This window comes from Vipera ursinii (assembly GCF_947247035.1).
Source record: "Vipera ursinii genome assembly, chromosome: 2".
Lineage (NCBI taxonomy): Eukaryota > Metazoa > Chordata > Lepidosauria > Squamata > Viperidae > Vipera > Vipera ursinii.
Window position 1 is genome coordinate 145163143 of NC_139513.1, and position 72089 is coordinate 145235231.

At 39.7% G+C, this 72089-nt stretch overlaps 2 protein-coding genes across 3 annotated transcripts; both read right to left on the reverse strand.

Annotated features, from left to right (window-relative positions):
• Positions 1–672: 672 nt before the first annotated feature.
• Positions 673–58732, reverse strand: SPATS2 (spermatogenesis associated serine rich 2). Of its 2 annotated transcripts, XM_083356659.1 has the most exons (14): positions 58670–58732; positions 48459–48750; positions 23893–23972; positions 23007–23115; positions 21397–21446; positions 19402–19663; positions 18256–18468; positions 16071–16206; positions 8869–8927; positions 6439–6548; positions 5354–5456; positions 4290–4492; positions 2702–3331; positions 883–949 (listed from the first exon to the last, which is right to left on the reverse strand). In XM_083356659.1, the coding sequence occupies exons 2-13, from the start codon at positions 48496–48498 to the stop codon at positions 3014–3016; spliced, it is 1683 nt and encodes a 560-aa protein (XP_083212785.1). In that variant the 5' UTR covers positions 48499–48750; positions 58670–58732; the 3' UTR covers positions 883–949; positions 2702–3013. The 2 variants fall into 2 exon arrangements, with proteins under 2 accessions (XP_083212786.1, XP_083212785.1); XM_083356660.1 differs by lacking the exon at positions 2702–3331 and having other exon boundaries at positions 673–949; positions 4401–4492.
• A 2283-nt stretch (positions 58733–61015) lies between these two features.
• DNAJC22 (DnaJ heat shock protein family (Hsp40) member C22) lies at positions 61016–63962 on the reverse strand (the record flags this gene model as incomplete). Its single annotated transcript, XM_083356513.1, has 2 exons — positions 61016–61195; positions 63141–63962. 2 exons carry the CDS (start codon positions 63960–63962, stop codon positions 61016–61018), a joined length of 1002 nt encoding a protein of 333 aa, XP_083212639.1.
• Between the last annotated feature and the right edge of the window lie 8127 nt (positions 63963–72089).

Here is a 72089-nt window from a genome sequence, read left to right on the forward strand (position 1 = left end):
ACATCTGTTTTGAAACTTAAGGCAGCACAGCTATAAACATATTGAGAAGCATTAGGGTTTCCTGTCCTTAAGTTTCTCTTGACTGTTTGGAAGAGTCTTTTGCATGGAGCACCAAGTTCAAGCTCAGAAATTGTAAATAGGACAGAATGTTGGAATATGAAGCCAAGTCTCTTACTGGCTATGTTCAAATGACATCGTACAGAAGCTACAAATGAGCCAAGTTTAATCTGGCCTACTCTAGCTATGATTTTATGTAAACTCATGCTGAAGCATGCAGTTACTTTATATTCTGTACAAAACCAGACAAATAGCATCCAGTTGAGTCAACCACAGTTACATAAATCAGGGGTAAGCGTAGTGTGCAAAGAAAGACTCCTTTGTTAGTGTTCCTGGACTTTAGTTCTGTGCAAGATGAGACCACGTGCAGTTACGGTATTCTTAAGACCATCATTTATATTTATATACAACAATCATTTGTACACTTTTATGTGACATATAATTAAGACCTTTATTCTGGAGAAAGGCTGGATCCATGCTAGGTTCCCGCTGGTTTCATATTATCCCCAGCAGGTCCCAAATCTGCCTATTGTCCCTCAAGTGCATCATTGCTGCCTTGAGGCTGTAGTTGCATTAGTGTGTCATCTTCACATTAAATTACCATGCCAGTGAAGAAAATGCCTTTATTGATATAATGAGAAGATAAAATTGCATCATTTTGAATAAGATTACACATCAATAACGTACTTCAGTTATCCAAACTAGTTCATATATATTATTTCAGCAAACCTAAACACATTTATCAGGTAGATTGGTTATTGTCTTCATGTTTAGGTTGTATAAAAGGCTTGAGAAAAGCTTCTGGCCACACAATAACCATATTGACTCCCATAGTGAATTTATGACTCATCTTCATATGCCTCGTCTTAGCCACATGATGGCCTTTTGCTAGCTGAAATTTCAAAAGGAAAAGACTTGTAGGGCTTGATGCAACAGCCAGTGAAGACATTACAATCCATTCAGGCATACATATGGAGTTGGGAGAGGGAAATACTTTTTAAAGTGTTAAATGGGACAGCAAGGGATTTCTGGTTCTTGGTAGTTATCATCTGAGGTAGTAACACATACAACCATTACTGAAATTGTTTCTTAAATCTTACCTACATCTCCAATTTTCCTTTTCAAACCAATTTTGTCTTTTTTAAGGCTGGTTGAAAAGCTTCCTAATTTAATTTAAAGCTCAGTTCTATAATTGTACCTCTAACTTATACCTAAACAATCTCAGGCTGATATTCAGTAGCCAGATTCAAGTTAGCTTCAATGCAAAATAGAAAGATGAGTGTGATTCTCACTTGTTTTCCTACTGCCAAAGCTTTGGCCATGTAGTTTTTTTCCCCCCAGACATCAAGTCTTCTGGATGATCAATTAGATGCTTTGACGATTCATTTCCATAACTTAGTATCAGGTTTGAGAAACTGCACCTTAGGCAAACTTTTTACTGAGAAAGATTTTATTAACCTGAATACTTCTACTATATGCTTTTAAATTAACCATTTATTACTGCCTATCATCTAGGACCAATCACAGTAAAACATTCTAATCATTCTCTATGATCTAGTATTTTGGTACTCCCACTTGTATTTAATATAAATAGTGTGCTAAGAAACTGATCCGAACTCCACTTCCGCAATAAAGTGATTGATTGGTCTCAACCAAATCACCATTTTCAGTTATCTGCAATATAGGTGCTAACACACAGCATGACTGTGTGAAATCCTCAGATTCTTTGAAGTTTCTTAAACACTCTATCATCCTACACAAAATATTTTGAGATCCATTATTTATCCAGAGACTGATTTTTTTCTTTTCCTTTACTCTTGTGAGTCCAAGCCTGAAGCCCAAATTGAACATTCTGAATTATCTATTGTTATCGCTAAACGTCTTATTTTTCCTACCTCATTTATCAGCGGCAGCAGCAAACTAGATACCCAAACTAACTATACTGGAAATAGTCCATTTTTTTTGCTCCTTGAAATTAAACTAATCCTAAATTAATCTAACCCACATCTGTAAGAAACCCATTTACTATGAACTCTTTTTAAAGAGAAGAAATAAGGGCACAAAGTGAAGGCTACTATCTTTTAAACATGTACGTTGCTTTTATTTATACAAGGATAGAGAGACTGTAGCAATCTTTGCTTTTACTTGCGATCGTTTAGGCTTAGCATTACTAATAAATTGCTAGAAATTTAGTTTAGAATCAGATAATGGGATTTTGGCTGGGAAGTGGAAAAAAAATGAAACCTCCCATCCCACACCAAACATTAAAACCAGGGAATATCTAAATTTATACATGACATATAGACAGAATGTTAATTCTCTCAGGAAGAATGGAACTTGCTCAACCACTACTGGAAGAGATATTCCCCAGTGTTCCCAAGTGTAGACTTTAGGATAAGTTGCAAAAAAAAGAATATAGTATTTCAGCAATCTCTTGAAGCTTTTCCCCTTCAAATTTCTCATCTTGAACCCACAATTCACAGCAACCTGTTTCGCTGTCAGCACCAATAGCTTTTGCTGTTAAAAATAAGGCCTGGCTACTGGCATTCTGGGAGGAGCAGGGATCAGAAAATTTTGGATTAGAACTACTGGAAGACATTCCCACCCACCCCCACGCCCCCCACCCCACTTTTAGGATACAGACCTGCCAATATTTTAAAAAGGCTCTAATGTTAAAAGGAGCCATTGGACATAAGGACGGGCATCGGTAAGATGTGCCAAGGCCACTCCTGAACGGCAAGAATATGTCTTCCCATTAAAATCTGACCCATTCCACACTGTAGGAAGCAGGGGCAAGAGAAATGCTAAGAAGCTGCTTTCCCGGAATGGAATGATTGGGAAAAAGAGAAAGCACAGGGATAGCAAAGTGTAAATTTCCTTTCTCATTAATATCTCTAGCTAAGTGTGTCCCAGAATCTTGTTCTCCAATTTTGGAAAGTGGCCGAGTTTGCGGTCCTCAGGAATTGGATGCCTCGTATTGGCTTGATCTAGGTTTCCTCTGTGGCAGAGCCTTGGCTTCTGGGCTGAGTGGGACCAAATGTGTCTGTAGGGACGGGGCTGGTGGGCCGGGCTCAGGACCAGGCCCAGTTCCATTGATTCTGGTGGGGCAAGTCTGGTTGAGGTGGTTTGAGTTTCCAGAGGGTGGTCGGGATTTGTAGTTGGACTGGTACCAAGACCCATTTCTATAGCGATTTGAATTGAAATGCGATGAGCCATTTTGGCGTTGTCCTTGGGACCGGTAACCTTGACCAGACCTTCTATTTCCCTGGAACCCCTGGAACAGAAAGAAAGGGGGAAATCAGAGCGATCGGTACCAGTATTACCTGAGCACTCGTTTCCATACTCAGAATAGGATAAAGATCCATAGATGCCAAAGAGATTGTTTTACAATCAAAATCAGTAAAGCCGGTTTCTAAGAGGGTCTGAAAATATAGCACTCCATCCTTTGCCTAACTATACACAATTAGAATATAGGCTGCATTTTTAACCTTATATTAATGCACATTAATATTCTTTAATACACAAGAAGATGCAATGGCCTAGAACAGTGATGGCAAATCTTTGAGAGACCAAGTGCCCCAAACCCACCCCGCACCCCCGTCCCGACTCCACGCCCTGCCCCATCCGCGGGGCCACACACTGCCTCCCTGGCCTGCAGCAGATCGCCATAGCGGCCCAGCAGCACCACAGCGGCTGCACCCTCCATCCATGCCCTGCAGCATCATCTGTGCGCGATAGGGCGTGAGGGCAGAGTCTTGTTCCTGCTGCCTGGCTGCCATGTCCTTGGCTGCGCTGCCCCACGTAGGCCATGCCCGGGAGCAACTCTTCCCCGAGGGGTCTGCTGGCGAGGAGGGGGCCGTGGGGGGAGGCGGGGCTGGGGCAACGGTGTGCGTGCCCACAGAGAGGGCTCTGAGTGCCGCCTCTGGCATGCGTGCCATAGGTTCGCCGCCACCACCAGCCTAGAATGCTTCATTTGAATGCTGTCAATGCAGTCTTTAAAAATGGGAAGTTATTTTAAATTTGGTGCATATTCTATTAGAGTTGAATTATCATTCCAAGCGTTGGCTTAAGACAAGCAACTGTGAGATTAACTGTGTGGCATGACAGCCTACATGTCAAAATGTGGGCCCTTTGCTTTCCCCTTCTAAGTGAAAAACTCTACTGTAAAAAAGATCCAAGCCTGGACAATCTCCAGGAGACTCTCAACCACAGAAACAACATTAAATCATTACCTCCCGGTGGGACTGAGATGGGCGGCTTGTTGCATTTGTGGAAGTTTCTATAGGGGATGATGGTTTCTTATTGGCCATTGTGAGGCTAGGAGAAGAGATAGAGGCACACACTGTGGTAGTGGACTCATTCGGACTGCTCATCGCCACGGAGGTAATAGAGCTGCACCGTGATCTGGTTGAATAACTGTTCTTTGGATGTGAAACTGAAACAAGAATGACAAAAAGAAAAAAAAGACTTATTTCACACTTTTTTTTTACAGTGGAAAGATGAATTTACTCCTCACCCCATCGGCAACCAGTGATGATACATTTTCCAAATCCTTACATAATCAAATTGCAATAAAAAGAAAAAAAAATGCTTCCAGTCTGCTCCTATAATGTTCTTGTAGCAGCCATTGCCACCACTTTACAAATACTCCTCAGAAGTTGTGAGCTAACTGTTGGGGGAGCCATGTGCCTGCTGAGAAATACCCTGATGTATAAAAACAGTAGGCCTAAAAGTAGGGTAGAATTGGAAAAAAAAAAAAAAAACAGAACTGGTGAGCGGAGAGAAGAAGCTTGCAAATGCATTTTTAGACAAGCTAACAGCTTTCACTTTACTAGTTACTTCAACAGGGCTTTGAACATTTTTTAAATTTTTTTCTTAAAACCCACAGCTCTGGGCTATGTAAAATGGAGGCTTCCTAAGAGAGGCCCCGTTCCACACGTATTAATTTGAAATATTTATAGTACGCCCATATCCAAAGGATATATAACATATAAATATATATTACGCATAAAATAAGCAGGATAAAGTAATAAATGTAGGTAAACAACTCAGCTCAGGAATTGTAATAATATGAAGACTAACAGTGAAACACAGAAGGGACCTCGATCATTTTCTGAGCTGATAAAATTCTGAGAAGGGCCTTTTCAGCTGAAAGCCACAGAAAAATGTATTTGCAGAATTTTAGAAGTGCTTTTATCAGCCAGGGGTGTTTAGTTCAGCTTAGCTTTGCCCCATTGCTGCTGTGTTTTTGTTTTGTGTACATACCCAGGATACACAACGTTTAAGACCAGCTCACCTTGTCCAAAGGATTCAATGCTTTTCTTTAGGGCATCCAGGTCACAAGTGAAGCGAGCCACCCTGCCGAGATCCTCATCATATTTGCGCTCACTCACAAAGTGCTGCAGAGAAATAAAAATGTAAACATGTTAGCATTATGCACAAAGCATGTTCAGGTTTTGGGAGAGGAGCTGTCAGGTGAATGGCGGGTGTCAGCTGAGGCACAAGCTACATACCCTTCTCTCTGCTTCTACACAATTGCAGAAAAATAAACAATTGGATTTATTTTGCAGGAAGACCCCTTGAGAAAAATAATAAACAGTTTAAAGTTGGCACTGCTGATAGAACAGCAATTACCAGGGTGAATTTTTCCATGTGGTGAGATTTTTGTGGGGATTTGAATGTAACTTCATTCTGGCCTCTAGTGGTAAGTAAGGGAAGCATTTGTCAGAGTTGCTGGTTCAGACAACACAACACACTGAGATCAAATTTCGCAGCCACGATCAAATAATCCATCAGCTTTGCGGAGAGTTAATAAGTGTGAAAATGTTTCAGGCAAAGTCTTCAAGTTTGTTCTTTTCAAAAATATTTTTTTTAAAAAAATAATGCTTCGATTTTTCAGTCAATCCTAAGCTTAAGCAAATGTTGTTGCCAGGTCAGTTATTGAAATTGCCTGCTTCAAATGCTACAGACTAAGATTGACTCTTCCTAAGCATATCCTCTACTGCAGGGGTCCCCACCCCCGGTCCGTGGATCGGTACCAGGCCGCGGCATGCCAGCAACCGGTCCGCACAAACAAGCGAAGCGCCATCCGCGAGATGCAGGCAGCACACAAAACCACGCCCCCTCCGGTCCATGGAAAAACCTCTCTCCACGGAACCGTTCCCTGGTGCCCAAAAGGTTGGGGACCTCTGCTCTACTGTTCAATAGAGCTCTTCTGCATAAGAGGAATATAAGGAAATGTAATTACATCAACAGAACCCGGGGAAGTGCAATTTCCCTGTGCATATTGTGGCTGTACTTTTATAAGGTTTCTGCCCCAGCTGCCCAATCTATGTAGATTAGAAAAAGGTGTACGTAGCCCAAAGCAATCTGGAGATTCACCTTTATATCGGCTCTAAGTTCTACCAGCTGTTCTTCTGACATTCGGACTGCTACATCTGTTAGTTTCTTCAGTGCCTCTGCCTTCTTTTGGCGGCCACTTAGGATTTCCACTATAATGTAAAACAGAAAACCCCCCCAAAGGCAATCACATTTATAATAAATAGAACAATTAAGCAATTAAAGCACAAAACAGAATGTCCAGTTGCTACACATCTAATTCTTGCCAGCCCCTATTCTCCCCTTTCCCCAACATTTTAAGTTTATCCTTCAAAGGTCAGCTTCAGCTCTGCAATACATCTGAAAAATGCTTGAGGCCTTGGAAAATACCTAAGAAGACTGGAAGTTAAATGCCAGGGGATAATTACCTAGGCAACAGGGCGAGAACTCTTAAATTCCCCCAACTGACAAGATTCTTATGTAGCTCAAGCTCAACACATGAAATCTGTGAATATAGGGCCCTTTGCTTTCTTTCTCTGTCTCCCTTTTTAATAATTAAAAAAATATGGAAGAAGTTACCAAGTCAAATTGGCTGTTTACTTGATTGCAATGCTTTGGGCAGGGTGCAGTTTATAACTCTTTTCTCCTGTACTTTTTTTTTTGCCAATGAATGATGGCACATCAAAGTAGTTCTTTTGTCTTGGAAGCAGAAAAGCGCAATAGATACCACAATCAAACCCTGGGGAACAGGAGCAGGAAGAGCTGCAGTTTCTGAGAGGTCATGGGAATTGCTTCTTTGATATAAAGGTAGTCCTCACTTAACAACAGTAATCGGGACTGGAACCTCTGTTACTAAGCGATGCAATCCTAAAATGTGACGTGACCTGCCCGTACTGCTTAGTGACAGCAATCCCAGCGCTTCCCACTGCTGTTGTTAAGCCAGGTTCATGCATCCTTAAGTGAGTCCAAGGTGATCTGCATGCAGGTAGGCTGGCTGGCAGGCAGGCAGGTAAGTGGGGCTGCTGGCAGGTGGGGGAAGGTGCATGGGTGGCCAGCAAGATGAAGAGCAAGCTTGTTGGGACCAAGGGTGGCTGCCGCCAGGTGGCAAAGAGTGCGAGCAACTTACTTACAAGAGCCAGCTTCAACCTTTGTGGCTGGCTTCTCCGTTGACTTTGCTTTTGAGAAGCCAGCAGCGAAGGTCCCAGATGGTGGTCATGTGACTGTGGGAGGATGCACCTGCTGTGTGAGCTGGTTGCCAAGCACCCAGACTGGATGGGAGGCGGGGACAGCTGGAACTTTGAGGATCGGTCATAAGTAGCGCTTATTCAGCACCTTCAACTAGTCGCTGAGCAAATTAAGTGAGGACTAACGCTATGAGCCATATTAATCAAGTTGCATATTAATTAAGAGTCTTCAAGGGGTATGTATTCTCGTTGCCTTGTTCTGGGGAATTTTTCATGGCACCCACAAAGTTCATACTACAGTAGTAGTAGCAGTAATGGTAGCCACAGGTTTATTTAGATATGAAGATTAGAGTGATACAACAAGCGGTGATACAAGTCTCAATTCAGACAATCGGGCTGGCTGGGTACATATTTTATTCTTGCACTTTCCTGTATATTTGGACTCTTAAGTTTCATACCCATTGGAATGGTAACAGAGAATGAGAGAGTGATAGTTTTCATCCAGGATAAGTAAATCAGCATATAAATGCACACACAGAAGCCTTAGGAGCACTCTGTTTAAACACTGCGCTTGGTATGAGGAAACCCCACATGCTTTTCTGGTGTAATGGCAACTAGGATTAACCATGGCACTATACTTGGAAATAAATGCATGTAGTCCTTGACTTATGACCACAATTGACCCCAAAATTTCCATTGCTAAGCAAGACAATGAAGTGAGTTGCACCCCATTTTGATTTTTCGCCCCCCCACAGTTGTTAAGCAAATCACTGAAGTTGTTAAGTGAATTATGCAGTTGGTAAGCAAATCTGGCTTCCCCCACTGGCTTTGCTTCGTCAAACATTCACAGAAGGTGACCAGCTGGGAAGGTTACAAAAGGTGACCACACGATCATAGGACAATGCAGTGGCGGAAATGCATGCCTGTTGCCAAGCACCCGAATTCTGACCACATGACCATGGGGATGCTGCAACAGTCGTTAAGTGAGAAAAATAGTCATAAGTCACTTTTTTCAGTGCCACCGTAGCTTTGTGCGGTCACTAAATGAATGGTTGTTAAGTCAAGAGCAAAACCAGATCTTATCCATGTATATGTAATTACAAGATATTTGAAACATGAACCTATACAACTAGATGTGATACAAAAAATAGCCGACCTGTACATATATAGTATGGTTTACATATCTGGAAACACCAGAAATTGAAGTCCTTCTTTGTATTTTGTCTTGGACTGCTTACTTCAAAAATCTGGTAGTCTTGTTCAGTTTCAGGACAAAGATATTAACATAGCTGTGCTTTATAAAACTTACTTGCTTCTGCTTTTACTTTGTCCATTTCACCAAGTAGGGCTACTTCTCGATCCATGAGGCTAAAGGAAAAGAAAGGAAATAAAGATTAAAATTCTCTTACATTCAGAGGCTATATAACTTTTAGAACCCAACTCAACAATCAATCAGGTCATTAAATTGGGACAAATCTCTGCCTCCCTGATAAAAAACAGTGTCTTTGTATACATTAAGCTTTCAAAGATGGAATGGGTAAATATCACTAACAACTCTTTTTCTGAGACGTACAGCATCTCTTTTTTTAGGTTTAACCAACTGAAATCCTACATGCTTTATCACTGTTTTGGTTCCAAAAATCTTAAGTATCTTGATGTTTTAAACTTTCATTTTCAAAGTTATTTACAGTTGGCTGTTCTACTTTTAATTCCCATGTAGCAATCACTGTGGTCCATTAAAGTGTTTAACTGCCTTTCAAATGGTCATCTGTGAATTCGCATATACAAGGTTTGTACTTGCAAGCACCCAATTCGAAACATACCAGAACTATTCTTTGCAGGAAGTTGAGCCTCATTATAACATGTCGCCTACAAGTAGTGACTCTTGTTTTTCTCCTCAGATTAGCAACGGCTATAGTAATGACTGGAACTGATAAAGCAGACTCAAGTATCTCAAGAGGTCCCCAACCTCTTGGGGAGAGAGGTTTTTCTGTGGACCAGAGTGTGTGGTTTTGTGTGCTGCCTGCATCTCGCAGATGGGGTTCTGCTTGTTTGTGCGGCCCGGTACTGGTCCACAGACCAGGGGTTGGGGACCCCTGAAATATCTGATATGGGGGAGGGGATCAGTGTCCATTTTGTGAGCACAGATAATCTCCAGTTTAAGAACAAGTTCCGTTCCCAAGTCAAATTTGTATGTAAAGCCAGAACAGTATTATATAATAATAATAATAATAATAATAATAATAATAATAATAATAATAATAATAATAATAATAATAATAATTTAATTTTATACCGCCCTTCTCCCGAAGGACTCAGGGCGGTGTACAGGGCAATACAATAAAATACAATATATAAAAATTAAAAGAAATATTAAATACAATATAATACTGTGTAAATAGTATTGTGTAATTAACTTGAACCATGGTGTATTTAACTCAGATTTTGATAGAACAGGTTCTAGACTGAACTCTGGGTTGTCCCTAAACCGGGGCACTCTTAACCTGAGGGCTTGTTACATACTGGTGACCACTTGAAGAACCAGAGTTTCAGGTTAAAAGTTAATCTCTTCTTTTTCGCTGTGATTTCCTCAGGGTTATCACCAAAGAACCATTCAGACAAAACTGCTGATTGAGAATAAACACTGATGGTACTAGTACAGATCTGTACAATACAAGAATCAGTATATACAGGCACATACGTAGCTGAAGTGGAATGATCTAGTATGGACTGGGCTCCTTTGCCAGCTCACAGCATATGAAAATAGCAATGTTTTGAATGACACAGGTACCACTTCCTTAATCTGTTCAGAGTAGATGAGAATATACTGTTCCTTATGAAGGGCTTCTAGCCTCTTAGGCATCCCTAGCATATTCCAAAGAGGAAGACAGATTTGGAAAGAAAATAGAGAGAATAAATTCTTGGTTGATATGCAAGAGAACAGGCTTTGCCAGCATCAGTTTATTCCTATGGAATGCCAGGAATTTGTTTATAGGGGGCAAAGCTCATTCACACTCCATGCTGTAATACTCGTGAGAAAAAAATGGTCTAATAAATGCAGGATAGTAAATGCACAGAGATTATTTATGGGCATCATTAGAACCTCCGAAAGTCTCTGAAAAGACATTCCCCTCAGGAGTCTCAGCAGAGGTTGGCATGGCTACCAAGAGCTGTTCGCCATACAGCTGCTTCTCTGATCTTCACTACCACCCTCAATAACAAGGAACAAGGAAATAAATAAAACATTATCTGTTGATATTTTATTGTTTATCCACCATATCTCTATCTTCTTTTTTTGTAGCTGTTTTATTTTTGTCCCTTGGGATGTTTTAATAAAAATTCTGCCCCCAAATACGGCAATTTTAATGGAATCTGGAAAAGCTCAAGAGGTTTCCTAAAGGGGATAGCTGGGTCATGAATCTGAGAAAGAGATAAAGGAACCATCTGATATTTCAGTTTTAACTCCTCCAAGGTTGAGGATAATTCAGAGCAGTTATCTATCACACAGTACTACTAAATCATGCAGAGATGGGTGATAACAGATTTTGAGTATCTGCGTGAATAGGTTTCAGTTTAGATGCATCCAGATGAACAACTGGTAAAGGATAAAACATAATAACTGAAAGCTTGCATATCAGAGGTTGAACAATCCTAGCAATGATTCAGGGGTTGTGATAATAAAGGCCATGGATGATGATGCAATTGTAAATCCTAGTAACCATCCGTAAATATGTTCCAGCTTCTATTCGGGGCAACAAGCCAAGGAAAGCCAATAAAATCCTTACAGTGAGGAGAATGAAAACAGGATAGATATCAGGCTTTATGCTGCTATTAAACCAGCTACACAGTTGAGTTCTATTGCTTGCCTTTATGAATGAAAGAGAACTAGTCCTCACTTAATTGGGACTGGCAACTCCACTGTGATGTGGTTGTGAAGTGCAACCTCACATGACCATGCCAACTTACATCAGTAGTTCTGGCAGTTCTAGTTCCCATCATTAAGTAAATGCCGTGTAGTCATTAAGCAGAACATCACATGATTGCCATTTGAGACTTCCTGCTGGCTTCCCCAGTGCTTGTGGGAAGCCAGTGGGGAAGGTCACAAATAATGACCACATACCACTCTAACCATCATAAATAAATGCTGGTTGCTAAGTGCCCAAATTGCAATCACATGACCACAAGGATGCTACAACAGCTCTAACTACAAGGACTGCTTGTAAGTCTCCTGGTTCAGTGCCACCATAACTCTGGTCGCTGAACGAGTGGTTGTTAAACAAGAGCTATCTATACAGGGGAACCAGAGAATTTGTGTTTGAAAGCAATCCTGATGGCAAGGCTGATGAAGTCACAAGCAATGGATTTGTTTCTCAGACCAATATTAGGTGGAAGTAGGCCTGAAGGGCTGAACTGCCTATGTACTTTGTATTTTATTCTTTTATTATATCTTCAATATCAGATATGGTATGCCTGCTTAATTGTTTGTGCTACATACACATAATTCTAATGTTTAAGACAGGGGTCGGCAACTTTAAACACTCAAAGAGCCGCTTGGACCTGTTTCCCAGATAAAACATTGGGAGCCGCAAAACTCTCGTGCGCGAATGCGGGCACACGCGAGGGGGGCAGCTTGATTGAAGAGTTTAATTAAAAAGAAATAGAGGCTGCTGGGCATGAATTCTCTCTGTCTCTCTCTCCCCCTCCCTCTCTTCCTTTCTCTGCTCACCTGGCAAGATGGCTTCACGCTGTTCTCCGACAAGCTGACACACATTCTTATTGGGCTAGCTCTCCTGAGCTGCTGCTTTCTGCTGGTTTCTGCTGCTTCCTGCAGAGACGCAGCAAAGGCAGGAGCCCCGCCCAATAAGCTTGTCAGCTTGAGAACAGCGTGAGGCCACTCTCTTTTTTACACACACACACACACACACACCCCTCTCTGTCTCTCTGCAAATGGCGGAGGATGACTTGGAGCCGCAGGAGAAGACTGAGTCACATGTGGCTCCAGAGCCACAGGTTGCCGACCCATGGTTTAAGGCACAGGTCTGCAACCCGCGGCTCTGGAGCCACATGCGGCTCTGGAGCCACATGCGGCTCATCTCCTGCGGCTCCCAGTCCTCTGCCATGTGCAGTCAAAAAAAAAAAGTGGGACTAAAAAAGTTCAACCAATCAATTCAAATATGCAGGGTAGGTGCATATCTCGCCTTGGCTTCACTCTTCAGTCAAACCCTGTTCTGCACATTTTTTTTGCGGCTCCCAGTTTTTCCTTTTGTGAGGGAACTGGTTCCGAGTGGCTCTTTCACTGTTTCAGGTTGCTGACCCCTGGTTTAAGGCAATCACAGAATCTGATCAGAAAGTTCAGAGGACAAATTAGGCTGCATTTGTGATGGGCTCCAACAGACGGATGATTTGTCCTTCAATAGGAATTTCATAAAAATTCAGAAATTATAGACTGAACTAATATATTTAAAAGTTTGAGCAACTTGAGCAGTGATATCCAAAACCTGAAAATCTTCATTCCTGGCAATAACCTCAGGGGTTCACAGCACATTCCTTCCTTTTAAAAGTGGCAAAGAGAGATTCCCATCAGGTCAGTGATTTATTGCCATATTTTCTCAATTACAAAATAGCATCTAGAATGCAGGGCCCCCCTAAAAGATCTATTGTGGGTGAACAGTGCCTAACTCTGATGAAAATACAAATATAAAACAAAAGGTGATAGTATGTGATGACAAGTCAAATAAAAAACTGAAAATACAGTTTCAACTGCAGTTATTAAACATTACTATAGAACAGCTAATGTTGAAAACAGCAAAAGAGTAATGCAGAGAATATTTAACATGAGGGTTTTGTTGTGATTCAGTGCCTGTGGTTCCGGCAGCTGAGTCGGATGATTCTGAAGAGGAGGAGGGGTTTGGAGAGCCTTTGGTGTCAGAGGAAGGTTCTGATGCACTGCAGGACTCTCAGCCTGGCCCCTCCCGTCTTGTTCTTCATCAGACTCAGCTGTGTGAGCACGAGGGATTGGAAGAAGACAATCCACAGCTGGCTCTGTTCAGGGACGCTAGAAGCAGGAGGCAATCTAGCAGAGCAGAACAGAGGAAGGCAATGAGGCAACTCAGGAGAACGCAATGAGAAGCCACGCCTTGGGACTGCTGATAAAAGGGGAAGGTGTGGGAGGTGCTGGTTGCTGAAGGTAACTGTTTGAAGATCTTCTGCTAGAGTCCTGGTCTGTTATTCTTGTTTAACTCTTGTTTGAACTTTTGGTTTAACTCTTGAACTTTTCATTTAACTTTTGTTTGAACTCTTTGTAAATAAATTTGGTTGGTTTTTTTTCCAGCCTGTTGACTATAAAAAGGGGTTGTCCCTGACATTCAAACAGGGCCGGTCGTAGGCTGGAACAGAACAGGTTTGATCTTCAGAAACCTGAACACTTCAGTCTGTTACACGGCAAGGTATTCCTGAATGGATCTTCCTCTTTATGCCAAATATTATAAATTCATCACTTATGTTTAAAAAGAAATACAGCCTGCCTAATGAGCACATTATGAATTTCTAAAGCAAAACAATCAAGTTTTCAAGGGATGCTATAAAAATATTACTTGTTCAATTTTAGTTTACAAAATTGTGGTAATTCCTTCGAGACCTCTTCCACCAAGTGACTACAGCCAACGTATATTAAGAGAACATAATATTCATAATACCAACAGTTGCCAGACCAGTTCTCTTGATAGACTTCCTAATTTGAACTGGCAATGCTGCATTTATGTGATGATGTAAATAAGTTTCCTCAGAAGTGACTAGCAAGGGATTTGTATGCTGTGGTTTGAAGGTACACAGCCTCGTTTGCAGAATGGCAATCACCCCGTTTTCAGGAAAGAACAAATAACAAACCCTTGATTCTTTATCTGGAATTTATTAAAGGAGGTTCTGCTGGCTTCCTTCCAAACTAGCCATGCATTTCCCTGTGTCACGGAACTGCACTTCCTGTTTTCTGCCCTTTCTCTGCCCCACAGCAAGCAGAATTATTGAAACAAGGTCTTTAACCTTTTAAAACATGACGCATGATGAGGCAAAGATTAGAGGAGTGACCCAGGAGGTTACGATTTATAAGAAGCACTAGTTTTTTATGCTGAAGGAAGAGATATCTGTAGGGAAACGCACCATCCACATGAATGCTGGATAATGCTGAATGATAAATCTGCTGGTAAAATCCGCAATCGGTTCTAAATATTAAGTCAGGCAGAGGCTGCTAGCGTTCGTTTGAGGAATCTTTCAAGATTCTTCTTTGCCTACAATCCCAATATGTATCCTTGGAGAAATAAGTCAGATGCAAGTAACCCAAACTAAGAAAAAAATGCTTTCATTATTTTTCTTAAGGCTGTATGTAGGATAAATAGCAAAGATTTTAGTTTAGCTATGTACATATCTCAGTGATTCAGAGCATTAATTTTACATCAGTACTTAATGGTGGATTTGATAAGCAAGAACTGTGATAGATTAGGTCAGCCTACAAACCCCCTCAAGTCTCTTGATCTCAGATTGTTAAGATTTGAAAATGAAAATGCTTTTTGACATGGGAAATGATTCTGTTCTCAAAATTTCTATTTATTTGGTCAGATTAATTTAAACTAACTTTTAAAACTCACTTGGTATTAAGCAGAAATTGTTATTTGTATTGTTCATTCTGTAGCTTTGTGAAAATTGGGAATCAAATTATTTTAATCACCTGTTCATTTGAAATGCAAATGCAATAGATTTCTCAACCATAATGAGGATTCATTATTAAAAAGTTAAGTGGCCAGTGAACTCCTGCATATACATACAGGACATTTGTTTCCAAACTCTGTTCCATTTCTATCCTAAGCCAGTGAGAACCAATCAGCCGCTAAGAATTTAAAACTAGCTCCAAACAAACGACCAATTGCATGACCAGCTGACCATACTGGCACACAAGACATTTATAAGCTAAGGAGAATAGGACAAGGAAATCCTGATGTTACCTAGTTTGGTAATGAAACGTTCAGAAACTATATGGAAACAAGCTTGTAGAAAAAACCACAGTCAAAATCATGAGCCAGTTTCTAAAAAATTAGGAAAACATAAGTGACTTATCATATGTTGCAATGCTATAGTATAGATTATCTTTAAGGCATCTACTCTTAGTAACTTTGTATTGCTATGTCCATGAGTTCCCTACATAAAGTCACCCATATACATAGTTGTTTTATTTGGGGATAAAGTTGTTATTTGGAAGCAGTTTGTACCCTGACTACATACAGTACCACCAGAATCTGGTAGTACTGTAGTACTACATACAGTACCACCAGAATCCCTAGATTTTTTACAGAACATGTGATCATGAACCCATGCGCTAGTATGACTCCAACTAATCATGTTGTATATACACCTTCAGGCAAGGACTAGTTTGGTGAATGAAAAAAGGAAATCTGGAAGGCATTATTCTTAATTAAATCCTTTAAAATCATGCTCACACCAGATTTCAAAGTATTAGCATACCAACTCTGCAGCTCTGCAAAGACCTGCTTCATTTTCTTAATAGAAGCATCCATCTCTTCTTTAACCACAACCCGATATCGGGACAGTGACACGGTGCATCGCTGGAGGTCTTTTACCGATTTTTCAATATTGGAACCTATCCAAAAAGAACACAATATACTAAAGCGTCAGTACTCCTTGCAAATTTTCCAACAGTTTATTTATTTTATTTATTTATTTATTTATTTATTTTTATATTTATATACCGCCCTATTCCCTGAGGACTCAGGGCGGTTTACAGGGAATTAAAAATCCAAAATACAAAAATTAAGAACCAAATTAAAAAATATTAAATTAACCCTGTAGTCAGTTAAAAAGAACCCCAAATTAAAAATTCCTCCTCAGTCTGGGCCCGAGAGCTCGAAGAGCCAGGTCTTCAGGCCCCGGCGGAATGATCGAAGGTCGGGGGCAGTTCTCAGCTCCACTGGCAGCTGGTTCCAGAGGGCAGGCGCTCCCACCGAGAAGGCCCTATCCCTGGGTGTCACCCGCCGGCAGTCTCTTACCGGCGGGACCCTGAGCAGACCCTCCCTGTGGGAGCGCACTGGGCGAAGGGCATTTGATGCCGGCAGCAGGTGTTCCCTCAGATATCCCGGACCCAGGCCATGTAGTTATCAAAACTACAAATTGCTTGACATTTGTTCACTGCAAGAAAAAGGGATTCCAAAGAAACTTGAATGCTGCTCTGATTGCCATTTCGTCCAAATATTTCTGCTAACTATTTATTATATATATATAGTATATATATGCTGCCAAGAGGCAGATGTTCCTGCCTCCCCAAAACTATGGATAACGACCACGTTTAGAATCAAGATTCTGAAGGTCTCATTTGCTGACAGGCATAGAAGGGAAGAACAGGAAACTAAAAGAGGGAACAGCAAGGGGTCTGTGGCTTCTCATTTATCCACTGAGGTTATATTGGAAACTTGGCTCACACCATGAAAAAAAAAGTGTGCACAGAAAAATGATTACGAGGGAGAATGCACTTTCCTAAAACTACGTTGCACACCACGTATACAGAGTGAATCATTGAGCAATGTCAGCTAATTAAATAATCTAAGTCAGCTAATTCTCATTTTATTTGTTTATCCAAATGAGGAAAAAATATTATCAATTAATTCTCATTTTATTTGTATATCCAGATGAGGCAAAAATGTAGTCTACAACTTGCCTCAAAGGCTGCATTATTTATATTAAATAATTTACAATCTTTCAGTGCTCCTTGTTAAGTCAGTTAAAACCAGTTTCAAGTAACTCTAGCTGCTAGAGCTAATGTGCTCTGAAAATTTCTCCCCACTTTTAATACAATGTATTATGTACGAGCTCTCTGCAACCCAAACAGAAATAGATAAAGAAATTCAGATAGAACTGGAAAGAGATATTGTGCCCAGTGAATGCATTTATTCCCAGAGCAAGCAGGCTTGAACAGATCTGTACCACTTTTGAATTTGAATCTAAGAATCCCTGGCAAAGTCACCATAAAGCTAAATGAGAATTATACAGTGGCAGCAACTTAACCCTGAAATAGGAAAGATGAAATGATTGATCAAAATCAGAGAGGAGAGAATATGCAATCAACTTCCACAGGAATCCACTCTGCATTTACCAGTCCCAGTGCAGCAGCTAACATATTACTTATGTTAAAAAAGCAATGATCTGTTGTTCAGATTATATTAAAAGGCTATCAATAAGCATGTCAAGACAGAACAAGGATAATCATACTGAGATGTCCTGAATATTTATCTTCATCTTAAAATTTAAGTAAAATATATTCATATATTTGCACATTAAGTATCCAGAATAAAAATAACTGCAATTTTACATTCCATTTAATTTAATCTTACTGTTTCCCAAGGAATATCTGAAATGCTAGGTTAGACTCTTCGCTTATCTTTGAAGCCACTGCTGAAGGTTAGGCTGACCTGGTACACGGTTACCCAATGAACTTTATGACTCAGCAAGATTTGAACGGGATCAAAGTCCTGTACTACCCACCACAGCACAACAACTAATGAGATATACACTAAGAATTACAAGGTTTAGAGTTAAAACAAATGTCAACTGGCACCCTATAATTACTTTGCAACAAAGAACTTCTTAGAAAAACTAAAAAGAGAACAGAATCATGTCATAGATCTGTAAATCCTACCTAGTTTTTTGTTTCCAGGGGGCACAGGGACGTCATCCAGCATTGCTAGGGATGAAGGAGCTGGAGATTGGGTGCTGGAAGCAGGTCTGGAAAGTGGCTTGCCAGCGTTTCTCAATTCAGGTTGCGCTCTGAGGGGCTGGGTATTCTGGAAAGACCGCGTGCTTGCAGATTTTGGACTCAAGTTGGTTATTCCATTTTCAAACTGTAACAATGCTGAGGAAGGGGGAAAAAAGGTTACTCTAAACATCCCATAACCATAAAATAACATAAAAAAGAACAATAGGATAAGGAATGTTAGGTAGACTGGAATCCCAAATTATTTATCTAGGGTGTCTCTGTATGGTGGCCATAAGCCTAGCTAAAGTTTACATCAGGGCTTGTCAACTAGGGCAACTTTACAGCCTATAAACTTCAGGAATTCTGGGAGATGAAGCAGACAGTTGTAAAGTAGCCATAGTTGCCGAAGTCTAATTTACACAGTACCTAATTTTCCACTTCAGTACATTCACCGCCCATGCAATCTATGGATTTCCAAATCAGATTATATATAAAAGGTAAAGGTTCCCCCGCACATGTGTGCTAGTCGTTTCCGACTCTAGGGGCCGGTGCTCATCTCCGTTTCAAAGCTGAAGAGCCAGCGCTTGTCCGAGGACGTCTCCGTGGTCATGTGGCTGGCATGACTATCTTCCCACTGTAGTGGTCCCTATTTTTCTACTTGCATTTTTACGTGCTTTCGAACTGCTAGGTTGGCAGAAGCTGGGACGAGTAACAGGCGCTCACTCTGTTATGCGGCACTTGGGATTCGACCCGCCAAATTGCCGACCTTCTGATCGACAAGCTCAGGGTCCTAACCCACTGAGCCATATAATTTAGTACAAATTCCAGTTACCTACAATAATTACTGTCATGTTGCTTCCATTTCTACCTCTCTCCCCCTCTTTGGAAACTGGGAAGTCAATGCAATTTGAAAAAGAATGGTTCATCTCCTCCTGTAGCAACTACTGAATAGTGGAAGGGAAATTGTAACTGTTTGGTTATTAAATAATGAAATGTGGCAGAAGGCACTACACAAGTAGAATGGAAGAAGGAAGCCTTCCTACTTATACAGACTTACTGGTTTTCATAATAATCCAACAAATAACTAACCTGCCCCATCAGGAGCCTCAGGCACAGCAGGCTCACTCTCCTCTAACTCTCTTGCATCAATGGAAAGCGTCTCCAAGCCTTCACTGAGTGAGTCCACTGATTCTGTGTCATTGGCCGAACCATTGACATGGTAGCCGTTAATCCCACCCTTCTCTGACGAAGGTGCAGACTGTTCTTCTTCAGTGGCCGCTGGCTTGCCAGAATCAGGAACGTTGACACTTGATTCTGCTGGGGTTTTTGATTTGGTCTTCTTCTTTTTGTTCTAGAATTAAGATGTCGACATTGTGGGAGAAGAAACTAAGCTCAACTCCTGATATGAAATGGAACGTTATTACTATTGCCTGAATGTAAAAGAATTAAAACTCTTAAGCAGATAGGTCTTAAGGATGGTCCCTTAAATGTGGGGTGGATTTATTTAACAACCAGAACTGATAAGATTGTGATATTAATGAAATTCATGTGGGCAGTGTGTAGTAGCCAATAGAGTGGATCCAAGGGATGTTAAAAATGCTGCATTTTACCCCAAATTAGTCAGAAGGGCTGACTATTCTCAGAAATATGCAATTCCACAGTTCCATACAAATACAGAAAAAATACGCCTTGTGAAATCTTAGAAGACAGGACAATTTCAGAGTCAGGTTTCAAAGAATTAATGGGTGAGACCTTATCATCACACATCTCCTTAAGGCTTCTACATTACTAAAAGAAGCAGAATGAATTAGTGTATGCTTGATTTTTATCATGGATATATATCCATACTAATCTTTGCACACAGAATTTATATAGGTGGTGGTGAATGTTCCTGCATTTACCTGGGTTTTCCACAGACAAGGACAAGGATGGAAAATGCTGGTCAGGCTAGACCTTGTTCTAATCCGGCAGATTAGGACACATACCATATATTCAGTGTTTCTGGGAAATCTCACCTGACGTTACAGAATGTTCTAATATCCCCAAGCAAGTACTGGAATTTTTTTGCTTCTCTCTTCCTTCCCCAGAGGTATTTTTAAAAAGTCACTCCCTCTTACTTAAACTAGTTGCACCACCTCAGTTATGCCACATGAGAACAGGAGCTAATGGGCCATGACTCTGGATTGGCTATGGATCCCTGCTCTAAGGCCGACCTTCAGCATAAATTATTTTTAATGCTGCCAAAGTGAGAATTAATAAAGGAAAAGCTACATATGTTTTCATAAAGGCTGGCAATGAGTTTAAGTTTTCCCCTTCAAGGGCTGTGTGTCTCTTTTTCATTGGGGTAGTCAGACTTTTGGGACTAGCAGGTACTGTTGGAATTTCAAGATTGTTAACAGCAGGGTGGAGATCCCTGATCATAGTATTAAATAAAAATAAAACAGAATACTCTTCTGTTTCCAAAATGATTGCAAGAGGAGGAGCATCCAGCCACAAAACATCATTTATCAGAAGACAGTTGAGAATGGTCCTTCATAACTCTTTTTACACCCTAATTTACTTTTGTAGTTTTTTTTTCTAATTATGTGGGCACGCTTCTAACCAAAGCAGTGGACTATAGCCACAAACAGTTTTCATCTTTTAAGATCTGCAGTATCCATTGGTAAATTTAGATCATGCAAGTACTCTGTTTATATAGCAGACTCACTATTTAAAAAGTGTTAAAAGTGGGCATGGAACCTCAAAGTGAAGGTCCTATAGGTGCTTTGGAACTTATAAATGCTTTACTGGAGATGCCAACTCTATATCCTTGGTGGGGAAGGAAGGACCTATGAATGAGGAACTAAAGCCTCTAGAACAGGGGTGTCAAACTGCTGGCCGGACGCGTCATCTGGAAGCCGCGCCCACCCCATTGCCGGCAATGGCAAAACCGTCCCGATATGTTCCGCGACATCACGTGACTTCGCGAGTTTGACATGTCTGTTCAAGAATATCTGTCATGAAGATCAGAGATAATAATTTACAGCCACAATTGAAAAGTAAAATGCTCTACCAAAGCAAGTTCAAGTCCAAACCAAGACTAACCTTTTTCTTGCCAGTTACCGTCCATTCTTTCAACACTGCAGCAGCACTACCTATTAAGAAAAATAGCACATAATTATTAAGATTCACATGCTCCTTAGCTAAACAAAACAACAATAACAAAACATAAAGATACAAGAATAGAAAACAGTAAGCTTACATCGCTGATATTAAAATATGCCATACAGACAGAAAATATATGAATTTTATTTTCTGGTCAGAAGATAGATGACAGTGTATTTTGTTTTTGTTATCAAAAAAAAGAATGATTGTGGTTCTCAAGGAAAGACCAGAATATGCTACTGAAGTGTAAATTATTTAAAATTTACCTTAAAAATAAATATAATAACAAAAGGCCTATAAATATGTAATGTATTCTTGGGAAGAGTTTGCTTTCTATCATGGGGACACCTGAATTGTTTTCCAGAATAATTGTTGGAATTTAAAACACAAAAGCTTAAGAATACTGGTCTATATGACATTGAGTAAAAGCTAAGTTGCTAAATAGGTATTTTTAGGACACTGTTTAGACAAAGTAGTTCTGTATCATAGTGATAAGGTTTTAGGATTTCTTTGCTTAACAGAAGCCTCATTAAGACCAATTTATTTAAGTCAAAAGCCAATAAATGGCAGCATCCATACACAGTTTCTGAAATCATATTTTCCAATTAATTTTAGTACCTAATGAAAAGCATTAATCCATTTCAGTAAAGAACAATCTCAGAAAAAATGTTTCCCTAATCTGGGCCCTGAAATGTACAATTCTAGGCTCAACCAGAAAGCCTTGTTTTCAGAAGTCTGAAATAGATTGTGAAAGAAGTCATAGGATAAAGCCATATTTAAAATTAGGAATGAAACCTTTTTTTAAAAAAAAGCTATGAAAAAGGATTACATTGTTTAGAAAAAGAGATGCACAGCACTTTCTGGGCTAACAGCACAAGCTAAAAAGCACTGTGTTAAATCACCTCAAAAAACATTAATTTCATTTTTATTCTTTTCCCCCTCTGTCACAATTAAAATGACAATCTGATAACAAATCTTTGGTGCCTCTTGGGCAGTACTCAGAGCTTCCAAAGGTAGCATATAAACTTCCTAAGTAGTTCCTGCTGAGTCTCTCAATAGGCAAGAAAAATTTCACTTCCCATGAACGTGCATAAATGAGTTAGGGAGAAAATTTGTGAATGTGCTTTGCTACTGGAGAACATAGTACTCAATATCTAAAGCAGAATTTTAACTGAGCACACTGCTCATTTTTCTCCATCTCCAGGCAGCCATTTCTAGTTTTCAACAATGAAAATAGAACTTAGAAATCTTTCTGATAAAAAGGGCAGGCATTTTATATTTCTTTCATAATTAACTTTGAAGTAGAGTGTCTTGTAAAATATACTCCAGGTATCATGCAAAACATGTACATCCAATGCCTTAGTTGCATAACTTGAAACACCACAGTATCAGAAAATGAAGAAATGTATATATCTTAATAATTATTTAGCATTCTGTAATTGCATTATACTAAGATTGCATGTTAAATGACAACCCACTGCTTCCCCCCCAATCATATTTAGTTTTTGAGGCCTGCCAGAAAATATCTCAGATAGGAACTAAGAACTTACCTTCCATGAAAGCCTGTACAGTTCGATCTACACAATTATCAAAGTGTTGCAGCACTAGGATAATCTCATTGTTGCTGCGGTTAGGGACTATCGCTCTCACAGCACTAATCTGGAAAAATGAGATATACAGGTCACATGTTAGCCCCTTACTTCCCGGACAAATATGATGTGCAACTGCAAACACAGGAGAAAAATTAAGTTTCTTTTCTCCTAAATTGATGTCAGTTTCATTTTTACTCTGGGAACAGCCCATTCACTTTTCCTCTGGCAGCCTTACAATAGAGTTGCAAGCAATATGAGCCCACAGCTTGAGTAAAGCCATCCAGCTGCCACTGGTTAAGGTGTCACTGAAAAGCAAATGTTATGACTCAATATGCTCTGAAACAGTCTGACCAGAAAAGCTTGTCCCCAAATCAATAGCAGCTAAAAAAAGAAGAGGAAAATACAATGTTCAGCCATGAGACAACAGGAGGCAGGAATAGACGCCAATGATGGAAATTAATCAAGAAGAGAAGCAACCTACAACTAAGGATAAATTTCCTGAGTTAAAACAATTGATCAGTGGAACAACTTGCCTCCAGAAGTTTTTGAAGAAAAGATTGGACAATGATTTGTCTGAAATGGTATAAGGCAGGGGTTTGGACTGGTCCCTTCCAACTCTGTTCTGTTATTCTAAGACAAGCTATCTGTCAATGAATAGTTGAGATTGTGGAAGAAGCAAGATACCACTTCCCACAGTAAAAGGGCCACAAGAAAAGTTAAGAACTTATTGTAAATTTCCATATATGTTCTATTCATACTTCAAGGGGTGTCATCGTACTTTCTGACTTTCAAAACAATACTATATTATTTTCAGCTCTTAATGGTCTGTTAAGATATTACTTACCTTCTCTTTCATATTTTCAAAGGTACCTCCTTGGGCCATCACAGTATTTGACTGCACATCAAATATAAATCCTGACAAATCTGAAGAATCAGAAAGAGATGAATGTTCAGAATGAGAGGCAGCCACGAGGAAGAAATTTAAGTTCAGAGAGTAGCTGTAGTTATAGATTGTTCTGTGCAGAATCATATAAATATAGGCTGGAAATTATGCTAGAATAACTCATCCAATCCCTGGAAGCAATAACTTACAGGCACACACCCCCCTGGGAGAGGCAGAAAGCGTATCAGTTTCACCTGTTGAACACCACAGCATTAGTGCGCACTTTCTTACAGCAGGCTTCTGAAACAAACAGTTCTGGCAATATTGCGAAACTAGTCAAATATTAAAACATGTGCTAGAAAAGTTTTTAGCTGAATAATTTTCAAAGACAGACATTCAGACTCCTACACCCTACTGCATATTGGAGTTCTTAATGTTTATCACTAAATTGTATATAATTTTCAAGGTAATTCTAGAATTACAGCAAGTTGTGTTTCCTGCTAGCTGTAAAATTTCATGGCTATTCTATGTTTCAAGGCAGCACTGCTGATTAGTCATTAGCTGATTGTTTGGAGAAAACTCATGTTCCAATGTAGATATAGCTGAGGTCATTGTAATAATGATGAAGAATCAGTTCTTACTTTCAGGGTTGCTGGAGAAAAGTGACTGGGCTTAACTAACCTCTACTGATTCCATGCCCAGGTCCACTATACCCAGCTCACAAAAAATAATAAGTTACTTAGCAGAAGTACAAATTTTATCCCTGAGGTAAAGATACGCTTCACTACCTCAACAGTGGCATTGGGCCACCCAACTCAGATCAGAATTCAACATTTAAAGCAGTGGGATGTGTAACAATCACCTGGAATGCACTATCTTTGATTGAAACTCACAGCAGGAATACCAGATTGACTGTGTAGTTTATCAAGAGACACGCTAGTTCTTTCTTTCCTAACCCATATATTTTTGAGAATATGTTGAAATTCTTCTACATTAGCAAGTTTGTCTTAAAAGAAAAATATCCAGAAAGATCACAAAAGCAATGAACGAATGAAACCTTTCTCAAATTGGCAATATCGATTACGGCAACTGGATCAATTTTAACCATATAATTTTTTCTGCTCTTTACTAATACAAAAAATAAGGTATCAAATCTACGTATTAGAATCCACTTCAGCTCCAAGACTTTACTTAATACTGAATATTGCCTCTCTCTTCAGGATATATAAACTGCATGATTTTTGTAATGCATTATTAGGTCTACTAGTTATCATCATTTTCATGAAAAATGATTAGATATTCTGTTTTTATACATGCCACCAAATGAGGATATTACAGGTCTATCCTTTTATCAGTTTCAGACCTAGCAACAAATGAGTTGATGCCTTAAATATCTAGTTGGTGATGCAGAAATCAGTAGTACAACAAATGGAAGTTGAGATATTTTATCTGAAAATTCTTTAAAGTCTCTAGACCTGAAATTCAAAGTTCAACCAGGAAGTAAACATGTAATATTCACCTTTCTTTCAATGATGATTCAGAGATGCATTAGTTTGATGTCTCTTTTTGTTTTAACAGACATTGCTCTGTCTTTTGAATTGCATGAGGAATTCAATAAAACATTGCATGAGGAATAATGGAGTATTAATTTGCATTAATGCCTTTATTCTCTCCAATAACAACTTGAGGTCTTTTTCCTTTACGGAAATCAATTACTTGTTCCTCTTAGATCAGGGGTGTCAAACTGCCAGCCCACGAGCCGGTTGCATCATGCAGAAGCCACACCCACCCCAGCACCGGTAATGCGAAAAAAGTCACGATACGTGGCGACATGTCACGTCATGCGGTGAGTTTGACACCCGTGTCTTAGATCATTAGAAAAATCTCAACTTGTTTGTTAACAATGATTTAACAGTCCTCTTTTCACAAGAATACATTTGCACCATAATGAGGGCAAAATTAAGAGGTCAAGCTTGTATTTTGTTGCTCTAAAACAGGGGTGTTAACCTTGGCAACTTTAAGACTTGTGGACTTCAGCTCCCAGAATTCCCCAGCCAGGCATAACACTTCGTTATTAAATAAGCATATGCAGGCAGTTGCCACAAGTAATTCACATTCAGATTATCATTAAATCATATTTCATAAATACTAAAAAAATTAAAATAACTAAAATACTGGAAGCATCCTATTCACCATAGCAACAGTATGTTTGTTACTTGCTGACTGCATTCAAGTAACCAATTACCCTGACACTATTTTAATAAATAAACCTTAAGAAATAATTGGTTTTAGCAAGAGTTCAGTCAGTTGTTCCCAAGCCTTTTTCCCAAGCTCCTCATTAAGATGAAACCCCAAAATGGAATCTTCTATCAATAATAATGCCATCAAGGTAACATTAGGGGCATTTTTGCTTACTTCTAATTTAGTATGCTAGAAAACAGACTGCACATTAATTTGTGATCACGGTTCGTGATAAATTTGTAAGACATAGTATAGTCACGTCTTATAAATTAAACATAAACTATGATTACAGGTGATCCCACCAATCTACCATGTCAAAAACTGCAAAAGACAACATTGTATCTGGCAAACCATTTATATAACTTTCCATATGTGATTGCCAAGGTGCAGATCTCAAGATGAGAATTGCAAGGGTGGTGGTGGTGAAGTTGGAATTTCTGTCTATAAGAAAGAGCATGTGGGGGGGAGGAAACAGCGAGCTCTTCCTTGTTCCATAGCTTATGCCATTTTCTCTGTTCTGAGAAGAATGGATAGAATACCGGAAAAGCTAAAGTGTTTAAAATGTCCCTTAGCATTTTTCTTCAAAGATTGTAGCTTGAAAACTTCTGCTGTAGGTTACACAAAATTTGTTCATAATATAAACCTGTAATACATAGGAAGATTCAGGAGATGTGGAGATGTGCACAATTTCTTGTCCTACATAGTGAGCTATCAGGATTTAAAATCTTGTCTGTCCTGCATATTCCTGTGGACTTTTTGATGCATATCTACTTCTGAGACTTCAAAATGACCATGACAAACTAACCATGTACCTCTATCAGGTCAAGCATGAACTAAACCTTTGCTCCCTGGTGACACTTTCATAAAAGACAAAACAACCTGACAAAGTGAAGAAAGCCCGCTTGGCTTGCCAAGAGATGCTTGCCAAACATGATGACTATTTAGTCATCCTATTTATTCCCCAATTACTCAGTAGCAGAAACCATAGAAAACAACGGATCATAGACTGAACTACGGAGGAAAATTGTTGTTATCATCATAACAAAAAATATTAAAGAAATAATCCTTGGGGGAAATTTTATACCACAGAAGAGAAAATTTACTTAATTAGTCATATCTAAGTAGGAACTGCTAGAAATTCAAACACCTTCTCTTCAGTTTATTATTCAACAAACTCTTCAAGAACTAACTGATAAGGCTTATTGCTTTATATAAAATACTTTAAGAGGAAAATAGCAGTAGCACTTAAACGAATATACCGAATATACCGCTTCAGTGCTTTACAGCCCTCAGAAATTTACTGAGTCAACATATTGCCCCCAATCTGGGTCCTCATTTTACCGACCTCAGAAGGATGGAAGGTTGAATTGAGAATCAGCAGAATTAGCCTGCTGATTATAATCATCTCTTAGGAGGCTCCAAACCACACTCTACTCCCACTCCTCTATGGTTCTGAGGCGAAATATAAGGAAAATGGGAAACATCAGTATTCATTAGTTGGAATTACAGCTAATGCACTACGTCCAGAATTTCCCAATTGCATTGGATACAAAGACTCTAATATTAACTAATCTATTTCTTTGCTGTTCAGGAAAGTTTATTAAAATCTGTATAGTAGTGTGAAGGTTTCTATAAAGATTTTTGGGTAGGCTAGAGTAGCAGCTACAGGTGTGGGTTTGAGTAAGGTTTTCAATTTTGGGAAAAATGCACAAAGCCTCATTCTTGTTACTGTACTCTTAAAGATGGTAAAGCAACAATTTTTTAACTAGAACTGGTTAATGTCTTGTAACATTATAACATTCAAGAAACAGTATGAGTTGAGTAACTAGATTTGCTGAAGGGATTGGATTTAGGTTCCCAAATGGTATCATCATTCTGCAATCTTATTAAAGCTGCACCTCCAAATGTCACTCATTTCATCATCAAGGCAGACAGAGAAAACCACTCAAAAAATTGATTTGTATTCTATGAATGGAGAAAGATACATTTTTGAGCAAATGTGCTGCCAAGTCTTGGCTTTTCCAATGGCAGAAGTAGGGGAATGGGCCAAATGAACCCCTTAAATGTATTAAAAGAAACAGTTAAGCAAGACAAAGCTATTAATATTAGGGTTTGCAAGGTCAATTAATTTAGCAGGCAGGTAGGGTGAATTGGACCCAGAAGAGCTCCATTCCTGATTTACAAATTCAGTTTTTAAGAAAGTGGACTTTTCAGCGTGATAATAATAAAAAAAATTTACTCCCCAAATTTGCTTAACTATGTCCAAGTATAAATGTATATGGGTAGTCCTTGACTTATGACATCTGCGCCCAAAATTTTCTTTGCTAAGCAAGACAGTTGTTAAGGGAGTTTTGCTCTATTTTACAACTTTTGTTGCCAGGGATGTTAAGTGAATCACTGCAGTGGTTAAATTAGTAACATGGTTGTTAAGTGAATCTGGCTTCCCCGTCGACGTTGTTTGTTAGCTGTCTATCTGATTAACTATTGTTAATGGCATGAAAGATTCAAGAGACAAGTGAGGCATCTTGGCCGTCATACTGAACTTCAGGGACCCTTTGGAACTACGAGACTGCTCCCAGCAATGATATGATTGCCATTGCCAACTGCCTTTATACAATAATCTGTAGCATGAAAAAATTGACATTTTTCTCAATAAACAGAGATTCTTAAGACTTACTTTAACTGCGGGACCCTGAGCAGACCCTCCCTGTGGGAGCGCACTGGGCGAAGGGCATTTGATGCCGGCAGCAGGTGTTCCCTCAAATACCCCGGACCCAGGCCATGTAGGGCTTTATAGGTGATAACCAGCACCTTGAATTTCACCCGGAGGGCAACCGGAAGCCAATGCAGCTCACGGAGCAGAGGTGTAATATGGGAGTATCGGGAGACCCCCAAAAGAACTCGCACAGCTGCACTCTGTACTAGCTGAAGCTTCTGAGTGGATCTCAAGGGCAGCCCCATGTAAAGAGCATTGCAGTAGTCTAGACGAGAGGTCACAAGGGCATGAGTGACTGTACGCAAGGCATCCAGGTCCAGATAGGGTCGCAACTGGTGCACCAGACGAACCTGGGCGAAGGCCCCTCTAGTCACAGCTCCTATATGATCATCTAAGGAGAGCTGTGAATCTAAAAGGACACCCAAATTGCGAGCCTTATCTACGGGGGGTAATAACTCACCCCCAATAGTAAGAGATGTAATAATCTGAACTTCCTGAGATGCCGGTATGTACAGCCATTCAGTCTTGTCCGGGTTGAGTTGAAGCCTGTTCTTCCCCATCCAGACCCGGACCGCTTCCAGGCAACGGGACATCACGTCGAGGGCATCATTGGGGTGGTTTGGGGTCGAGATGAAAAGCTGGGTATCATCAGCATACTGATGATATCCCACTCCAAAACCACGGGTGATCTCACCTAGTGGCTTCATATAGATGTTAAATAGGAGTGGTGAGAGGACCGACCCCTGAGGAACTCCATAAATGAGAGGTCTCGGGGTCGATCTCTGCCCACCCGCCAACACAGACTGTGAACGTTCCAGAAGGTAGGAGGAGAACCACTGGAGAACAGTGCCTTCCACTCCCAATCTCCTGAGACGCCGCAGTAAGATACCATGGTCGATGGTATCAAAAGCCGCTGAGAGGTCTAATAGGACTAGGACAGAGGAACAACCCCTGTCCTGAGCTCGCCAGAGATCATTCATCAGAGCGACCAATGCCGTCTCCATGCTGTGTCCGGGCCTGAAACCCAATTGGTACGGGTCTAGATAATCAGCAACTTCCAGGAACAGAGGAAGTTGATGCACCACTATGCTCTCAACAACCTTCGCAAGAAAGCGAAGGTTGGAGACCGGGCGAAACTTGTTTAAAACAGCTGGGTCCAGGGCAGGCTTTTTGAGGAGGGGTCTCACCACCGCTTCTTTCAAGGCTGTGGGGAAACTGCCCTCTCTCAATGAAGCAGTTATCACTGCATGGATCCAGCCTCATGTCCCAACCCGGGCCGCATAAACCAGCCAGGAGGGGCACGGGTCCAATAAGGACGTAGTGGAGTTTAAAAAGTTATTTTGGAATATTTTTTTAAAGATGGCAATAACAACGACAACAACAACAGAGCTGGCAGGGACTTTGGAGGTCATCTAGTCCAACCCCCTGCTCAGGCAGGAAACCCTATACCATTTCAGACAAATGGCTCTCCAGTCTCTTCTTAAAGACTTCCAGTGTTGGAACATTCACAGTTTCTGGAGGCAGGTTGTTCCACAGGTTAATTGTTCTGTCAGGAAGTTTCTCCTTAGTTCTAGGTTGCTTCTCTCCTTGACTAGTTTCCATCCGTTGCTTCTTGTCCTGCCTTCAGGCACTTTGGAGAACAACTTGACTCCCTCTTCTTTGTGTCAGCCCCTGAGATATTGGAACACTGCTATCATGTCCCCCCTCGCCCTTCTCACCATTAAACTAGACATACCCAATTCCAGCAACGGTTCCTTCTATGTTTTAGCCTCCAGGCCCCCAATCATCTTTGTTGCTCTTCTCTGTACTCTTTCTAGAGTCTCGACATCTTTTTTACATCGTGGTGACCAAAACTGGATGCAGTATTTCAAGTGTGGCCTTACCAAGCAAGGTTTTATAAAGTGGTATTAACACTTTACGTGATCTTGATTCTATTCCTCTGTTAATGCAACCTAGCACTGTGTTGTTGGCTTTTTTGGCAGCTGCAGCACACTGCTAACTCATATTTAAGTGACTGTCCACTAGGACTCCAAGATCCCTCTCACAGTTACTACTATTGAGTGAGGTACCTATCTATACTGTACTTGTGCATTTAGTTTTTCTTGCCTAAATGTAAAACCTTACTTTTTTCACCATTGAATTTTTACTAAATGGCATCTTTCAAAATATTTCCCAAAGGAACTGTAAGTTGGGGGTGGACAGAATGAATAGGTATAGGAGTGGTGATTTTGGAAAGATCTGAGGGTTTTTAATGACGTTCTCTGGAGCTGGTGGAATGTGCCATTGTGGATGAGGTAAAGTTGCATTTGGTAAAGCAGTGCCTTGGATAGATATTGCAGATTTGGGAGAGAGCAAGAACGGTCATTAGAAAATTCATAACTTCTGGTAGGCGCTGCAGCGTGATGGGCACAGGAAGATGGGCTTCATCTTCCATGTTTGACTTTGCTCCACTGAGGACCCTAAAAAGGGTCAAAAGTCGCCCTGGAGAGGCAACAAAGAAGGAGGGGACCCTTGTTGATTGCGGAGGGGTGGCGGCCTTTCCACTGGATCCGAGGAAGCCCTCCAAACCAGCAGGGGAAAGACTGGCTACATTAATGTAGGGCAGACATGTCAAACTCGCAAACGTCACACAATGTATCGGAACGTTTTCCCCATTGCCGGCAATAGGGTGGGCGCCGTTTCCTCGTGACACATCCGGCCCGCAGGCCAGCAGTTTGACACCCTTGATGTAGCCAGTCAGAAGCTGCTGAAAACCAAAGATAAGCACTAACTAGCAATTTTTGAGCAACATGGATGGAATTGGGTGAGACTTTATCCTTTTTTTATGACTTTAATACTACTGACCTGGAAAAAAAGAATGCCCAAAGCAAAGAATCCTCCCCAATGAGAGAGGGAAGGGAAGTTTTTGCCCTGCTCCCTCAGGAAAAGAAAAGCAGCGAATTAATTGCTTTGGGGGAAAATAGAGAAAACTACAAGATCAATTTGGAATTAATACAGATATATAGCTTTGAAATTTGGGGACTAAAAGTACTTTTGAGACTTTTAGAAAATATATTTGAAAGTCTGTAAAATAGGCTTGGATTTGGAAAACTGGAAGACGCTGTCAACGACATCTAGTGGTGAATCATGGCACTACAATTTATTATGCTTAAAGGAAAATTTGGCTTGAAGCCCGGACATAGATAAGATTCTTTGTTGTTCCTGGAAACTTTCACTTTTGCAGACTGCAGCTGGGAAAAGGGGGAAAAAACTCTTGGGCTGCTTATCTGTATTGGGGACCCTATTGGACTATAAAGACAAAAACAAAATGGGTGTCTCATACTTACTTAACCTCAAATGGTAAAAAACCATCTTTAACACTCATCTCCGAAGCCCCCAGCTTGATATACCAACAAGAAAATGTTAATGAAGCTCAGAAAGAAATTCTTTCTATGCTGAAATCAATCTGACAATTGTTTTATTTCATGATGAAACTAAAAATAATGCAAATGAGATAAAAGAACAATTTTCTAACCTAAACTTACAAATCTAGACAATGACTACAAAGAAGGAAGTATTAACCTAGAAAACAGAAGGATAATTAGAAGAAACAGATCCAAAGATGGAGGACCTAAAGGAAGGAATCAACAAATACAGACAAATGAAAAATTAGAAGATGCAGTGATAACACCAGAAATGGAAAAGATCTTTTACTTTTCAAGATCTCAGAACACATTTGAGGATAAGGAAGAAGAGCTGATCGAATGGATGATAAACCTGTTAGGAGAAATGCTGAATGTTGACAAAAAAGAAATGAAAAGAAAAACTGAAGGAGAAGGGTGGAGGCTGTTTAATGAATATAAATGGGTTGGGCATTCTTCCAAAAATACTTCAATCAAATTTTCTTCCTCATTCCAAACAATATATACAAAAACAGAAGAATTTCTTGATGATTCAAATGCACAGACTTGGAAAGTTATTTGGCAAAGGAAGAAAGCTAGAGTAAGACTGAAGAAAATAGAGGTTTTGACCTATTAGATGGGATATTATACTATTAAACAGTTGTTTGAATATGGTTAAGAAAATAGATAACTGTTAGAAATAAAAATATTATTATAATTAGAAGAATAGGATTTGTAACCAGAATATTATACTTTATGAGATGGGAAATATGAAAATTCTAAAAGGGAATAAGGGAAGTTTTATGTTACCCAAATATAATTTATTACAAGAAAGCTATAAGCGATAGAGATATTTTGAACATTGATAGGAAATTAATTTTTTTAAAAAAGTGGGAAAAACAGGATATTGATTGAACAATAGATTTTAAGTGCAAATGCAATTGAGATATGTTCTGGCTAGAAAAGATATTATAAACTGACACTAACAATATTATGTATAATACCAGAAAAATGCGATGAAGATGTCTATATTTAATTGCATATGTATTAACAGTAACAAGAATTGTATTTGCCCAGTGTGGGAAAATGCATACCACCAGAAGAAGAGAGGATCAAGGAAGCACTGGATAGTGTAGTATTGGAATTAGACTGAGAAAGTTGATATGTACCACTGAATTACCAATGGACCCAAACAACACTTTGTTTATTAAGTACTCATGATTGTTAAATTAAAAAATTAACAAAATATGTATAAAAAAGATAAAGAAAATTCAACTCATGGTGTTTCACGATGATGGAATACAAGCTTCTGGTTCAAAAATTTGGAATTGGAGGGAAAATTATTAGCAATTTCCTGTCCTGGGTAATTCCTGTAGGACTGTAGCTAGGTGTCAGTGGAGCTTGACTTACTTCTAGCATTTTAGGAATGGGACAACAGGCTCAAGATATAGTGTCCTAAGTCTAGTGGGGGCTTCATGGGCTTAGCAACTGAAATGCTAGAGTTGGTTACAGCTCAGGTTGAGACTCCTGATAACATTGGGATCCCTCTGAGAATTCTATCAATAGAATGACCCAAGGGCATGTCATTGACTTGTGAGCAGTAGAAGAGGTGAATTGGGTCAGCAACTTGAGGTGGACCTCCACTTATAGCGAGATGTCAGGGGCTGTAACAGGATATATTAATAAGGTCTGGCAACAGGAACACTTGGGGAGGGGGAATTAGGATGATAGAAGAAAAGAAAGATGGGTGCATGGTTGGGTTCCAGTATGAATGGCTTTACCATATTGCTGGCAATCTGTACGTGTTGAAACTGTGCAGAAAGTAGCCCAAAATATTTCATATTATACTTGGGGGGGAGTTTCAGATGAGGGGGAAGCATATCCTGATTTTGGTGGGATAAAACAGGCAACAGTAGGTATGGCATTACAGTGAAGGAGGGGGCAACTATCTGTTTTTACTTCTGGCCTAGTGGCTTCACATCTGAATAGCAGGGTTGGTGGTATATTGACCTCAAAATACTGGTTTTCTGCTTACTATTAAAACTGAAACTATTTTGTATTGTCCTTTGGATGGTGAAATGGCACCATCTGTTTATTGATTGGCATATGGGATTGGAACCATTATTGGTTTTAGTTATAAATAAACGTATGCTTTTAAGTTAATCACAAAGAATACAAAATTAGCATTTTTACAATCTAAACTGCTTGTCTTTGTCACTTATCAAGACTATTCAGTTGCAGCTCAGAGCAAAAATATACTTGAAAACAGTTTCCAATTCCATAAAATTACAATTGGATCCACTTATAACAAATTACAGAAAGGAATATGACACATTAGGGAGCTGCAAATTCTATTACTAGATTTAAAAAAGAGGATAACCTGGAAAACAAAATAACTACCTTTAGAGGGCTATTTATATCAGGCTGAAACAGAAAGCCTTTTCAGACAACAATGTCCAATATTAACACATTTACTGTACTCATGTCAGAAAAATTTTCTCAGGATCTAAACATAGGTGGATTGTTTCAATTTTCATTTGTTTCTCAGTCTTTTGGCTACGATCAAATGTAGCCCTTGTAAGTTTCATACAGACACCTCCTGATTTAATTCTTAAAGATACTAGTGACTAGTCCGTTCAATCCCCACAGAAATTATTTGTAAGGATTGCAATTCTTGTTCAAAACTGAGCCCCAGGTATTCTTCAATGTACAACTATTTTGTTCAACTGGGTCTACAATTTCAGTAATTTTAAGGGCAGTTTGCTATCAATAAATGTAAAAACTATTTTAATGTAATTTATTGTTCCAAATGCAGATATACAATATCCATATCTGTATTCACTGTAGAAATGATAAAGTGTTCCTTTTGTTAAAGTAGTCAATGAAAAAAAATTGAGTTTTGAACTTCTTATCCAATGAAAGTGTCAAACTTGACAAAAAACCACCCTCAAATTTTTGCTGTTGCTGGAACCTCATCCACATTCTATGTATCTTGCCACCATACTCACATTGTTTCTTTCTTTCATACATTACTCTAGATTCTGTTCAATATACTACTGTATACTCAAAATATTCAAGTAGGTTGTCTATGGAGATTTTCAATCATCAAGGTCATGGATATCCTAAAGTTGCTTTTCCAAAAGGCAAGTGGACTTTCTTGGTGTTTTTTTTCTAAAAAATATTTCACTTCTCATTCAAGAAATTTCTCCAGTTCTGACTGACCCTAACCCTAACCCTATCCGGTGTTGCCCGTGGCATACAGAATATTTCTACTTGGAATGTAAGAAAAGTTAGTGGTGAAGATATTAATTTTGGACCGAAGGGCATTTGGAGACAAAGCACTTAGCAATGGATATCTCTCCTAACCCCCAATCCAGAGACACGACCAGAAGATTCAGGCAGTGGTTCTTGGGGAAGAAAGAGATCCATCTCCAAATCTGTAATAACAAACCCAAAAGGAAGTACCCAGGAATGGTGGGACTAGTACAGATGTAACAGAAATTGTATACCAGGGGTCCCCAACGCCCAGTCCATGGACCGGCACCGTGCCACAGCATGCCAGCAGCTGAGCCGCACTAACAAGCTAAGACCCATCCACGGGATGCAGGCAGCACACGAAACCACGCACCCTCCGGTCTGTGGAAAAACCTCTCTCCACGTCCCTAGTGCCCAAAAGGTTGGAGACCTCTGCTGTATACTATTGATTGTGGAATAACTAAGAGTATCAGGGACCCCATCCAAGTATGATGGGCTTTTCTCCTGCACAAAAATGCCTACACCAAAGTCAGAGTCTTTGATATAGAAATATGCTAAGGCTGTCTGTGGGAATGGGATCTTACATCTGGAGGGCTTCTAATCCTTATTGGCAATTATTTTCTGCAACATCATCCAGCTGAAAGGTGCTCTGTCTGGATGTGGAAATGAACAGCACTTTCTATAGGAATATCGTGCAGCAGTTCCACATAAACATTCCTAGATGGCTTTAGTGTAGAGGTCGTTCTAGTGAGGTCATTCACAATTTCCTGTGTGCCAGGCTTACTTGGAATTACACAGATAATTTGATGCATGGAGATGCTTTATATATATGTATATACAGTCATGCTCGAAATTGTTGGCACCCCAGAAATTTTTCCAGAAAATCAAGTATTTCTCACAGAAAAGTATTGCAGGAACACATGTTTTGCTATACACAAGTTTATTCCCTTTGTATGTATTGGAATACAACAAAAAAGGGAGGAAAAAAAGCAAATTGGACATAATGTCAAACAAAACTCCAAAAATGGGCCGGATAAAATTATTGGCACCCTTAACTTAATATTTGGTTGCACACCCCTTGGAAAAAATAACTGAAATCAGTCGCTTCCTATAACCATCAATAAGCTTCTTACACCTCTCACCCGGAATTTTGGACCACTCTTCCTTTGCAAACTGCTCCAGGTCTCTCTTATTGGAAGGGCGCCATTTCCCAACAGCAATTTTAAGATCTCTCCACAGGTGGTCAATGGGATTCAGATCTGGACTCATTGCTGGCCACTTCAGAACTCTCCAGCGCTTTCTTGCCATCCATTTCTGGGTGCTTTTTGACATATGTTTGGGGCCATTGTCCTGCTGGAAGACCCAAAATCTCGGACGCAAACCCAGCTTTCTGACACTGGGCTCTACAGTGTGACCCAAAATCCTTTGGTAATCCTCAGATTTCATGATGCCTTGCACACATTCAAGGCACCCAGTGCCAGAGGCAGCAAAACAACCCCAAAACATCATTGAACCTCCACCACATTTCACTGTAGGTACTGTGTTCTTTTCTTTGTAGGCCTCATTTCATTTTCGGTAAACAGTAGAATGATGTGCTTTACCAAAAAGCTCTATCTTGGTCTCATCTGTCCACAAGACGTTTTCCCAGAAGGATTTTGGCTCACTCAAGTACATTTTAGAAAACTGTAATCTTGCTTGTTTATGTCTCTGTGTCAGCAGTGGGGTCCTCCTGGGTCTCCTGCCATAGCATTTTATTTCATTTAAATGTCGACGGATAGTTTGCGCCGACACTGATGCTCCCTGAGCCTGCAGGACAGCTTGCATTCCTTTGGAACCTGTTTGGGGCTGCTTATCCACCATCTGGACTATCCTGCGTTGCAACCTTTCATCAATTTTTCTCTTCTGTCCATGACCAGGGAGATTCGCTACAGTGCCATGGGTTGCAAACTTCTTGATAATGTTGCACACTGTGGACAAAGGCAAATCTAGATCTCTGGAGATGGACTTGTAACTTTGAGATTGTTGATATTTGTCCACAATTTTGGTTCTCAAGTCCTCAGACAGTTCTCTTCTCCTCTTTCTGTTGTCCATGCTTAGTGTGGCACACACAGACACACAATGCAAAGACTAAGTGAACTTCTCTCCTTTTTATCTGCTTTCAGGTGTGATTTTTATATTGCTCACACCTGTTACTTGCCCAAGGTTGAGTTTAAAGGAGCATCACATGCTTGAAACAATTTTGTTTACCCACAATTTTGAAAGGGTGCCAATAATTTTGTCCGGCCCATTTTTGGAGTTTTGTTTGACATTATGTCCAATTTGCTTTTTTTCCTCCCTTTTTTGTTGTGTTCTAATACACACAAAGGGAATAAACCTGTGTATAGCAAAACATGTGTTCCTGCAATACTTTTCTGTGAGAAATACTTGATTTTCTGGAAAAATTTCTGGGGTGCCAACAATTTCGAGCATGACTGTATATACATATACATATAAAATTTGATGTTTTATTTACTTATATATATATGGCTGCCCAACTTGAATGCAATTTATAATAAACCTATGTAAAATAGAGTAGATAAAATGATTCCATTGAAATAACCAACCCTTGATAAGATATCAGGAATTCACAATTATTATTGTCTTCCAGATAGAGACTCCCATCTTCCTGGCCCCAATTCCTGAGGAAACAATCAGGTTTTTAATGTCCTTCTAAAAACCAACAGGCTCAAGGTCAATATACAACTGGGGGACATTGTGTCAAGATCACAGCAGTCTACATGGAATTATTGGAACCAAACTGATTTAAAATTGAATTCCTCTTTCTGTTCAAGCAGATTCTGCTCCATTTACCAAGTTAATCCAATCATTTGCTAACTGGATTTTCAGAAGGGAATAGAGGGAGGGAAGGATAATTCCCTGAGAGTGAAAGGCCCAATTCACCTTATTTATGAATAAGGTGCTCCTTTGCTGTCCTTGGTAGATTCTAGCTTCGTCCCAAATCAATCACTTTTCTTGCATTAAAGATTACCACTTAGAAGGATACCTATTCTGAACCATATTCCAAAGAGAAATTGACAGTCTGGGATTACATCAGTTTCAGAACGGTAAAATTCTCCTTTTTTTTAGAACTCATGGGAAAAATGTACCCTACATTAGCTCATGATTAATTCATGTTTTAAAACATTTGTGATGCAGCAAGATGAATTCATCTGAATAAAATTGCAGGATGGTAATATGCACATTAAAACATATTCTGACACTAATGGTTAGTAGCTCCTGAATTACTATTATTATGGGAAAGTGTTTGGGAAGATTGTAAACCCATGTATTTTTTAAACAGATCACAGAAGAACATTATGAAGATAGATACTGATAATTTGCAAGAGAAATAGGAATACCCTACTTTAAATAAGAAGTGGGTTAACGTTTTAAAGAATGTTAAATATGTCTCTGGAAAATGTTTAATAAGGCTGATTATAAATTTTACAGAATGAGAGAATAAAATGGTAGAAAACACATTGAAGTATAGATTTTGGGCATGCTCTATTCATTTTAGTTTTATATCTGTATAATTTTAAATTGTATTAACTGAAGTGCCTAATAGCTGAAGCACTTTGAGTGGTTTACCATGAATTACACTAAAAATACAATCTGAATACAAAGATACAGAATTAAATAAAAAATGCAAAATAAAAACTTCATATAAACTATAAAACACTATTGCATGTAAACTAGACAGCAAGACAGTCATTCAAAATCTAAAATAATACAAATTAAAATGCAATTAAGAGCCCATTAAAAAAAATCTCATAAAACAAAAAGGTATTGTGCCGTAACAAATCACAAGCATACACATTAACTAAAAGTGGAAGCATTAACAGATCTGAATGAAACTGGTCTGATGTTGTGGAGGTGATGAATACATGACTGGAAGTAAAGATCTATGTTTAATTATAAAAGGGCTAATAGAGATGTCAGAGAATACAAACTGGTATAATCTAGGTTATGGTATGTATATACTAAAGTAAGAATTCATAGTTTGATGACAATGGCATGCTGTGCTCCAGAAAATAGCAATAACAAAAATAACTAGAAATGAGTTTTGAGAAAGGTAGCACAATTTACATGAACCACTGTAATGTGTGGGAAACAAATTATTCTGTTGGGTGGCATGAATTGGAGGAGGGAGGGAGAGAAAATGGAATGAGGGAGACCAGAAAAAGCCATTCAGAAATCTAAGAAAAATGAGAATGGCGATTACAGGTAGCCTTCAATTTATAAACAGTAATGGAGCCCAGAATTCCTACTGTATAACATGACGGTGGTTATGTCAAGGCACCCATATGACCAAATTGACTTTACGACATTTTTGTAGCGCTCATTAAGTAAACACTCTGTTTGTTAAGTGAACCCATTGTTCACAATGGGTGGTGGGGGTTTTTTTTGTCAGAAACCAGAAGTAAAGGCTGGTTTCCAGTAAAAAAAAAATCATGAATGGCAGTCGTGCAACTGCGGGACACTGCAAACGGCCATAAACCAATGTTGAGGGCTACCTGTACTTGCTTGGAAAAAGGCCTTTTCTGAATACTGTACGTAGTTTAAGCATTAAGTTTATTGAGATGCATGTATGGCAAAGAGATTAACGAAAATCTAAAGGAATGATTGATCTCAGCGTTTGTGCTCTAAGACTTAGCAAAGGGTACGAGGGGCAATGAGAGGCTTTGAAGGTCAGATGGATCCTCAAATGATTGAAGCCCAGAGATGGTTTTTTTTTCAGGGGCAGGACCAGTTATTTGGAACAGCATTCCACTGGAAATAAGACTATTGCCTATTACTGACTGCCTTTCAGGAGACGCTACAAGCCAAACTCTTCCGCAGATCATCTGGTAATCCAACAGTTGTTGCACTGCTGTGATTACTGCTGCTGTCATTTTTATTCTGTATTTTTAATCTCTATCATTTTTGCATTTATCATCTTTCTTACTGGGTTTTGGTGCCATGATGAGGTCAAAGAGTATCTGGATAAGAAAAGATAGATTTACGAGAGAATGATTGCTGGAAAAAATAAAAATGAGAGATGTTGTATAGCATTGTAATCAATGTGTAGGCAAGTCCCTGTCCCCACATTTACTATCACAGCGGCCAGCTCAGACATTCAAATCAGCCCATCTTCGTCACAAGCAGAAACATGCAGGGTATGGCATGTATGCAGCAAGCAGATGCCCCCCAAACCTAATCCTTTTTATAAATTAGGGAAAAAAAGTTTTCTCTTTTTAGAAACTGAGTAGAAGTTGCTGGACAAAAGGCTGAAAACAAGTGAGATTTACTATCTTCCCCCAGCCTCAGATTTAAGCTGGAATTTGCAGGAAGCAGGATTATTGAAGAATAAGATATGTTCCAAGGCTAATCGATTCTTCAGAGCTATACAGGAAAATTAACTAAGAACAGAATCTTTAGTTTATTTCCTGGTAGTTGATTCTTTCTGGTTTCTGATATTTATGTTTTTTATACGTGCTCAGTACATTGTTTTATGCACTTCTTCATATTAGAACTAGATCTTTGATTCACTTAGAACAGGGGTCTCCAACCTTTCTGGGCTGGCGGCCCGAGGGATTGGGGTGGAGGTGCCTTTATGTGTGCAAGTACATGCACGCATGAATGGGACTGTGTGCACACAATCGGGGTTATGATTGCGCGTGTGATGCAGAGCCACTAGCACCTGCACAATGCTCGAATGATGCTAGTGTGAGTGGAGATGTTACGCTTGCAGCAACAATAGCACCAGCACAACGCCACAATGCTAGCACGAGTGTGGGGGTGTGTGCTTGTGGCAATGCTAGTGCCTGCCCAATGCTAACGGCATTGCTAGCGCCTGCATGACGCCATGACATTGCAGGAATGGGGGGGTGAGACTGCGTACACGCGTGTGCACTGGCCAGCCACTCATGCGGCCCAGTGGCCAACAGCCCATGGCCCGGTAGCAGACCACATGTTGGTGACCCCGACTTAGAATCATATGTTGTTCTAAGGGAGTTTCTTTTAAAATGGGATATGTGATTTGAGCATCCCTGTATTTTCTTCTCCAACAGGAAAGGTTTTGTATGGGACTATTTGAAAAGGAAGTTCTACATTCTTTTCTGTCCTCTGGCAAGATAAGCTGTAGCTACTAAGCAACTATGCCAAAGCAGGAAGCAGGGTTTTTGAGAAAAGACTTCCAACGTTCAGACTCAACCCTGACGCTATAAATGTATATACGAAAAAAAAGCTATGAACAATCTTGTTCTGTCATCACAGAACCATAGTGTTATTTAAAAGAAGCAGCAAAAATACAGAGCAGTTCTGATAGGAGTAAATGAAGGCTAAAAATATTAACATTTAAGAAAAAAAATATATAAAGGGATACTGTGAAGTTGTTAAAAATGGTAAGGTTGCAGATGTACATGGTACGCCTGGAAAAATGTAAAAGTATAGATTTGGGTTTTTAATGGAGTGCTGTGTAACTTATTTAACATGTGTGAGAACTCGAAAAACGATTGGAAAAATCCCAATGACTTGAAAAAACCACTGTTATTCTTCTAATTAAAAGGAAAAATAACAAAAGTAAATGTGAATATTAAGAGAGGGATTAACTTCAAACATAACTGGAAAGATGTGGGCAGAACTCTGATCACAAGCAAAATCTGGAAATCCTGTCAGGGTAGTAGTATGTATTATACATCAGGTATTTGTTCTCTGGTTGCTTAGAAGTGTACAAAAGGGAACATTTATTGCATAATTGTTGATTTAGACCCAGTGCGTGATAAGAGTGGGGATGTTCAAAGTGTATTGGTTGTCTGGAATATAAATGTAACTTTATAATTTTTGAATTGTTAGCCAAGAACCTAAATCAGAGTTCCCCAACCTTTCCAGGATGGCAGCCTGGAGGGGGGGGGGGAGAGAGGAAAGAGGGGATGGTTCTGTGGGAGGGGTAGGCTTTCCCAAAAGAATAAAATGAGCACGTACAAACAAGAGAGTCCTCAGTTACATAATGTTACAATCAATGTCTAGTACTTGTTATTAACATTCACTAAGTGTATACCGGTATATGAAAAATTCTACTAAGAAAACCTGACTTATTATAGCTTCCCATCACAAATAATATACATAATTGAAACATTAGAAATCACATCTGTGTACAAGATGACCATTTTCTACCAGAAAGATATGTACGAAACAAGACCAAATCTTAGTTGGTTCATAAAAATTAAGGTTTCTGCACCCACAACCCAATACAACCAATTAGAAATAAATTGTCAAGATCAAATTGCCATGATGCCTGTTAGCCTTTATCACTAATCAACTTGCCATAGAAAAGCGGGGAGGGGTAGAAACCAAAGGGAGGATATGGAATGCCAAGATGCCGTTCAAGGACCGTGAGAGCCAAGGTCATTGCCGCAGGTGCTTGATGGATAAGTAAGCCATTCCCATAACAAAAAGGAGTAGTATTATTGGACAATGTGAACAATCGATGGGTGGGGACTTAATTACCTCGAGGAATCCTTTTGCTGGGTTCGTTAGTGGGACATAGATAGCAAATAAAGCAATTAGAAAATACAAATCAGAACTAATATCCTAATATCTTAAGAATATGCATTAAAATATAAATTCATGGCTTCCGTTTTTTGATTGTGGCATTGGTAGACATGTGGGGAGATCGTTCCCTCCACTGTCTAGTTTTCTCCCGCCGGGGGACCCTGAAAAGGGTCGAAAGTCGCCCTGGAGGGGCATCGAGCGTGAAGAGGGCCCCTGAGTGATTGAGGAAGGGCGGCAGCCCTCCCATTTGATCCCAGGCAGCTCTTCCAACTGACAAGGAAAAGATCGGCCATTTATAGCCCATCCTTAAGCTGCTGACAGCCAAGGCCAAACTTACTAGCAAGCACTTGAAAGCAATGTGAAGAAATTGGGTGAGATTTTATCTTCTCTGCATCCCAAGTATTTTTCCTGTTAAAAGCTTCTTGAAAATTTACTCCCTGCCGAGGAGAGAGGGAAGGGAATTTTTTTCCCCACCCTCTAAAATGGCAGCATTTGATTACTTAGAGGAAACAAAGCTTTGAAAAAATCAACTTAATACAACTGGATATTTATTTTCTGTCTGGAACTTGGCGACCCAAAAAATTCCTATTCTTATTGGAATCTGTCACTTTATTTTCAAAAAAGAACTTAAAGTGGATAAGTTTTTAGTTTGGGATTTGAAAAAGACTCTAAATGTTATCAAGGATATTTTGTGGCGAGCTTGGCACAACAATTTTATTACTGTTTTATTACTGCTGACGAAGAGACTTGTTTACAGCCCAGGTCTGATCCTGGTTTTATCTACGACAAACCTCAGCTTTGAGAGAACAGCTGGGCAGTGAAACTGGCTTTTAAGAATGGTGGAGGTGAACATTTACTGACTCTTCCTTAATAAATCACCATCAGAAAGATCATTCTTAACTATGTCAGAAATGGAGGACGATTTCCAGATTCGGGATATGTTTAAACCCATACTTGAAGCTATTCTTGCAAATATTGAGGAACTTAAAGCTAATTTGAAAGATAAAGGCGCCAGCTTACCTCCAGAAGGCGAAACCCTGATTGCAGCTAGAAAACTACTAACCCAAAAAACAACAAGTGGAACAAGTGAACGCCAACAAAAGAGGGCTCTACAGAACAACAAGCACAATCTACTGAAAATCTAGATAATGACACAATAATTTCAAAACTGAAAATAACCTTCGACGAAAACCAGAAGAAGAAACCTGAGAAACAAAAAGACCAGATCAAATTGAAGACAACTATACCAGAACAAACATGGGGATCTGGGAGATCAAGGCAACTTATGATTATAAATGGGCCAGACCTCTTAGAAAATTAGCAACTAGATGGTCTCCTTTAATCCACATAATACACACAAGAATGAAGAGAGCCCTATCTGATGGTTGAAAAGCACTGATATGAAAACCTGGCTGGCAAAAGAAGAAAGCTAGAATTAGGTTGAAAAACTGGGGGCCCCCTGATTTATTAGAGAGGATCCTAAACTGTCAGTTAGTGGGCTAAAGGGAGATTTTGAAATAAAAGGAAATTTGAGTACTAGATTTAAAATAGTTAGAAAAGAGTAAAAAGGGGATTAACGGGTTGAATATTGAAGGTTTAGATTAACAAGGGAAATTTAAATTAACTATACAAAAATAGGTTTGAATTATTGATGAGCTGATTGTATATAGATGATGGATCTGAACTAATAAAAGATACTCTATTATTAAGGCGGTGATCTATTAGGATCAGGAGTAGAAAATGTTAATGGAATAGAATAAGAACATATTTAAGTTTTAATAATTCAAGGTGCTGGTGATGACCTATAAAGCCCTATATGGCTTGGGTCCAGGATATTTGAGGGAACACCTGCTGCCGGCATCAAGCTCCCTTCGTCCTGTGCGCTCCCATAGGGAGGGTCTTCTCAGGGTGCCGCCGGTCAAAGAATGCCGGCGGATGACACCCAGGGGGAGGGCCTTCTCTGTGGGGGTGCCTGCCCTCTGGAACCAGCTGCCTGTGGAGCTTAGGACTGCCCCCGACCTTCGATCATTCCGCCGAGACCTGAAGACCTGGCTCTTCGAGCTTTCCGGCTCAGGCTGAGTTTTAATTGGGTTTTAACTGGGGTTTTACATGTTGAAGGGACCTAGTTTAATCTTTTTTAAATTGGTCTTAATTTTTGTATTAATGTTTTAAAAATTATACCCTGTAAACCGCCCTGAGTCCTTCGGAAAAGGGCGGTATATAAATTCAATAAATTAAATTAAATTAAATTAAATTAATAGGTATAATTTAGATATTATAATTTTTATGAAATGAGATAAAGGAAATTTGGGTTACCTGAAAGTTAAATACTAGGGATGTTAAAGGTTAAATTGGAATACTGTAATTAATAATTAAAATTGGTAAAATTTTATAACAGGACATTGTCTATCGAGATCTATTAAGATATGTATAAGCAAAAAGAAAAGAAAAAATTGTATTTATACATGTGATAATGAATTTTTTACTGAATTTTGATATAATTAGAAATTTATTAGCATAAATATGAAATAGCAAATGTCAAGGGAAACTGAGAAGAAATATTTGATGGTGTAACCTGAGATACTCACTAATGATTGTATTACTGATCTACTGTTTAACCCAATTACCACATTGCCTTCTAAAATGTTATTCTTAATCCTATAAAATCTAATAAAATCTTTTTATATTTATTTATATTTGGGTTGACGAGGTGCTTAAAACACTCGACATACACACACACACACACACACACACACACACATATATATATATATATATATGCAAATTATTCAAATTGCTAATAAAGAATTTGGGAGGCTAAGATGATCATTTCGAACTCTTTATGTTCTCATCAGTTAGTCATACCCTTTATCTGAGATTCGAACCCGGGCTGATTATATATCAGGCAGTGTTTTAACCTCCTGAGCCACGGGTTCCTTCTCTCTTATATTAGCTGGAAGGCAAGGCAAATGTATGTTTAAGTATTTGTCAAGGCTTTTTGAATGGACCTTGCTAATTAACTCTTTCAGCCCTGAGCCGGGCCAAAACAGGAATGAAAGAGTTAATTAGCAAGGTCCATTCAAAAAGCCTTGACAAATACTTAAACACACACACACACACACACACACACACACACACACATATATATATATATATATATATATATATATATATATATATATATATATATATATGGACTTATATGCCGCCCTATCTCCCGAAGGACTCAGGGCGGCTAACAACAATAACGTACAATAAATACAGAAGTTAAAATTAAAATTAAAATTAAAGGCCCCTGTAGAATAAATAAAAATAAAAATTAAAATAAATTAAAAATTAGAGTTAAAAATTAAAAACATAATTAAAATCCCTGTCAGTCTAGGTCAGCCAGGTGGAAAAGGAGTGTTTTGAGGCCGCGGCGAAAGGACTGGAGATCTGGGGCCATCCGAAGCTCAGGGGGGAGCTGGTTCCATATATAAAAATTCATATGTTCTGTTTCTAAGTTTTATAAACAGATTATTATCCCAACCATAATTTAGCTTTAGGGACAGTGGAAATAATAATTTGAACCAAATGTCTGGTCTAGAAGAGCCAAAAATCTTTTTTCCACAGGATGAATAGCGTAACACTTTACAGCTGGAAATAGTGCACACAGCCAACTTAGCAATTTATTCTTTCACAATTGTCAAATTTTATTTCAGAAGGGACTGGCAACAGAAATAGTTAGAATTATTGAATGACATAGAAGCAGTAAGTTAGGTTTATTTAAAATGCCTTCCTTGTTCTCAATACACTAATCCAAACACATTTAAAAGGAACACCTAGCCTTTGGAATTCAGGGACCTGAATACAACTTGCAGATCTATATTTCAATTTAACTACAGTTCTGTAAGATATAGCAGAAAACCTAGCATGCAGAAAGACCTCTTATGCACTTGAAAATCAATCAGCTATGTCTTAACTCTGAAAGAAAAATATCCTTACTAATATGCAAGAAAAAGGGGAAAAAAGGCACATTTTTGAAAATAAAGTATAAGCCAGTTGTAAGTAACCGAGCTATTCCACTGCAGCTTCTTTGAAAGATGGTTGCACAAAACATAAGAGGGGAGCCAATTCATGCCAATTTGGGAAGAGGTAGGACCAACCAAATTATATACTCTGCCCTAGGATCTTTCTGAAACCTGTGAACAGCTATAGTTTTGGAATGTATAATTGATCAATCTAGCCATTTTAGCTGAAAGTTATTCAATAGGACTGGTCAATAAGCATGCCATTTATTCAGATCAGCGCACTTCCAGAAAAGTTAAAACAATCCACTTTAAACTCAAAATGCTGCAAAGATATCTTCCACATATTCATAAAAGCCATAATAGACTCGTAGTCATTTTTTAAATCTAATTCAAAGTGCTAGTTTTGATCTTTAAAACATGTCCAAATGTCATGTTAACTCAAACATACATAGTGAACCTTGATTCTTGACATATTATCAGTGGCATCCAAGAGAGGGCAGGGAAATGAAAACTACATCATAGCCTTATCAAGAAAAGAAAAGTCACCAGCAACTTTCATTTGCAAAACCTACATGCATAAAATAAAATGTTTTTGCGGACAGACATACTTGGCATACAATCTTAATATTAACAGGCAGATATAGATATCAGTTTTCAATAAGATTTATTGTTCCTGACGTTAGGGAAAAAAAAGGTAAAGGCTTCCCTGTCTAGTTGTGTCCGACTCCAGGGCACAATGGTCATCTCCATTTCTTGGCCAAGGGAGCCAGCATTGTCTGAAGACATTTTCCGTGGTCATGTGGCCAACATGACTATATGCCAAAAGTGCATGGAATGCTGTTACCTTCCCATCAAAGTGGTACCTATTAATCTACTCACTGCATGCTTTCGAAGTAATAGTTCTTTAAAATGATACTGACTTCTCAGGAAAACAAAATTCTGCCTAGAGAGGTGCAATTTCTCAAATGAGGCACAGAGAATAGACAACTCTCTGCCATAGCAGGTCTTGCCGTTGTTACCGTAGTATTGATGGTTCTGAAGAAAAACTAATTTTTTTATGTCTGCCATTAGTTTAAATTCCTAACACTAGAAAGTCACGCTTTTTTCAAATGTTGAAGACATTCCTTTTTCGATTTGAGACAAGGATGAAGGATTATATTTTAGAAAAGTAACCTTATATTTATTTAGCAGGATGTGAACAGGATTTCTCTTCTTTACAAACACGTAAGAGAACAATTAGAGAACCTCCCTGACTTTGATGAATGTATTAACACTGAATAAATTCCCATATTTGATAGCAATCTATTATATAGTCCTTTTTCTTAAAAATACTACCTCTATATTAAAGCTTACCTTTTTGGTTTTGCTTCTTAGACATAATAGCTTGTCTCATTTAATGTCTGTTACACAGCAAAAAATATGGTTCCTCAAGTATGAAAGTAGCAGATGTGATTCAAGTACTGCTTTGCATCCAGGCAGGAAATGGCAAGTATCTGCTCAGAGACAGCAACCTCCCCAGCTCCCAAGGCAACTGGAGAATTGTCAAAATCCTGCTAGCTGAAGACTGTAGCTTCTTTCTTTTAGCACCAATCTTCTTCCATCAGGAAGCACCCACACAGCAGTTCATGTTGCTGCTTTACAGATTCTGAAAACGAAAACGTACAGGAGGAATTAATTTACCACTTCTATTTATTTTAACAAAAAAAAAATTCTAGGATAACATGGGATAAATAAGTTGTAGTCACTATGCAAGAGCATTCCCCAAAATGGGGTGATTTTCACCAAACTCAATGTTTCTTCACTAAAATGTAAAACAAAGAGCAGGGGAAACTTATAGAGGCCAGGGTAACATCTGGCAGACTTTGCCCTCTGTTTAAACAGCTAGCATTCTGACACTGAAGTTAATGTATTTTACAGTTACACAATATAAACCTTTTGAGAACACTAGAAGGTTTGACTCACGAGTAGAATCATTGCATAAAGAGTTTATGGTATCAAAGTGATATTTATGAGTGCATACAACAATAAAAGAATTTATGAAATGTTGTCGTTCTTAAGGTACTGCAGTTCTCCTTTAAAAAAAAAGGTTACATATATGCCACAGGGGGGAAAAATAAGAAAAAAGGGTTGCTATTACCACCAGGATAAAAGAAAATAAACTAAATTAGAAATTGTTAGGTGTCACCAGAAATGGCATTAAAATTTCAGTATAAAACCACACGAACTTGAAAGTTATTTTTAAAACATATAAACTGAAGAAAGGATCGTATAAGAATAGTATTTTACTATGTTCCAAACTTTAAATACTCAGACATTCATTTTCATTTTTTTTAGTTCTAAGCTTTTAGCATATAGCACTATGGATGATAGCAGTTTTGCTTAATTCTAATTCCAATGACAGACTATTTCTGAAATTAACAATTAGGACAGAAAATCACATTATATCCCCTCTGTATGGGCGAGAAAAGAAAGCAATCAAACAAGAATTCTTCCTAGTCATCAACTGATCTCTTGACCCTTTTTCCCCCACCACCAAAGTCTTCTAATGGAGAACTTCCTGTGTAGAATTATCCATTTCTTGCAACTATGTATTAAAAAACACAGAACTATGCTAACTGTTGCAGTATGGGTAAAATAGTATGTGTTAAAGCTTTATTGAGTAGATTTCAGGTCCTGGTGAGTTTGAATAATTAAAACTAAAACCAATATGTACAAATCCACTAATAAATCATGTTTTATCTCTTAATATACTTAGAACATTTTATGTGAAAAATCTTTTATTTCTGTAATAGATCGTCACTTTAAAAAATAATAATTTACCTCATATTAAAACTCAAGAATAAACTTAAGGCAAGCAAAGAATCATGAAACTGTTTTCTAAAAGTTTGTAATTCCTCAAAGCCAACAACACTGTAAATTCAACAGCTCTGAAACTCAGACATTACTCATTTAGTCTGGTCTAGAGTACTTATAAATCTAAAACCTCTGTTAACTATATAATCCAACATCAGTCAGGCAATTAAAAATACCATTTCAAAATGCTAAAGGTTCAGTTTTTGTTCAAGATATAACTTCCTGTTCTCTACTAGATGACCAACATTTCCAGAAGAAGGTAACTACACTTTTAGAAGAATTCAGAGTTTATTATGCATTTTAAGCAATCTCAAGAACTATAACATTCAAATTACATATAGTCTCCCAAATGGTGCAACTTACAACAATAGCTACACCCTTTCCTGCTTTTTTTTTCAATTAGAAAACAGACACTCCAAACATTTGACAATGTTAACACCTATAAAAAAAAATCACCCCAAATAATGAAAAAAAATCTCACATCTAGTTGCATACCATCAGTAATACCATCATATCATCATATCACCATATCACATGCAAGAGCCCTCAATCTGGAAAAAATAAATGAAGATCACAGCTGTGCAAAGGATGCAAATAAGAGAACAATGTTAACAATATTGCAATTAAAAATACTGGCTATTAAGAAGCGTTTTATTTCAGTATCTTTCTTTTGCTTTCCACATACAAAAATATTTCAGTGGAAAAAAATTCAGCTGAAAGAAATGCACAATCCTAAAAGTTTCAACCACTTAAAAGCTGCCATTTCCACCCATCTTGAAGCCCATTCTTTTTTTTTTCTTCTTCAAAGAGTGTACTTCAGCAACACACATTATTTAACCTAGCTATTCCATTTTATTCCCTGAATGGATTATTCTACTTGAGAAATTTTGATTAGCGAACGAATGAGTCACAGGCACCATCTGAATAGATCACTCACTCATGACCTGATCATCTCCCATTTGGACTACTGCTACCTCTGAATAGTTATCCAGGAGCTTCAGCTGGTACCAAATGTGGTTGTATGGCAAGTTTGAGTGCCCAAAGAACAGCACATGTAACACCTCTACTGTGCGAGCTGCACTGGGTTGCGTCCAGGTCCAGTTCAAAGTGTTGGTTTTGAGATTTAAGCCCCAGATGGCATGGGGCCAGGTTAGCTATGGAACTGTCTTCATCTTGTCACATCAACTCATCCCATCAGGTCAGGCAGGGAAGGAATTTTTGGTTAAAGAATTCTGACTGTCCATGTCCAGGAAGAGAGTCTTCTCTGATCTTGCCCCTGCCCCGTAGAATACCTTTCCCCCAGTGGTGAGGCAGGCCCCACTCTCCTGGGCTTCTGGAAAGGCGTGAAAACATGGCTCGGCAGCCTGACTTGGGGCGGACAGAGGGACATGTAGCTGGTTAGTGCCCTGAAAGCCCTTTCCCTCTGCCTTTTAATTTTTAACACTGATTGCCTTTTAAATTTTATATGCTGTTTTTATGTTAATATTTTATTTGTACACTGTCCAGAAACCCTCTGTGAGGGAGGCAGACACTTTTTAAAATTTTAGAAATAAATAAAGCTGTAAATCAAGGAAATCAATTATATAGGAAGGTAACAGAACCCGGGGTACGTAGTTGGTAGAGTTTATATATCCGTGAACATATTTTAAAAACTAAATGGTATATTGTCAAACATTACCAGAGACACATCTATATCTGGTGTATCACTGCAGTATTTGTCTATATACCAAATGGCAGCTTTGGACTGTAGCCCAAGATGATTAGCTTCCACTTTTAACACAGAATTATGCTTTAAAAATAGTGGCTAGATCAGTTATTCCAGCTATACAAAGAGCTGTTGTTATGGTTGTTTCCCCCAAGACAAAATAATTGCTGTGAGAATAAGCATGTTGATCCTTGCTCATGAATAACTGTCCCAAAATCAACTAGCAACTCTAGAAGCATTACATAAAAGCAGGGGCTGTTTCATGAAACTATTTTTCTAAAAGGCAATAATCTATTCAGCTAGAAGCCAAGCATACTAATAGAAAACTAATCACACATATGGACTGCATGACACAACATTTTTAAATTCTCAAAACTGTAACAGTTTCTTATAAACTGAGGTAGACCTGAATACTTCAAAAAAAACTGGCTTCAATAATATCTGTAGCCAGCCACCAGCTACATTAATATTTATACAATATTAATACTTTATGAAGTTTCACAAGCTAGAAAGGGACACTCTTTGTCCAACTGGAGGCTACTAAGATCAAGAACATAGTAAACTATGAAAAAACAAAAATATACTAAGACTTTTTAAAAAAAAATATGCCTTTTGAGTCAATGTTTGACTTCTGGTGAACAATACTGGACATTGATTTTGATTTATTTGCCATCAAATCATTGACTCTTAGTGACCACACAGATTTTCTCATGACAATCTATCCCTAACTTCAAATCTTCTAATGGTGCACTCATAACTACTGTGACTGAAGCTTGGACGTAGATATACAAAAATAAAAATTATGATGTATATCCTCTGTAATAGGGCTTTTCAACCAGTGGTACGGGTACCATCTGTGGTAGATTGCCACCTGGCAGGTGGTACGCGACCATCCTAGAAAAGTAGCAGGGGAGGGGAATGAGCTGAACCGGTGGCAGCATCACACAAGCCTGAGTGAGAGATGGCTGGAGCTGCAGGGCTGTCAGGGCTCAGCAGAAGAGCCAGGATCAGTGCCAGGCTCCAGCTGGAGCTCGGCGCTGATCCTGGCACTTCTGCTGAGCCCAGAAGCTCCAATCAGCTGGAATGTACGGTCAGAGTGGGAGTCATGTGAAGTGACCAAAACCTGCTGCAACCACCCAGCAGAGGTGGGAGAGAATAAAAACCAAGCACCCCCCAACCCCACCCCTGCTGCCAATCCTCAACAGAAATGCTCACAACAATGAAAACCTCAGACAGGAGAAAGAGCACTGCCGGGCGGGCAGGCAGGTGTCTTGGTCGGCTGTGGCTTGGGGAGCACTTTTTTCAGTGCCATTGTAACAGTCACTAAGCGAACAGTTGTAAGTCGAGGACTACCTGTACTTCATCACTTTTTCCCTTTTGGGGGGGTTATCAAGTTTTTGACACCTTGCTAGGCGACTGGTGGTACTCGGATGTTGCCATGTCCTAAAAGTGGTACATTGGGTGAAAAGGGTGAAAAGCCCTGCTCTATAAAAATGGATAGTGACAAAAATATTGGAAAAAAAATCTATCTTGCCCAGATTGGGAGAAGAGAATCATGATGGAACTTAAGTGCAGATTCTGTAATCAATCTGGCCACCAGTTCTTTCAGCGTGTTATCACGTGGCAATTAAAATACATCAAACAAATATACACTAATCAGACCTGGGCACTGCACATTTTATGCCCCCAGGTCACATCCAGATCTTTGGCTATCCCTGTCTGGCCCAAGTGGATTGTTTTTATTTTGAAGGCAACTGCTTCCTTTTTCAGTTTATGCATGTGTGTGGATGCATACCTATGCACCTTCACGGTCCTACTGTTCAGCCCTCCACAACAGTCCCTGTTTTTCATGTCGCCCCTTGGTAGAACTAACTGCCTATCCCTGCACTATGTGATGTATTTGCTTATATCTGAATTTCTGCCTATTGTAGAGTAGAAAAAGATAATAATTTTGAATAGCGTCCTATGAAACCTAACATTCATTGTTGGTTTTGTAACTTCTTTGACAAAAAAACAACAACACACATTCATAATACTCAAGGCTACATCTAGTTGAAATTATAAGAACAAAAAAAGCACTTGTTTGTTACAAAACTTGGTCAAAAACGATTGGTTTCATAAGAATACTAAACATCCATTTAGCTACACTATTGAAGAATCCCATGTTGATGAAACAGCATTTCTAAACATGTGCTCATCGTGTACAATTGATAATGGCAGCCAGAAGAGTAAGTGGCGCTTTGGGTGGATTAACCTGCATTTTTTAACTCAATTTTTTCACTATCTTTCTTGAAAGAGATTCAAAGATTCACACTTTACAGTCACCAAATGAGCTCAAGAATAAACAGACAGCACACAATTATTTGAATGCTGCATTCAGTTTCAAGGCCACTCAAAAAGCAGAAGTACTTCTGAAACTCTGTGCAATTGTAGACAGCAAGCCTCCCTCCTTGGCAGGGCTGTACCAATCTGTTAAACCCATCTGCAATTAGGACCGTCTTCTCTTGAAGTGCAATCCTATTCAAAAGTCACACTGAAGTCAATGCTACTCCTTCCCAGAGAATTCCATAGGGTTGTACCTTAATAAGATGAACTCAAAAAATCAAAACCACATGCTTATTGTCAGAATGCAATATCTGGCACCATACTTTATAAAGTAAATACTACACTTTATAAATATAGACCAGACATGTCAAACACGAGGCCCGGGGGCCGGATCCGGCCCGTGGTTTCATGTGGCCCGCGAAGCCATCCTGGAAACAGCCCCCACTGCCTTGGCCCTTGCCCCGGTCCCATCTCCTTCTGCCAGAGACCCTCAGATCTGTCCCACTCCTGCCCAGGCCCCCATAGGCACCCTTGATGTGAACGATGTAGAGCTGGCCACACCCACCTAGTAGGCCATAGGCACTCTAGCCACGCCCACCCAATAGGCCATGCTCACCCAGGCCATGCCCACCCGGCCCCCTGAGGGCAACCGCAATGCTGATGCGGCCCTCAATGAAATTGAGTTTGACACCCCTGATATAGACTATGGATGTGATAGTTATGAAATAAATTGCTCAAAATTTGGAAAAGGTTGTTTTTACTTATAAAAAAATTGAAAAGACTTAATATAAATCTATAACCAAATAAACTTCATCACAAAGACGAAGACAACAGAATTAGAACAGCTTTAGATCCTGCTTATCCCAAAAAGTGATAAACTGTATATGAAGATTTGCACATGGTTATAGAGTTGTGCAAGTCCCTCAAAAGAGGTGTTCTAGAACAGGGCTTTTCAACCAGTGGTATGGGTATCACCTGTGGTACAATGGTACCTGGTAGGTGGTACGCACCCATCCTAGAAAAGTGGTAGCGGGGGAGGGGAATGAGCTGAACCAGTGGCAGCACCGCACAAGCCTGAGCTGGAGCTACAGGGCTGTCAGGGTTCAGCAAAAGCGCCAGGATCAGTGCTTCTTCGGGGCTGTCAGGACTCAGTGGAAGTGCCAGGATCCTGGGGCTTCTGAACCCAGAAGAAGCGCTGATCAATTGGTATGTTGTAGCATCTCCAGGGTCTTGGGATTTACATTCAGATGCTTGGCAACTGATTCATACGGTCACAGTGTCCCAGGGTCAAGTGAACTGACCAAAACCTGCTGCAACCACCCAGCTGCACCCCCACTGCCAATCCTCAATAGAAATGCTCACAACAATGAAAACCTCGGCTAGGAGGAAGAGCGCCGCCGGGTGGGAAGGCAGGTGTCTTACTTGGCTGTGGCTTGGAGGGCACTTTTTTCAGTGCTATTGTAACTTCGAACAATCACTAAGCAAACTGTTGTAAGTCGAGGACTTTTTTCTTTTTTTGGTCATCAAGTTTTTGACACCTTGCTAGGCGACTGGTGGTACTCGGATGTTGCCAGATCCTAAAAGTGGTACAATGGGTGAACAGGTTGAAAAGCCCTGTTCTAGAACAAGTGGGAACGTGAAATGAAATCACTGTGTACGGATACATAGGCAGAAAAGACCACAAACAGCTTCCAAAGCAACCACTTAAGCCTGGAAAAAGATACAGCCACTTTAACAATTCAGAAATATGTTTCTGAATTTTATTTTTATTTATTGCGTTTATTTGTATCCCACCTCCATTATTTTTACAGATAACTCTAAGGCAGCAAACATATTGAACATACTTTCCTCCTTCTATTTTCCTCACAACAATAACCCTGTGAAGTGAGTTGGGCTGGGAGAGACTGACTAGCCCAAAGACATCCAGCAGCCTGTCAAGGCAGAATTAGAACTTACTGTCTCTGGCTTTCTAGCTTGGTGCCTTAACCACTAGACCAAATTGGCTTGAAAGATGTCTCTCTTCTAAGAGAGTTGCACAGCTCTAGAAAGATCTACAATATAGAAAAGTTGCATATAAATTCAAATTTTATTTAAAGCACATAATTCAGCAATGTAGAGAATATTTAAAAACAGTTTTGAATGCATTCTGAAATTACCGTATTTTCCGGCGTATAAGATGACTTTTTAACCCATGAAAATCATCTCAAAAGTTGGGGGGTCGTCTTATACGCCCAGTCGTCTTATACGCCGGAAAATACAGTAAATACAGTACTGATAATAACATATGGTCCTGAGTTGTCAAATTTTATATTCTGAGCATAAAAGTCCTGTTATTGTTATTAGTTGCAATGTATAGTTCCTGTCTGTCTGTCTATCTATCTGCTTTAGTCACTACAGAAAACTAAGAAATTATTTTTACTAATAACAGTCAAGGGATTGACTTCCAATGTCAAATAAAACAGCCTAATAGAAGTGTTGTTAAGGAATAAATTATGGTTTTTAAAGCTCCATTTTATTTAACCATTGAGGATTTTTTGGCATTCATTAAGTGAAGACTAATGTTAATGATTACATATTACATACTGCAGATGCAACAAATCTATAATTGAAGTAAATAAACTTGATTTGAAAGTATTTCTAAATTGCACAGATCAGGACATTATATAAAAGTCATTCTAATCTAGCACTTTAAATGAGGAGCAAATTACAAATGCAACCAACTATTCAACATAAAATTGAACAGATAGCCATCATTTTATCACAAACACAAGACATCTAGCCACTATGTCCAATTTTAATACCTAAAAAAAGTTTTAAAAGTAACTGCAGTTTCCTTCCTATCCTTAAATAATTCTGAACCATGCATATCTTATCTAACTATGCTTTCTATATTTATATAGAAATATATTTATGTAGCATCATTAGTCTATGATGTATCTGATAATCTCAGAAACACAATACATCAATACATCCAAAGTTTTTGGTGGCCAATGTACTTTGAACCAAGACAGCAAGCACTCCTTAGTCAGATCTAGTCTGTTTTTCGCTTCATTCTGTGCTACTGAACAAAAAAAATTACCCTTTTCAAAGCCTGAACAACATCTATGTTAAAACAGCAACATCTGGCTAATTGGCTTTGAGTACAGTAGTCCCTTACCAAGCTATTTTAGTCTTGTTGATCATGAACATAACAGCTCTGGATGTTCACAGTCCAGAACTTTCAATTATTTTCAAAGATCGTAAGAAAGAAGCGTCATAACAAATAGCAAAAGCCCTAAGGATCAAAACTGTTTATCCCAACTTAGATGCATCTTTGTAATCAGGCAAATAAATGTATTTCCTTTCCTGGAAAGGAAATACATTTCACATTTAATCCACAAACTAGTTAGTTTAGCACTGTGTAAATGGAACTGTATAATCAAACAGGAAAACTCAGCCTCCAATCTTAGGACATTCTTTTCCTCTCTGTTTTGCCTTGATTTATCTTTTCTGCTTAACTAATGTAATTCCATTCAGCCATGCTCCCTATAAGCCTCATGCTAAAGCCATGCTGCCTATAAGCCTCTGTCACACAGGTGCTTTTTCCAAAAGGCAACTGGACTTTCTTGGTGAAAAGAAAGTCCAGTTGCCTTTTGGAAAAAGCACTTTTGGGACAAGGATGACCTGGACGGTGCAGAATCTCCATAGACATACAAGTTTCTCTGTTTCACCTTTCAACTGCCAATAGGGCACACTGGTGCACTGTTACTTTATCTTTCCAGAATACCAATAACTATAATTCACTTCAGCAGTAACATATTTCACTTTTGCAGTCTTTAGCTACTGCTGTTTCCCTTTGAAAATATGTTTTTCAAATACCAAAACGCTGCCGTTCAGATGCAAATACTCTAGCAGCAGGCAATAGTCTATAGCACTACTTACAACTTGCTTTTTTCTAATCCCCATTGTTATTTTGCCTTCTTCCTCCTTTCACCCTCTCCCTCTCCCAGTGCTGGGTGGGGGAAGGGGATGACAGCGGAATTAAAGGTTTAGGGCCTGTGGGAACGAACACTCTCATTCTGTATAGAAAAGAAATCCCTCTAGACAAAATCAGGACTTTTTTGTGTCCTTCCGAAGGCGGTTTACCAGGTTGCTTGATGGACGGTTCTCCCTAAATCGACCTGCTTGCCCTGCAGCCTGTTTCGTAAATTGTTCTTTTGCGAGTTCTCATGGGAAAAGGGATGTCCTCATCCGTAAAGGACCCGAGTCTCTTTTTCACCAAGGCAAAGGCGTCTCTACTTTTCCGCGTGGGCTCTTTCTTTTTATTTTTCGTGGGATGCAAAGACTGTTCCTCTGCTGTGGAGTTCAGGAGGCGCCAAGGCTCTGGGCTGAGCTTCTTCAGTCCTGCCTGCCACATATGAAACCCCTCCTTCCACCGCCACATCGCCACATCGCCTCGGCGCTCTCCAGCCCGCCGCCCCTCAATGGCCGGCCTCTGAGCCCACCCCTTATTCCCCCCAACACAGGCCATTCGCTCAGTTGCCTGCCTGTGCCGCGACTCCTTTCCTTGCTCCCCATCACCGCTTCCAGCTTCTTCCCTCCGAAGCCCCTTCCCCACATGCTTTTCATCTCTCCCCCCCCCCGCAACGACTCCCAATCCCCGCTCTTCGCCTTGTTCCCACGCGCCAACAGCCCTACCCACCTCGGCGGAAAACCTCATCAAATCTCAGCCGCTCCACTTCTCCCCTCTCACCTCAGGCCGCCGCCGCCGCCGCCGCCAAGCGCCGGGGAAAGTGAGCCCCGCCCACCCGTAAGGGAGAGACCGAGAGAGCAAAATCGTCGAAGGCTGCGCGAGCCCCACAGCCAACCGGACACAGGCGCCCTCTTTCCTTCAGCCAATAAGAAAGGGGTTTCTCTTCGGCAGAGCACCGGCCAATAGGAGCAAGGGAGAACCGAGTTCGCTCCCACCTTCTCTCTCTCTCTCTCTCTCTCTCTCTCTCTCTCCCCCCCGCCCCGCCTAAAAATCCAAAAATTGAGTTCGGCTCGAGGACAACGGAACCGCTCTAGCCCCCGAAGCGCTTCGCCCTTTGTCCAATCGGCTTCGGCGTTAGAAAAAGACCCAATCAGCGACCACGAAAGAGGTTGTTTTCGGCCGGATGGTTACTACGCTTAGACCAATGGCCAAAGCCGTGGAAGGAGACCCAATCCAGGCGATACGGAGGGGCGCGAGGAGCTCTGGCTACCCAATAACGTCTCTCGCCGTTCTTTCCTCGCCTTTTTGCGAATCCTGAAGCGAGGTGCGGGGATGCGCGTTCGTTCCTGCAACGGCCGAAGGAAGAATCTTTGACGGCGGTTGCTCAGGTTCTCTCGTTGAGGGGCTCCAGAGCTTTGCTGGAGGCGGAGGACGCCGCCGCCCCCCCCCTCAATACCTGCACGCCGCTTACACTTCTTTAAGTTTTCGGTATGCCGACTCTACGTATAAGCCGTTGTTATTCGTTGTGCGTCTGCCCTGTTTTATGCGAGAGATTCAGAATATCTGTCCCTGAGGATGTCGACGTGGATGGCTTCTCGACTCGATGTTTCTGAATTCATCGAGCATATCAGTTCGTGATTTCACTTTTATGCTAGACACACGGTTTGGGCCAGGGTTTTGTCTCAGTGTAGGCCCTTTTATACTGACGCTTTTTAAGAAAAGGAAAAAAAAAACCAAACCTGCAGGTTTGCCAAGCTCACACAGGCAATGGTTGGCTGAGTGCGCGCATTGCTCGAAAACGTAACAAGCCACATTAGTGTAGGGCGAAATCAATCTCGGCAGGTTTGTACCATAATTAAGACAATGGCACATTCCCCCCCCCCCTCTGCAGGGTTCCACAGTGATACTATAATGAATTCCAGTTCTCTTTGAATTTGATTTAAATTCTCCCCAAATCTTTTAGGCAAAGAAAGCATCACTTAACTTCAAACCTCAAGATGATTTCTGAATTTGGCTGGAGACCCGTTGTCTTCCCAGCCATAATATTTAGGGTGTGGTGCTGCTTCTAAAATATAGATAAAACTTTCTACATCCAGACCTGATTCTTTTTTTTAAATCAAGGTTTTCTGTTAATAGCTCAGTAGTGTCACCTGCTGGTCTTAGATGAACATGTAAGCATTTCAAACCAATAATTCATAGTGTTTCCAGTAAAAGGTAATAAATAAAGTATATAATAAAAAATATCGGTGTATGTTTTACCAACTACAGTCATCCAAGCACTCAAATAAAATTAGCAAGATAAACTGCAGTGTAAAGGAAAAGTACTCTTTCAGATGCTACATCATAATAAAACTGCTGTTTACTCAAGTTGAGGATAATTAAATGTTATTGGGAGAAAAGAGAAACTTATAAGATTTAATGCTATTGCTCTATCAAAGAGAATATCAGGACAATTAAAACTTAAAAGAAATATGGAAATGAGTATTAATGAAGCAAGCAATTTAGAGAGAATAACAAGTTTAAGGAAACCTATGATGTAATGGATTCAAGTAGGACTTCTATGCATGCACAGCATGAGGCTGCATACTAAACTGTTACCTTGGGCTAAACACTTATTTTTCTAATTTAAGAAATGCATGTCTACAGTGTAAAAGTTTTCAAGGTAGCTTAAAACTACAGTTAAAGCAGTGTCATAACCAATCACTATAATTAAAGTTAATCATAAATATAAACCAGCAATAAAATACAAAGAGAATTAGAACATTTTTATTTATTAAATTTCTATGCTGCCCATCTCTCCTGCAAGGTGATTCTATGCAATTCTTATTTTCTCTGAAGTTAGAAAGGATGAGGTTCATTTCCCCATTGTTAACATAGTAGGATTTATTTCATAAATAAGATACCTTTTTTGATATCGTACATGTATTTCAGGGGCAGAAACCAGCAAAGATTGATGGCACTGATTCCCTTTTTATATCTTGGTTCATATTATTTTGAGAACCATTACTTTAATAATAATGGTTTAATCCCCAGCTGTTTGATGGTAATAAAATTTCTGTGCTGTTTAAAATGCAATCATGCAAATTTTGGCTTCTTTGTCTGCATGAGGAGTTCGTAGGCAGCTTGCACTTCAATAAAACGTCTTTCAGCTTCTTCTACTTGATGTCGATTATGATCAGGATGCCAAAGCTTCACCAGCTCCCGGTAACTTTTGGTAATTTCTTCTGGAGTGGCATCATTAGGGACACCTAAGATCTAGAAGAAGAGGTGAATTAGCATCCTATCACAGCTGTGAGTTCACTAATATTTTAATTATCAATTACCTAATTGATAATTAGCTGGCTGGGTGACTTTGGGCCAGTCTCTCTCAGCCCAACCCCCCTGACGGGATTGTTGTGGGGAAAAGGAGGACGAGGAGGAAGAGGCATGTTTGTTGTCTTGAGTTACTTATAAAGCAATAAAGGAAGGATAACATCTAAGAAAGAAAGAAACTAGTCATTTGTCAGTGATGGAATGGAGGTGGAGAAAACAAAGAATAATTTTCTTGCACTTACTGTTACAAGTTATTGGAAAATCTATAAAAGCCAAAAATCCAATGAAGGATGATTTTTGTAGAGTTTGAACTAATAGTAGAGCACATCTATTTGCAGAGATTTGAAAAGCTAAGCATAAAGGTACTTTCTTGCAATTCTGCAAAACACAGTTGCCTTTTCTTTCTTTCTACATCCAAAGACATCAAAACCGAAGACCCTTGTTATTATCTCTAGTCATATATTTTAGGTAAAACTTTCAGCCAGTAAGATACGATACAGTTTTCAGCCTTTAAAGATGGCATGTAATATTTCATATAATCTCAGAAAATTTCATTACAATCAACATGGTCTTGTGTTAAGTCAAAGAATTCAAACCAAGGGATATATTAAGAATTCTGAGAATTTTAATTGTAAGATATTAGGGAAATATGCTGTAAATGGAAGAAATAGTCAATACCAGAGCAAGTAGGTGTGACAGACAACTTATCACATTGTTTACTTCTTTGCCCTTTGAACTCTTTCCCTTACAAGCAAATAGTTCTAGTTTCAGATAATCTTATTATTTTCATAAGTGGTGTTTAAAATTAGTAAATGAATGTCAGTGCAAAATTATTGGCTAGGGTGTTTGATGTGTTTATTTAGTTGCTTGTCTATTTTTAAATACTTAAAATACAAGATTTTATTACCGAATTGAATAAGAATTTTTCACTTTTTTGTGTAATTAAATTTAACATGACCTACATTTTGTTGTTTTATCTTGTGCACCATACAATACTATTATATGAGCTTCCTTTAATGCCATTTTACTATTAATACAAATTGTGGTTGTTTAATGTATGCAAAGCTAGTTGTTTGATATGCAAGGCTTGAAGTGAGTATTTTAGTCTCTGATGACATAAGCCAGTTTGATGTACTGGTTAAGGCTTCAGCTAGAAACTGGGAGGCTGTGAGTTTTAGTCCTGCCTTAGAGACAAAGCTAGTTGGGCCAGTCATTTTCTCTCAGCCCTAGGAAGAAAGCAATGGCAAACCACTTCTGAAAGATCTTGTCTAGAAAACTGCAGGAACTAGTTCAAGTAGTCGCCAGGAATCAAAAACTGACTTGAAGGCACAGACAGACAGACAAAAATATGACAAGCTGAACCGAGGATGACTGTGGGAAAGGGTAAAACAATCAAGAGGGTGGTCACAAATGTGCAACCAAAGCTTATAAATACTGTGATGCATATATAAAAGGAATGGGTTCTATTGTGTAGTAATGACCATCAGCTTGACTTTTTTTATCCTTCCTGCAGATGATCCTGTGCTAGTCCAGAATGTAAGGAAAGATTTAGTATCATGACATGCAGAGATTCTCATATCCTATATTTGATTATATAACATTGGATCACTACAATACACTCTAGATGGGGCTGTCCTTGAAAAACATTTAGAAGCTTCAACTGGTTCAAAATGTGACTGCATGGGTAGTAAATGATTTGGATATGCTATGGGCCCCATCAGCTAAGGAATGTCAACTGGCAGGGAGATGTATCTTCTCTATTGTAGCCCCTGTCCTCTGGAACATTCTTCCCTCAGAGTTGAGGACGACCCTGATCCTGTTGGATAATTTGTAGGAAACTTGAAACTTACTGTTTCCAAAGGCTGAAAAATAATAAAGTCCACTGTACCTGATACGCCATCTGACGTCTTTCATCCTGGAAAGACTGTACAAATTTTAAAATGTTCTCCCATTCCTGGAAATAGCCACCACTTAAACCCAACATCTTCCCGGCACGGTAAGGGAGAAGCAGCACTGATTCCAATATTCCACTCAATGATGGAAACACGCTGACATAATCCAGGGCTGCTCCAATCGTGCTGGCTATGTAGCTGGCAGTCGCTGCTGTATTGCTGAAGGCAGAGTAGGCCAGTGGCGTTGTGAATGCCAGATAGGCCAGGCCTAGTCGGTAAAGTCGGAGGCTAAGCTGCTTCTCGGTGCGATTGATGGCTTTATAGCGTCGGTAATTCTGGGCTGTCACACTAGTGGTGAGAGTAATGGGCAAGATCCCCAGAGGGTGGCCATAGAAGATTGGTGCAGTTATGAAGGCAGCCGTTAAGGTTGCTTGAAGGTTGGAGGCTTGGTTGCCCACTTCAGACACCAAATGAACTCCAAGACCCACAGCCAGAGGAAGGGCCAGAAGGTAAAAACCTGGCAGAGTAGAGAGACCAATCAAAGCCACTACCCCAAAATAGATGCCTACTAAAGCTTGGCCAAGAAAACGCACAGGGTTTAAAGGTGGGAGCTGACCATTGGGCAAGTCTGGTGTACCATTTGCCTGTTGTACCCAACCAGGGAGCAACCACAGCTCCCAAAGCCACCCTATGCCAAATCCACCCAAAGTCAGCATCCAGAGTAAGGCATGGTTATCTCGGCCCAAGTAGAGATGATGAAGCCCAGTAGGGCCTCCCAAAGCCCAGAGAGCAATAGCCACCACAAGACGTTTGGCCATCTCATTTGGCCATAGCACCACCAGACATCTCACTGCAGACAGTGCTGTTTTTTGTAGTCCATCCTCCCCGGATGCCAAATACTAGTTCTGTGGGGAGAGAGAGAAGCAGTAAAATATAGCAGTATCTGCAGCGCAAGGCTAGCCAAGTGTCATGACTTCTTCCTGCTTGTCTAACCACACCCTCCCTGATAGTGACTGGCTGCCTTTCTTTCTGGATCTAGGTGTCTGCATTATGATACCATGCAGGAGAACCTACTGCCAACTTCATTTTCCTGGCAACTAATCCAGGGAACCTTTGATGCTTTCTTACCATTTATCATCTAAAAAACGAATCATTTCCTAATCAGAGCATTGCTTCCATAGCCACTCCAGACTTTCATTGACTGAATCCCACAAAGTATTTCAGTGGCAGAGGATCTGCTTCTCAAGCAAAAGCATCTTTAAGGAGGACTAGGAAAGACTCCTGCTAAAAACCCTGAATATCCTTCAGTAGATGGTTCGGAATGAGAGAGTGCAAAATGTTTGCTTTGATCTAAGGCAGATCTCTGAACCATTTTCCAGAATCATAATCACCTACCTTTCAGCTCTTTGTCAGAGGGAACCATCCGGAAAACGCAGGCAATTTGAATGCCTCAGAGAGCCTTTGACCTCACAAGGCTAATAGACTTTGTCTCCTTCTGGGGGAGGAGGTATGGCAGAGCATTGCACACATGGCGTATATCAGGAGAGGAGGAGGAATGGTCAAAGGGCAGCAGAGCATGCTCTGTATTACAGATAACATCAGAGAGAGAGGGCTCTGCAGAGAATCTTTACCAGAATATGGTGGAGGATTAAGCCCCGGAGCTTGGACAAAATTATAATCTACCCACACTTTTCAGAGTTCATTTATATCAATCCAATTACTTAAGGAGATAGTTTATGTTTGTTTATTATTTTTTAATTTATCCAATGTGATGTAAAGGTATTAATCCGAGAGTGGGGGAGATCCAGATTCAAGCTGACGATAGATAATATATGACTGAGTGATTTTCGGATCAGTGACTCCTCTCTCAAAGCTCTTCTCTTACAGGGATAAAATGAAGGAAGAAGCTCCACGTAAGCTGCCTTTTCTTGAAGGAAAAGCGTGATATAAATGTAACAAATAAATTAAAAATTATAAGTCAAATATATGTGTGTGTGTGTGTGTGTGTGTGTGTGTGAAGTATTGTCAAGTCTTTTGGATATACCTTGCTAATTAAATCTTTCTTTCCTGTTTTGGCCTAACCCAAGGCTATCCACAGGATATAGTCACAACTTATGACAGCTCATTATTTGTGTAAATTATTCAAATTGCTAATAAAGAATTTAGGGAGGCTGATAAATTTACACACACACACACACACACACACACACACACACATATATATATATGTGTGTGTGTGTGTGTGTGTGTGTAAATTTATTGCTAACAGAATTAAAGGGAGACATATGCATTTCAAACTTATTTGTTCTCATCAGTCAGCCATACCCTTCTAAGATCAAATAAGTTTGAAATGCATATCAGTCTCCCTTTAATTCTTTGTTAGCAATAAATTTACACATATATGAGCTGTCACTACTGTGACTACTGCCTGTTGATGGCCTTGGGTTAGGCTGAAACAGGAAATAAGATTTGTCCCATGTTTGGGGCCTAGCAAGGTAATCTAAATACTTAAGAAACATTTAACATGTATGTATGTATGTGTGTATATGTATATGTATATGTATGTATGTATGTGTGTATATGTATATGTGTATGTATGTATGTATGTATGTATGTGTATATATATATATATATATATATATATATATATATATATATATATATATATATATATATATATATATAATTTGTTTTCTGAGGTTTTCGTGGGTGTTCGTATGTGGATCTTTGGTTATTCGGGTTTTTCCCCGCGTAGAACTAAAGGTGTAGGGGCGACGTTTCGACGGAATCCCATCCATCATCATCAGGCTAGTGGCTTCTGCTTCCTTCTTCTGGGAGAAGCATGTGGCTGTTTGTTCCTCTTTTTTAAACTGCCAGAGGGGGTGTGTTCTGTGGGTGGAGGTGTGCTCTGATTGGGTGGGGGAGTAAGTGTGTTCTGATTGGGTGGGGGTGTGTTTTGAGTGGATGGGCTGGTCTCAGCTGCCAGCCTTAGACCTGAGCTGGTGAGTTGTGCTGCTTTTGTTCGGCTTCGTGTTTGTGGTGGTGCCATGTTTTTATAGTGGGTGTCAGTTTGCTTATTGTGTGGTTTGGAGGGGTTTAAAGTGGCTGATATTGCAGCTGTAGTTAGGTTTCTGTTTTGTGGTTGTGCCTCGTTATTGTGGGTTCGGATTTGCTTTTTGAATGGTTGTGTGGTGGTGATGTCATGTGGTGTTATCATGACTTTGGGTCTATCATTCTTGGTGGTTGGGATTCGTCTGTCAATCAAGGCGGGTTTCCAAATGGTTGGTAGGCGAGAGGTATCATCTCGTTTGTTTATGCTGTGGGGGCGTTTTTCTATCTCAATGGCTTCTCTGATTATTCTGTTGTTAAAATGTTCAATTTTGGCGATAGTTTTGGTTTTTTTAAAATCAATTTCATGTCCCGTGGCTTCAAAGTGTTGGACCAGGGATGAAGTTTGTTCTCCTTTTCTGAGTGAGTTTTTGTGCTCTTCAAGAGGCTCTTTCTAGCTTTGTTAGCTGAGAAGCAAGGGAGATATGTGTTAAGTGTTTGTTAAGTATTTAGAATACCTTGCTAGGCCCCAGACACGGGACAAATCTTATTTCCTGTTTCAGCCTAACCCAAGGCCATCCACAGGCAGTAGTCAACTAACAAAGCGAGAAAGAGCCAGTGGCCTAAAGGTTAGAACAATTGCCTAATGTGCAATTGGCCCAGGTTCGAATCTCAGAAGGGTATGGCTGACTGATGAGAACAAATAAGTTTGAAATAGCCATTTCAGTCTCCCTTTAATTCTTTGTTAGCAATCCAAAAAAATTTACACAAATATGAGCTGTCACTGTTGTGACTACTGCCTGTGGATGGCCTTGGGTTAGGCTGAAACATATATATATATATTTCCAGTGTGAAACCTTATATAAATATAAGTATGTTGTTTTGTGATTTCAATAGGAGATTACTGTAAAGCAAGAGTGTCCAACCTTTTGGCTCCATGGACTGCACTGAATGGGGAGGAATTGTCTTGGGCTACATGAAATATATAATCTAGTTTACGTACATAAATAGCAATCTTTTATTTTTATTTTATTTATTGTAGAGCTAGCTATCCAAGGCCTCATGCGGCCTATGGGCCATGGGTTGGACACGCCTACTGTAGAGGATAAAGTGGAACTTGGAGAGCACATGTGACCCTTATGTCATAAATCCCCCCTCCTGTTTGTTTGTTTGTTTATAGCCTGCCTTTGTTATTTTTACAAAAAAAAACCTCAAGGGAGCAAACATATCTAATGCTCCTTCTTTTTCCTACTTTTCCCACAACAACAACCCTGTGAGGTGGGTTGGGCAGAAAGACAGTGACTGGCCCAAGGTCACCCAGCCAGCTTTCATGGCTAGAGCAGAATTTGAAATCACAATCTCCCGCTTTTTAGCCTGGTGTCTTAACTACTAGACCAAACTGCCTCTTTATCTGATGAAGAGTTATTATGAACTAAAAAGCTTAGATGTTGTTCTGTGGACTTGAGTTAACCTAATAAAGGGAACACCCCTGATATAGTTTTGGAGATTTCTCTTTGGTCTAGGTGGGCTCTCTGTTTGCTGAGACATTGGTTATTGTTTCAAGTGAGGCTTAAATGTGACCACTCACCTCAGTTAATTTGGTCAGCCAACAATATCTGGCTAAGCCCATCATTACCAAGTTGCCTTGTTTGATCACAAAACTACAGAAATTGATAATAGAAAGAATTTAGGCTACATCCTTAATCTCCCTAATCACATGAATAAATCTATAGCTGAAAGATTTACAGCAGATGATGAAATCTACAGTGTATTTATTGACAGACACATTAATTAAAAACAATTGTACTGTATTAAAAAAACCCACCAGCAAAGTACTTGTGGATAGAAATTAACAAGAGGAGTAAAGGACAGGTATTTAAATAACCTTTCAACTTTCCCCCCTTCAGTTTAATCCCTGCCACAGAAGAACAAGGGGCAATTAATATTACTGCAGGACTTATGATTAGCTACGGTACTTAATTCCTGTCCATATATGACTTCTTGGCACAAAGATTGCCTAAATCAGAGATTCTCAAAGTTTGAGATATCATGAAATAAAATTATTGTGACAAGCCCCATAGCCCATAAATAAAACTGAGGTTTTCACTGGGCTAAAAGTAAATATGCTGTATACTATTAATACTTTAACGTTTGTCTGCATAGCACAGCAAATGAAATATTCACAGAACCTTGCAACTCTGAAAACCAAAGAAGCAAAAAAAATCGAAAATTTATTTTTTAGAAAAAAAGTGATGGAAAAGATGAGTTTGCTTAGTTTTTTTTTAAGCAATCATTCTCATTTCTTGTTCCACATTTACAGTATCCAGGGCTTTTCTTCTCATAGAACGCCCAGAACGGAGTTCTGGCACCTTTTTTGGATGGAATCTTGTAGGGTAGGCAAGGCGGGTTGTATGACGTGTGAGTTCCGCCACCTTTTTCTTTTACAAAAAAAGCACTGTCAGTATCTAAGATCAGCATTTAGTTTTTATAGCAGCGACTGAAGAAAAACATGTCAACTTGTCCAGAGAGAGCAGGTGCAAGTTCTAACAGCGGTTCAGTTTTGTTTATGCAAGCCACAAGGCTTTCACATGCAGGGCTGGAGCCCTTGATCAGAACAAACACTCCAAGCTTTGGTTGAAAAGTCACCTGTTCTAAAGAAATTATTCAGCAGCTTTATTTACCAAAAGAATGGTAGCATATGAACAGGAGAATTAAAGCACCCAGCCTCTAGTCTAGGCAGAACAACTGCAGGGACTGGCTTGTGGCTACATACATCTTTGGGATCTTGGATGAAAGCCAAATTTGTTGAATCCCCAAATTTGTACAAGGAAGGGTTGGGCTCACAGGGTTGGAGCCAGCTTGCAAGGCCCTTCCTTTTGCTTTACCGAGACTTGGCTGATGCAAAGGGCATTGAGAATTTTATGCTGCCCTGCTCAGAAGATTGTATGTGTGTGATTACATAATGTGTAGGAAGTGGATACTGCATGTGTGTTGCCAACTCTAGCCGTACCATCACTGCCACGTTTCCTTACCCCATTCAGAAAGCTTTGAAGAAACAAGACCGTCAGGCTAAAAAAGAGATTCCCTTTTCCCAATCTTAAGCCTCGAGATCTGACCCAAACAGCACACAGAAAGAGATCCGCAGTTTCTATCAGTAGCCTCTGAACCTAATGCTACTTAGCTATAAACAGGATATCCAAGCAGAAGAACCCTCAGTGTAATCCAATGGTGTTCTTATTTCCCTACTAGAGCTCCACAGGTTTCGTCCAGAACTAATATCCCAGAGTTAAGCCCCAGCCACCTTAGCTCTGTCTTCAGTACAGGTAGTCTTCAACTTATGACCACAATTGAGCCCAAAATTTCCTTTGCTAAGCAAGACAGTTGTTAAGTGAGTTTTGCCCCATTTTATGACCTTTTTAATAATAATAAAGTCGGAAGGGACCTTGGAGGTCATCTAGTCCAACCCCCTGCTCAGGCAGGAAACCCAAATGGCTGTCCAGTCTCTTCTTAAAAACCTCCAGTGTTGGAGCATTCACCACTTCTGGAGGCAGGTTGTTCCACTGGTTAATTGTTCTAACTGTCAGGAAGTTTCTCCTTAGTTCTAGGTTGCTTCTCTCCTTGACTAGTTTCCATCCGTTGCTTCTTGTCCTGCCTTCAGGTGTTTTGGAGAATAGCTTGACTCCCTCTTCTTTGTGGCAGCCCCTGAGATATTGGAACACTGCTATCATGTCCCCCCACACTGCTATCAACATTTTATCACAGTTGTTAAGTGAATTTGGCTTCCTCGTTGACTTTGCTTGTCAGAAGCTGACTGGGAAGGTCACAAATAGTGATCATATAATCCCGGAACACTGCAGCTGTCATAAGTACATGCCAGCTGCGAAACACCTGAATTTTGATCACGTAACCTTGGAGATGCTGCAATGGTCGCAAGTGTGAAAACTGGTCTGAAGTCACTTTGTTCAGTGCCTTTGATGACTTTGAACAACCGCTAAACAAACAGTTGTAAATCAAGGACTACCTGTACGGTCAAATCCAAAGCGCTGCTTGTTATTCTGAAGCCTGGTGGTGGTCTCCTTTGATGGAATAAACCAGGGATAGGCAACCGTGGCTCTTTTATGACTCGTGGACTTCAACTCCCAGAATTCCTGAGCCAGCCACGCTGAGGGGAAAGGGAGAGGTTTCCAAGCTGAGCCATGCTGGCTCAGGAATTCTGGGAGTTGAAGTCCACGAGTCATAAAAGAGCCAAGGTTGCCTACCCCTGGAATAAACCATCATAGCTGAAGCAGCCTGTATTTTGCTTTGTTTCACTTCAATCCAATAAAACTCCTGGCTTTCCTAAAAAAACAGCATCAAGACACCAGATGGCAGTAGCAACTTCATAATAAAAGCTGCTCTATTGCAAGTTTTCTTCCTTCACAGCATCAAGAGATGCAAACCCCAAAGGAAGGATGGGTGATGGGAGTTGGAAGCAGCTTTTTTTTTTTAGATATTGTGCGATTCAAGTATAATTTAAGTTGCCAGAGGTACGGTGGCTTTAACTTCTTGCAACCAAAATGACAGCAGTATGTGTCCACTCACCAGGGGGATGAGCAAGTTTATTATCATGCCCATGTCATCTTTTGAGTTCAAGTCAGTGTACAAGGAGGGGCCGTCTCCTCATTTTATTTTCATGACAGCAAGCTAGTCAAGCTGGTTTGGTTAAAATAGGGGAAAGAATGGCTCAAGGTCATCCAGTGAACTTCACAGTTGAATGGGGACATGAGTTTGGGGCTTTCCAATTCCAGAGCGGCACCTTTTTGAAGTAGGGTCTCTCACTAGAAATGTAGGAACATAATTGTGTAACAATGAGAACTTTCCTATATAAAAATACCAGCTAGGATTGGTCATAGAGCACATGGTTCAAGGTGTTAGTTATGACTTACAAAACCCTTCATGGCATGGGTCCAGATTACCTACGGCAACACCTGCGGCCGGCGTCAACTTCCCTCCGTCCAGTGCGCTCCCACAGAGAGGGCCTCCTCAGGGTGCCGCCGATCAAAGAATGCCGATTGGTGACCCCCAGGGGGAGAGCGTTCTCTGTGGGCGCGCCAGACCTTTGGAACCGCTTACCAGTTGAGCTCCGGATGGCCCCCGACCTTCGCTCCTTCCGGCGCGATCTCAAAACATTTTTTTTCGAACAAGCTGGCCTGGTCTGACGGGATGGGGTTGGGTTTTTAAAACTAGTTTTAACTTTAATATGTATTGATTTTATGGGCATGATGTTTAATGGCTTTTTTAATTTTTGTATTCGATTTTTATTGTGTATTGCCCTGTTCACCGCCCTGAGTCCTTCGGGAGAAGGGCGGTATAGAAATCAAATTATTAAATTAAATTAAATTAAATCTATGGTTTGTTTCCTTTAATGTAGTGTGATGATTCTCTCCTTTTTTTGTGATTGGGGTGGGGAGAAAAAAACACACTGTCCGTTGTGCATGCATGTGTTTTAACGAAATGCAGGTCTCGTTCAAAAACCACACTTGCTGTTGATGAGTGCCTCACCTGTTGATGAGCTTGACTTTTAAAGCTGCCACTTCAGTTACCTCTTGCACAATGTCATTCACTGTAACCCTATTAGCTCCAACTTTTATAAAGTTACAGAGGACACAATGACTAAAACAAATAGGCTATTTGGATTTAAGATACTTTTAGTTTTCCTCCCACCGCACTACATGTAAAAAGCAAGATGCCACTGAGTCAAGCTTACGCTTGGGTGGACATATAGGCAGAGGTTAGGGGAACGGTCTTCCTAGTATTCAGTGTATCCATGCTGTCTCTTCTTCTTCTCCTTCCTTTGAGCAATGGATGCATCTCGTGTAGTTTTAACAAGATTGTTGTTGTTGATGTTAGCTGCAAAG

Coding starts and splice junctions, on each gene's coding strand:
- SPATS2 (XM_083356659.1), bottom strand. CDS start 48,498: ATGAGACAAGCTATTATGTCTAAGAAGCAAAACCAAAAAG. Junction 19,664..21,396: donor CGGTAACTGGCAAGAAAAAG/GTTAGTCTTGGT, acceptor TCTTAATTCTAG/AACAAAAAGAAGAAGACCAA. Junction 5,457..6,438: donor AACTTAGAGCCGATATAAAG/GTGAATCTCCAG, acceptor ATTTCTCTGCAG/CACTTTGTGAGTGAGCGCAA.